The sequence below is a fragment of the Aythya fuligula genome, chromosome 5 (assembly GCF_009819795.1).
Source record: "Aythya fuligula isolate bAytFul2 chromosome 5, bAytFul2.pri, whole genome shotgun sequence".
NCBI classification, from domain to species: Eukaryota; Metazoa; Chordata; class Aves; order Anseriformes; family Anatidae; genus Aythya; species Aythya fuligula.
In genome coordinates, this window is record NC_045563.1 from 42,554,022 (window position 1) to 42,626,110 (window position 72,089).

Below are 72,089 nucleotides of genomic sequence, written 5' to 3' on the forward strand. Positions count from 1 at the left end.
AGATACCTCAAAGGAGGCTGTAGTGAGGTGGGGGTTGGTCTGTTCTCCCACGTGCCTGGTGACAGGACGAGGGGGAATGGGCTTAAGTTGCGCCAGGGGAGTTTTAGGTTGGATGTTAGGAAGAACTTCTTTACCGAAAGGGTTGTTAGACATTGGAACAGGCTGCCCAGGGAAGTGGTGGAGTCACCATCCCTGGAAGTCTTCAAAAGATGTTTAGATGTAGAGCTTAGGGATATGGTTTAGTGGGGACTGTTAGTGTTAGGTCAGAGGTTGGACTCGATGATCTTGTGTCTCTTCCAACCTAGAAATTCTTTGATTCTGTGATTATCTTCATACATAGTCTCAGTCATGACCAAGAATATTGACTCTGAAAATCAAAACTCAGTAGTTGCCCACAGGCAGACATCAAAGGAGATAAAAAATAATGCAAAATCAGGACAATGAACTAGAAACTGTTTATGTTGCTGTATATTCATTTTCACCCTACATGTTCTTGTCCAAGGGTTCACTTTGGAATGAAAATAAGCTCTTTAAAATTTTAAAGTTATTTTTCCCCACAGAAGTAATAAAACGGTAAATCTTACCCTGTAAGGTCTCATATACCAATCAGTTGTATTTTAAACACCTATAGGTACTGAACACTTCAGATTTGTCTGCTGGAATTTATACTTTGGATCAAAATTCTTTCTTGAATAAAAGTTGCTTTGAGAAAGTGACATTAATATTATTTCCTTGTTCTCAGTTTTGTTTGTATGTTTAGTTCATTGTTTTCCCTATATTTACTATCACATAGGCTTGCTGCGATGCAGCAAGGAAGCATCAGTTGTTTTAGTCTCTGCATGTTTCACATTTGTACCTGGTCATTTACTTTTTCAAATACTCATTTTCTATTATTATCTATTCCATAGAATCACTGAAAATGCATGCGACTTGTAGAAGGATGTTAGGAATGGCTGCTGCTTCCAGCAGCTTCACACCCAGGAATTCCTCCTGCCCTGCCATGGGATCACAGTATGGGTCTCTGTCCTAGGCTGAGGGGCACAGCTGCTCACACACTCATCTCACAGGCACCCCACAGGTCTTTCTGAACACCAGCACAGAGCCCATGCCCATCTAATACTCATGGCTGGACCCAGGGCCTTCTACACACTACCTTGTTGAGGTTGAAGCTTTTCACCAGTTACACATGGAAACCTCCCCAAACATAAGGCTTGGGGAAGACACAGGTGATTGCACCCTCCAGCCCTAGGAACTTGGGCTGTGACTTGCCTCTCATTTCTCATGTAGCTTGTTTTCAGGAAATACACTGTTCCCAGCCCAGTGGCTTGTGGCAGAGATCCTCACCCACTCCAGAAGCTGACACTAGGAGCAGCCACTTGTCTTGTTTGTTGGCACCATTGGCTAGAAGTACCTATGTCCCCATTCTGACTGCAGTTGCTGGCACCAAATTCACTCACACCAGACCCTCAGTAGCTGACATTCTAGGTGTAAAGTCTGTAGGACTCAATGAAACAACCCAGAGACATATTTTTGACAAAATATTTCTTTTTCTAATTATTTATTTATATATCCTGAATATAACTTTAACCTATCACTGCAGAATATACTCAAGTGTGGCTTCAGTCTTAACATTTTCCTACCCTTTAAATACAGAGATTTGTTTTAGGCTGTTTTCATGCCATTATGCAATATTCTAGTAATTGTACTGGGTCTGGCTGGAATGTTAACTTTCCCGGCAGCAGCCCATTCAGTGCCGTACTCTGTACTTGTAGCTGGAACAGCAGTGTTATCACACCAGTGTTGTGTCTACTGCTGAGCAGCAGTGGCACAGCATTGGGCCTTTCTCTAACCCTCCTAGGGGGTGGGCAAAAAAGTGAGGAGAGAAACATCACTAGGGCAGCTGACCTAAACCAATCAAAGGGATATTCCATACCATGTGGTGTCACACTCAGCAATAAAAGGTGGAAACAGGAAGAAGAGGGGAGGGGTGGGCTCTCGTTGAGAAGACGTCAGTCCTCCTCTCGAACACTGGCTGCGTGCGTTGAGGCCTTGCTTCAAGGACGTGGTCAATCATCGCTCATTTGTGGGAAGTAGAGAGTAATTTCTTTCCTCTGCACTTCCATATAGCTTTCATTTATTTTGTTTGTTTGTTTTCCTCCCTTTTTCCCCTTTCCCTTTTATTTCCCCTTAGTTAAATTGTTTAGTTCATGGTAGTCTTTATTTAATTATTATAATTATTTCCCTTTAATTAAATTATCCTTATCTCAACCCGTGAGTTGTTCTTTGCTTTACTTCTCCCCCTCCTTATCTAAAGGAGGGGGAGTGAGAGAGCGGTTGTGGGGTTTAGCTGCCCAGCACGGTAAAACCACCACAGTAATTCATAGAAGTAAGGCTGTCAGAGAGAGGTTTTGTGAAGCTTCCACAGAGCCAAGTTCTTTTATGTAAGACCTTTGAAACTGAGACACTGATTTTGCTATGGTTTCTGTTAGAAGATCCTTCCATGTTTTGTAGTCAAGACCCTTGAAATGGAAATTGCCAAATTTTGAAAGAAGTGCTAAGACCTTTTGGCCACCTTAAAACGTCCACCACTCCTCCCTTTCTTCTTTCACTCCTTTCTGTGAAGAAAGTCGTAGCTTAAATGCTAAGAGCTAAGGTAGGAAAATTACATCTTTCAAAACATTTAAATCTTTCCACTCAACAGATTGCAAAGGCAGCTTTTACTACTGTGCTTACATGCTTACATATTCCATACCATTTGCCTGTTAAGTTCAAGATGTCAAGATGGAAAGGTAGCCTGAAAGCTGCCAGTATTTTTTTTTTTTTTTGACATGCATCATCTGTTTCAAGAAAGATTGAGATAGTGTGGAAAGAACAAATATATATGTATATACATACATATATATATATATATATATAAAAGAGGTGTTAGCCAAAAGTAAACAAATTACGTGTGCATGCTACAGCAATCAGGTATACAGTTGTAAGTCGTTCCCCCCCTCCAATGAATTAAATGCTGCCTAACCAATGGAATATATGTACTAAAGGGAGTACTACCACACTTCTGGTATTCAGCTCTGTTTTAGCATTCTTTAACTCTGAACTGAAGAGGTTGCTCAGATTTCTATTAATGCAGTGTCCTTCTTGGACCTCTTTAATAAAATTTTCAATGAAAATGTCAGAGAAGCTTTTCTGATTTACATTTTCAGTCCAAGAAGGGCTAATATTGTGCATTCTGTTCAAAAACTCTTTAGTTTTGGTTTAAGGAAAAGAGACAAAGTGAACATTTGTAGGTGGAAAAGTGGGAAGAGTACATATGTCCCATCATCAATAATATGATAATTGACTCAGATGACTGAAATAAACTTCCTAAGCAATTGATCAGGGAGGTCTGGAAGTTTCATATTCTCTTTGGAAGCTTCCCCTTGGAGATCATCCTTACAGAACTAACAACGCAAAGTAAAATGAGACATGATTCCTTACATTGTAAGGTCATTTTGGTCAGGATGTTTACATGTATTGCCTTTTAATTTCTGGATTGTGGGAATAAAGAGTCACTAGTTTCAAACTTATTAATTAATCAAAATGAATAATTGAGTTGGAAAACCCTAAAGCTGAGAAAAGAACTTTTCTCTTTTAAGTTTAGTTATAAGTTGATAATAAATACATATGTAGTACGATTCATTTCTTTTTCTGCTTGAGTAACCATAAATAGAATGGGTTCACATTAACAAGTTTGGCCTGAAATTGTGTTAATGCACCAGAGAGCTGAAGCTGAGCTGAATGACAGACCAAAGTAGAAGTTACATAAATATGAATGTTTAAGGAAAATTTGTAGTATGTTTCTTATCTTCTAAGTTACAAAAGCTTTTACCAAAGTGCCTCTCTTTGCTAAGAGTATATTCAACATTTTCTAGGTTTAATGCATAAGAAAAAAATACTAAGAGTTCTAAAGAAAACTGCGTTTTTTAGTTGCAGTTATATGTCAATATCATTGTCATCACACATCATCTGGTAACACTTTCATTTCAAGAGAAATTTTACATTTCTCATCTTTAAAGTTCAGAATCCACAGATCTTACATTGCTCTCATGCTGATAATGCACTTCAGTAATCGTGCTGTATAGCAAATATTTCTGTGTGCAAGTTTTAAATAGTTATTCAGCTGAATATTGTCACAAATCAGATGCTCTGTTTAAAATGCCAGCATGTTCTTTCCATTAATATCACAGGAGTGAAACTGGCATTATTACCAATGCATAACAAATGAGATTCAGTGAATAAATTGAAGGAACATTGTCCTGTGTACAGCTGTGCTAACATAAGTATAAAATTTTATTCACTACACTGTAAGACATACATTTTGTAAGGTAAGAAGTCTTGTTAGGGAAGAACCTTCTAAACGTAATACAGGCTAGCTAGAGGCAACATAATGTCAATGTATCTCCAATGCATAATCAAAGCTTTTATCAAAAACGCTAAGCTGGACATCAAAGTCATTCTTAAAGGTTTTCAATCCAGTCTGTTTTCTGACCGGTTGTATCCAATATCCACCAAAATGCTTGGTCACATTAGTGAGCTGCTTCTGTGTTCCACTCACTCTCATACATTGTCCTCCGCAAAGCGTTCTCAATTTATTGTTGCAGAATCATCAAAACAGATAATAATCTGTATTACCCTATGTACATAATAAGAAAGACATATACATGTATGTGCTTGATATAACTGAGCTGAAATTTAATTGACTAATGTGGAAATATCAGATAGTCTACAGTGTTCCAGGAATCATGTTTTTCTTTATCCATTAGGATTACTTCAGTATCAGTATCAGTTTTCTCACTACATTCTGGATCCTCGGACATTGTTTGAATTGTGTTATGAAGATGAGAGGCAATAGAGAAAGAAGTTATTTTCTTCAATGTATCTTCTCTTTAGCATGTCAGTCCACTCTTTTTATGACATCTAGAGATTATTCACACATTCATTTTGATTTGAGCTTTGGGAATTTGACCCATAACATAAAAAGTTAAATTAAATATCTCTTAAATATCTATCTATTATAGTTGAACATTTTAAACTGACAACCTGTTTGTAGCCAAGCAAATCTTGAATTTGAAATTTTTCTTGAATCTTTAAATTTTTCCGGATGGCCAGCAAAACCTACCTCATCTAGACCGTTAGAGGAACTTTACAGAAAAGTTGTTTACTAATGCAGTGTCTTCAAAAAAATAGACTGCAAGTGACAAAAGAAGGATTTGATAAGGGAAGTTTGGTTATCAATATCAACCTTTTATTTTGCTCCTCAGAATCAGAAGAATGCTCAGTGAGGTTATTTTTGTTGAGATTTTAACTTTGGAGAAACCCATCTGCACACAAGAATGAATAGTACATCAAAAATCTTGGTGCATTAGGGACCAAAGCAATTATCTTAATAATAAAGATTCCAGAACAGGAAATGAAATGTGTGATGTGAAATGTCTACATTGAAAGAACATGTTTAAGTATCCTCCTGTAATGGTCACAAACCAAGAAGGTTTCTCAAATTTAATACATTGTATAATATTTATTCTTAAAATAAATTTGTAAAAATAAAAAATAAATAAATACATGCTGGAGATAGTCTTTGAAGTACAAAGACTTATAAAGACCATAGCACTTTTTTTTCCTCAGCTAAAAATGAAACCCAAGAATGAAAGGCTAAGAGCTCCTTCATAATCTACAATCTACACTGTATCCAATTTTTTATTATCCACTGTTTTTATTTTGCTGAGATTAAATTATTTGTATTTAATTTGTAAAGTTTAATGATGTTAACACTACATCATGCAGATCTGTTTTTCATAAATTGACACTTACAGACATGTTAGAAGCTCATATTTGTTTGAACTGATTTCTTGTCTGAACATAAGAGTGAGCACAGGAGATCAACAGCTTCCTGGTTGCTGATGCTCCACAAAAGTTACTGGAGAAGAAGACACTATTGCAGAAAAAAGATACTGATAAAACAAATATCTTCATCAGCAATCTCATTCTTGGTGACTGAAACAGAGATAGGTAACTGGCAGAAATTAGCTTTAACCCCAAGAAGTTCTCTCTTTGTAATTCATATGATTGATCAAAGAAAACAAAATAAGCAAATACACAACCCCTGAAACTATCCTCTTATTTTCTGTGTAACATCCTTCAACAGGAATGAGTAGAAAATATGTAAATATTTAGTTAAACTTGTATTGTATAAAATAATTTCACTTAATATGTAAGATTTGATTTTCAATGTCACTATTGAAGATTTTCTCTAAGATACTTTTTTCCAGTAAGGATGGCAAAAATAAATAAATAACTAAAAATTAAAACAGTTAAAATAAAAACCTCCTTAGGTTTTATTTTATAATTTTTATAAACTCCTATACGTTGTCACCTATTATAATTTCCCCCTTTTGTAACAGTTATAGCATTCAGAGACATAATAGTGTAAATTTTCAAAGAATAATACCAAATATGGGATTATTCTTTATTTTTTTCCTGAAAAAAAACCCAGTAGCCAACAATTTAATTGAAACAGGAAAAAAAAATGCTTTAAAATTATGCTTCCCTTCAATGAATAAATGAGATTACAGAGCAAAACAGTTCTTTAGACCTGAGTTGTGGCTAGTTGCTGAAAAAAGTTTGAGTTCTGTTTCTAAGTGGTAAACCTTCCTAAATAGCAATATAGGCCTTTGCTCGGTATCTAGTAGTGTTCAAATACTTCTGGAGTGCCATCAGCTTCTCCTTCTGTTTCACGTGCCATTGAATTTACTATGCTCTATGCTTGCTTGAATTAGTTCAAGATCAACTTTTGAAAATCATCCCTAGGTCCTAGAAAAACATGAAGAGGTGAAAATCTTGTTCTTATTAGGACTAAATAAATCTCTAATATTTCTAAGCAAAGCAGGCACATACAAGTGTTTGTTGCACTCTAGTATCTTACTTTAAGCTAACGGTATTAATTACTCCATATTATCTTGGTGAACATTTCAACTTTCCTTTTTGTGACAAAGTTTACTTCTGTGCATAGGACAGTTTTCCATAGACGGAAGGGCTTGTTTCTCACTAAAAGGTTTAATTTTATTTTTTTTTAATTACAAAAGAGGTTTTCTGCACATGGATAATTTTCAGTTTTCTACTACATTTCCATTTGTTTTCATTGAATAAGTTGCAACTAAATATGTAACTGTGGTTTCATTCCCTTTGCCTGAATCTTGTTTTCAGTGCTAAGTGTCAGTGCCAATACCTTCATAATAGCAACAATGTTTATGGTAAATATGTGCTGATAAAGATTGAAAAGTGATGAAATCAGTACAGTAGTTTACAAGAAGCCTTTATCTGAGGTTAGAGTTTCAATTAAAATAGTTGCAGAAAGGGAGACACGAGTGGCCATATTGGCAAACTCTGGATGAGTGACAAAGTGATGAAGAAGGCAGATTGAATAAGTCAGAAACACCAGTGCTACAATATGTCTTAAAAATGTATAGCAAGATCCCATGGCTGCCATTATTAAATGCTGCTGAAAGGTCATGTAGCATTAAAATAGTGTAAGGGACATAATCAGTAATTAGGAAGAAGGCATCAATTTATTTTGCCTGAAGACTTTTCAGTACCAAATGAGACCCACTATGAAATCAGGCAAGAATGTATCATACAAAATATCTTTCCTTTAATTGGTAATTACATGATATAGGTAAAAAAGTGTTTGCTTTATCCCTCCTTTACCTCTGAATGTATTATGAACAAGTAATTATGGTTCAACAGAATAATGTAATAACATCTGTCAATTTAATAATTTAAAACATGTTCAGTCATTATCAAATTATCTTTTTATTTTGTTTTTCACTCAGTGTTATCTGCAGGATAAAATTTGAAATACACATTTTCAGTATTCATTCTGAATGGACTGGCTAAACTGAATTTACATTAAGTATAATAGGTATTAGAATGTCAATATTTCAATGAGTCACAAATATTTTTAATCCTTCCTAGGCATACAAATTCACCATCATATTATTAACAATAATTTATATTATTTTACATAGGAGCTTGTTATACCATTAGAACTCTCAGTATGCAATTAAGTGTTAATAGGTGCCTGAGGAAGAAGGTATAATTTTTGAAAGTGCTGCAGGAACAATGCAGAAACCCAAATTTTATTTATCTGTAATTTGGACAGAAACTACATCAGATTGTTCCATTTGCTCATAACCTACTTCACAGTACTTTATTTCCATTTCTACACATCCCAGTCTTGAAAGCTAAACATAAGCAGCTGAAGTTCCTGACCACATATAATGCATATAATGCTTGCAAAGATTGTTCAATGTTGGTTCCTGAACACTGACCCTATGTTCCAAGCATATCCTCATTTTCTAACCTGATGTGTTCTAATAAGAAATGTTACATATATCTTTAGGTCCAGCAAGACACCAAGGACATCCATAAAACTTTTATTTATTATTATTTTTTTAATCTCTATTACAGATTACATCTTGCTGTCATTATGGCACTATGCTTTGTCCAGTGTATTCAGATTGCTGCCAACCATGGTCTTATGAAGATAAAATTCTCAGGTGAAACATATTTTGTTGAGGGCCAGACTGAAAATACTTTGGAGTAATAAAGACTCTATTGATATTTCAGTCATTGACATGCCATAAATAAAAGGACTTTAAGTTAATGGCAATTTCCAGAAGCTATTCAGTGATTCATCCACCAACTTATCTTTGCTATCCTTGAACAGCTATATGATGATGTGTGATAATAATTATGTCAGAGATAGCGAGAAGTTTTTAAGCTTATGACAGGACTTTAATAAAGAATATTTTAAATACAACTGCACACTTGATTAATTCTTGTTTATAATAAATTTGGGGAAGGACTCAAGTTCATGATGGGAATTATTCATATTGGGAATAACACTAGAACATGGTGAAAAGGAGAAATGTATCAGTTTCATCACAAAATGATTCAAGAGAGTTTCTGCAAACTTCAGTTAGGTCAATGAAAGACCAGGCAATTGTATATTGAAAAATTCATATGGCTAGAAAGGAGTTAATCCACAATTACAAAAAGATCACAAAAGGTTCACAAGCAGTTAAGACCGTTGATGTTTTTGAAATATATTTTGAATTTAATATTGGTATTCCCCTTATATTTTATTATGAACTGAAATTGAAAACCAAACAAACAAGGTTTTATTGTCTGGTTACATACTCTGGCAATTTTTTTATGCTTATTAACTGAATTAAAAAAAACAAACGTATATACATATGATTAATATTGTATAACGATTTTTATAGCTTTTGAGGTCATGGTTCACATTTCACTTTTGTCTAGGTTTTTAATATAATAATTTTTACTTTTTACTTTAAATTAAAGGCTTTTTTTTTTTTTTTTTTTTGAAGGAAATCATTAAAGCCAAAATATAGTGAAATTAAGTATTCATGGCAAAAAAGTATTCTCAGTAAGATATATTTTAATGTGTTCAATCAGGGGTGAAGCACATTTCTTTTAGTCCAAGACCTAGAAACAAGAACACCTGGTTACTGATAGAGTATGTTATGGTGGAATATCTTTCCACCTCTGATTTCAGTTCTGAAACAAAGTGAGGAGTCTGGAAACAATAATTCATAGCACCACTGGATATAAAAAGTATTCTCAGTTGAGATGTTGGTTTCATGAAATATTCCAATTTCCTCCTACCCTCCTACCTCATTTCATACAGTCTCAAATGTGATAGTCCTCCTCCTTTCATTTCATGGAGGCTAGTGGCTTTATATCTTCCTGTCTTACTCATATATTCCTGTGTTCCCCACGTCAAACACTCTTTTCTCCCCATGGATTATATGGTTATCCTAAATAGGTAAAACTCAGAGCTATTGTTTTATTCTTTCTGAACTTAGCTGATTTTGTTTCACATCTGAAGAAGGAAATAAATTTTCCAAACAAAATATTTTAACATATTTTATCTACATTTTTTTGGAAAAGATATACTAACCCTGCATTAGGGACATCCTTAGCTTGTGACATCCATACCTGTATTACTGCTTTATTTTAGAAACATAGAAGTTTTTCGCTCCTTGTACACTCCTTTGTACAATATAGGTTTCTGAATATGTACAGAATATATACATACATATATACATATGTACATATACATATGTACATATATACATATGCATATATACAATATATGTATATATGTACAATATAGGTTTCTGGACTGTCTAAGGATGAAATAGAAAATACTATTGTAATTTTTTATTGTGTTATTCTAATAGCAATGAAGTAAGGTGGCAGATTTATGTTGAAAAATCATTGCATCATCTCAGGTTTGTAACAGACAAGCTTGAAAGATTTGTTTCTAGAAATCAATGATAGGATCTGTAAGTGGGAGTCAGGAATCTGAGGCAAAGATAAATTAGCATCTTTGTTGAAGTAAACACACCGTTTGTGTTCTGGCAGAAAGGTTAAAGGATGCCCAAAAAGATGATGCAAACTATGACCTCATAGAAATACAACAGGGTCTAACAGTGACCAGCTGAGTGAGTGTTCCATTTAAACAGTGTTAAAAAGTGAAAAACAAAGCTTTATTTTTATGTTACTTTTTAAATGTTGTTGAAATACATGTAATTCTAACATAAGGACCCCCACACCCTGCATGTTGGCTATTGACATTTACTATTATGAAATCATCTGTAGATTTTCGTTTACAGCCTCAAATTCTTTCCTGATGAAGACAGAGCTGAAAAACGAAGTCATGGTTTAGGAAAGATGCTCAAATAAAAATAGCTTGGATGAGAGAGAAAGATTTGTTTCCTTCTATGAGAGCAAATGCTATCTGAATGATATCTGAGGATGACCTTCTAAAACAGGCAGCTGTTATCTGAAACATGTATCAAATTAAATGTGCTCTCGTCCTGTCCATAAGACATGTATTATGCAGCATTACATCACTGATATGTAATGAAAAAAGAAAAGTGCCGTCACAGAACATCTGGTCCTGCACTGATGATGAACTACAGCTGTTGTCTGCCTTTTATGTGAACTGTGATACACAATTACACAGTCATATATTTTGAAATCTTTTACTTATGAAGTAATGTCTTATAGGAGTGTGCATTTCTACTTCATCCCCTGCACAGTGGCCAGAATGCCATCACACACACACAAAAGATACACACACAATATTTCTAAGGCGTTTGCAAAGTATGAAGTCTCATGCCTTTAAGATTCCCTGAGATCTTAAACAATTATGAATTATTGAGAAATTCAGAATCTTGCAGGTCTGCAGCTGAATTCAATACTGATAAATAATTGACATGAAAGAGATCAAATACATCGGGTAGACTATACGTTATATATACATTATATTAACCATTTTTCCAATTTTTTGAGCACCATTTATTTAACTCTATACCTTTTTTTTCCAATTATCTTTTCACATGATAACAAGATGAAATTTGAAGATAAACTTTTATTTATATTTTTTATTTCTTTGTTATGAACAACATTTATATTTAATTAAAAAAGAAAAAAAGTCTGTAGACAGAGAGAGAGATTGTTCACCTTTTTATTCTCTGGTCATCCTGCCAAATGCCATTTGTCCATAATTTTTATAATACCTTTGAATACCAGACAAATAATCGCATTCTATTCACATAGAATATGGCTTTATCTAAATAGTTTTCTCTTTCCCTCTCGAGCATATACTTGCCAAGCTTCCAGGGCATTTATTAATATCTACAATTTATCCCACTATACACCCTTGGCCTTTAAATCAATCAATGAAATTCCATAGCCCCTCCTCAGAGCCCCACCTACACAGTACCTGTTACTTTTCTAAGTAATCTATATAAAGCTGTATACTTTAAATCTAAGATCTCTCCACATCTACTTTTTTTTTCCTTAAAAAAAGGAACAATAAAAACTACAAGAGAAAGGGTAATTTCCTGACACAAAGAATAGCTAACACTCCTTGATTAAAAAGCTAAACAGCTACATATGTTTCCTCATTTAGAAAAGCATAGGTTGGTCTCCCAAACAAGCTGTTACCTCTGAAAGAGCAATCCAGCACAGTGCACAAAGAACTGTCTTTTCACCTTAATTTTATTTGTGAAAAGAACATATGAATACATTTCTCAAGCCAGCTTTAGCCTATTCAGAAATGTTGATGCTTCCTGGATATGCTACATTGCATGACTGGCATATGATCCAAAGATTGGGCAGAATAGAACTGCATTAGTCCATCTCCATTCTACTATCTTCATCTTTAATACTTCCTATGGATTCACCCCACATCATATCAGGCATAACATAAGAAGCTTAGTTATACAAACTCTATTTGGTCAACTGAGGTAGCTAGCAAATAAAAGGAAATTACTAAGTCCTTCAATGGGATAATTGTTCTTTGTCCTTATTTTTGAGGGTGCCTATCTTGTTTATTGTTGAATACAGTAGAAATCTGGGGCAACTTCACTTCTGATTTAGACAGTATATTTGGATGCCTAATGGGATGCTTAACGGGTTGCAACTGGTCTTGAAGCTTCAGTTCACAGTAGGGCTGACACTTCAACAGGTTTTCTTAGCCTTTTCACTGATTCAGTTATTTTTGCTGCATTAGTGATTTGAAGTATCTGGAACAGATTACAGAATTTGAGTATACACTCCCAAATACCAATAGTAAAGAGGCTTATTTGAATAAGATTTAAAAATACATTAATTCCAAATAATCTGTTTTGCTGCTCAATATTAGGTAAGTAAAATATTATAGCAAGATCTTGCTAAAGTTCAGGAATTTTCACAGGAAGTGCAACTATGAAGGAGTTATAAATAAAAAGATAGTTTTCACATTTATTTCAACCCCCTAGTATAGCATCAGTCTTTAAAAACTATAACCAGGACAATAAAAAAGTAAGATATAATCCAAAAATGGATTGGACAAACCAATTGGACAAACTGAAGTAAAACCATGGCTCAACAGTAATAAGAAAATATCAGGTTTATATTCTATAAAGGGATATCATGAACAACAACAAAAAAGAAATAATTGAACTCTTACAGTGGAAGGTGGCTGTGATGCAAAATTAATAGCCTGATTTTTCACTATTTGAATTTCATACAGATTTTAGCTTGTATAAAATTGTATACTAATTTAGATCTTGAGGATTCTACAATAATTGGACACTTAATCTCCCCACCCCATTTTCAGAGTGATTCTGCATGAGCATAATTGTGAATACAGATTTCTGCATCTCCATGGCAAAGTGCAATAACTGTGTGTTAATTCTAATTCCCTAAGATATTAGTCAAGAGCACATTGACGCCATTATGTGGTTAAGGTTACACCAAAATATTACAAAATATTTTCCAAATTCAGTTAGTATTTCAACATCTAGTTGCTGTAATGAAAGCTAAAATTTGTCATTAACTTTTAAGGTACTTACGTTTCATTATAATCTTGACTTTACTGAGTGTTTTCTAAACCAAATACAAAGACAGTACTGAAGGAGATTCTTTATTGATGAGTTTCACAATGCAAGCACCTTCCTTCTGTGCTATCCCTTCATGAATCCAAAAATGTTGTGTCTGGAGAAACTTATAATGGTATTGTATAATATATTTTTTTGTATAATATCATCATTTATAATTATATTTATTTGTAATAAAAGGAATCTGGGAGGTGAATTTCCTTCATTATTAATATAATTTAAACAAGAATGAGATGATTTTTGTTGCACACTGTTTTGGATAGATAATGTGCAGACACATTTTTTAGTCACAGGTTTTCATTTTGTATTTTTAGTATATCCAGTTCAGTGTTACAAACCTGTGGGACTCCTTGATATTAATGAGTTTGCTGAAGGAATAAATGAAAGTTTCAGTGTTCACAAAATACAGTTTTGCTGTGAACCCAAAGCTGATAAACAAGGAACATTCTTAAATCAAATCCAGACATACCAACAATGACAGCAGGTAGACTTCCCAGAATTCAATTTGGCACTTTTGCAGTATGGGTCATGATGATCTTTCATTATACCAGGATGCCAACATTTTCATTTCTGGGATGAAGGAAATCAATTGCAGTGTATACAATAGTTCATACAAACAGCCAGAGCACCAAGCTTTTCATCAGCCATTTGAGGCCTGAGGACATAATGTTTATGAGAAACCACATTATGTTTTCTATAAATATATATGGCATATTTTATAATGACATTAAAATGTAGTGAAGGGAAATTTGAAACTGAAGCCAAGAATTCAGTCTCATTATTTTCAGTGTGCTTCAGAATAGTGGCACAGATGATGAGATTGTAAAAGTACAAAGAGTGTAGTGGTAAATGCTGCACAAGAACCAATGTGAGAGTTAATCTTGCAGTGTATATATGAATCATATTCCTATGAATATTCAATAACAGTCTTTATAGACTTGGAAATTTCCAAAAACTAACAAAGAACATTTTTAAATGTAGACAAGTGAATCTTATTTCCTTTGGAAATAAGACTTCCACCTGCACATTAGAAGAGAAACTGAATACCATGGAAGGCATGGTAGGAAGATTTTTCTCAGTATACCAAGTATGTCTTGGTATGCTTTTTTTTAGGAAAGTATTAGAGAAATAGGTTCAGCTCTCCATGTAATGTGAAAATACACATTCCTATATGTGAAATAACATGAAAATATATGTTATTAAAAAGGACTGTAGGAGAAATAAAACTCTATTTTCTTTTGCTATGAAAAATATCTTCAAGCTTCTGAGCAAATATACTTGGCTGGTATTTAATAATTTGTTCAACTCCTTAAGGAATTCAGTAGTGATTACTTCCAATTATTTGAAAAAAATATTTTTTTTTCTTAAGGAATGCTTTAAGAATGGATGGATTACCTGTGCTACATTCAGTTGCATTTTAGTAGACTAACTCTTTATGCATTCCTCAAAATGAAATAAAACCTCTGCAGAACAAAGGTTTTTTAAAGATCTTTTAATTTTGCTAATCTTTTTTGACTCATAATTCCTGAAAGTTTAGGACATCATGAGCCATCTTCTAGACTCTGGTCCATCCAAACTATAACTAACTCATCTTTAAGAGGCTGGAGGTTTTTTGTTCTCTTCCCCTGCAAAGAATAGGATTTGTTACCTCACTTTCCAAAAACATTCAGACAAATAAATGTTTTCTACAGCAATTTGAATTTCACTGAACTAGCAAGATACAAGGAATATGCAATCTCTCAAAAAATCTACAAAAATGAATTCATCATTATAAAAAATCTGTAAAAACCATGATGGTAGTACTCAAATCTTACACTACAATGATAAATAACCTAATGATGGGCCGATTAATTCTGTAGCTGCAGCCAAGTAACTGATTAGCAACAGCTAGGATAAAAGCCTGACATTAAGGAATATTAAGTGTCTGGTCCTAAAGATGTTAGTTTATTTTATGGAAAATTTTCTGAATAGCTAAGACTCTGTGTCCTGATTTTATCCAGAAATCTCTTATAAAGAGCTGAGCAAAAAGATTGAGAAACAGATAAGGGAGAATCTTTCCTTTTTCTTATGCAATAAGGATAATGAAACTTGTTGGTAGGCCTTTTAGGTGATTATATACAGAAATTAAGATGCATTCGATATAACCTTGAAAATAATGATGCTTTAGGATGGATCAAGGATCCTGAAAGAGCACAGTAGAAGTGGGATATTAACTGAAGTGCTTACAAATCAATCTAGAAAATTTTCCATGAAATGATAAAGGATTATCAATGATGATAAGAACAGAATGTGGCTTTACAACAACAAAAGTAGTGAAAATAATTGGTTCTGGTGATACTCCAAAAATATCTTTTTTTTTTTTTTTTTTTTTTTTTTTTTTTTTAAGAACTACTGCCTCTGAGCAACAGCAGCAAGAGCAAAAGCAAAACCTGAAACTATTGTTAGCTGCAGTTCAACACTAGTAGTTGAGGACATTGCTCCAGGATAGTGTTGACCTGACTTGAAGCTGGCCAGGGGAAACACAGGCTCTTAAAGAAACAGGCTGGACTATTCTGGAGGGAAAATTCTAGAAAGTCAGTGGAAAGTCAGCTGGATCACCCCCCCCCCCCCCCCCCCATTTTACTTTCTTGAAAAATCTACCAAGCTGCTGAAAAGAAGAGAATGCAGTTCAGAAAAACAGATTAATTTTTCTTTTCCTAGGGAGAAGTGCCAAAATACCATTTTTTTTTTAATTTATTTTTTGTCACAGACAAAAACACAGAAGTATAAAGACCTTACAGATTAACTTTGGTTCTGTTAGCTTGCATTTGAGTTTCAGATGCCTTTCATTTATGAATGATAATTTGATGTAGTTTATCTTGATTGGGAATCAATCCCTCAGGTCCCAATACTCATTTGTAGAATAGAGAACCTTTAAGTGAGTGGGGAGATGAGGTGTAAGTTCCTTCTGACCCCTTAAGATATCAGGAAAAGAAGACAGTTTTTTTCATTCCCTAGCTTCAGGAGTTGCAGTAAATTGCTTCAATTTCTGTAAATGATAATATGTGCATTTTAGTCATTATGGTCTTCATGGCAAAAAGTGAGTGTTTGCCCCTTATCTATTTCAAACTTTCAAAGAAATTACATAATCCTTCATAGGACACTGTTCCTATTCCTTTCTAAGCTGGTTGAATGATGATTACTTTTAGATTCAAGTGAAGTCCATTGACTTTAGTCTTTAACCTAGAAAATATAGCTTAAATAATGATTTCTTTCTAGTAGAAACTGGTACTGGTAGAAAGAAGAGAGATATGTGTTATATAATAGATGGTAGCAGAGGGCCTTAGACTTTGTCGTTACTTAGAGTTTACCCTTTGTAACTTGGAAGGGTAAAAAAGGCAAATTATTATGGTACAGTAAAAATATACTCTGAAAATAATAGTCACAAAGTACACTATAAAAGCATTCATTCAAGAAGATGAGAAACAACCTGTCATCATTAAAATGTCATTGAATTTTCAGAGGCCAGTATTTCTTTGTGTTAGAGGCTATGAACATAACGATTATGCAATTATAATGCTGAGACAGCTGCATAAAATATTTTTATTTCACATGACTGTTTTCAGTCTTTCTGTGCTCATTTCAACTTGCCTTCCAAAAGAAAAATCATTCTCAGTCATTTTGAGGGTAGCCAACTGAACCAAAAGGTCAATCTAATTAAAAAGGAAGAGAACTTCAGCCCACAGGGAAAAGGGTCCAGTAAAATGCCAGAGAAGTTTGTATTAGAGAAGTATGAAGTAAACAGTTCAAAACAATGACAAAAATCCACATTGGTGTCAAAAATATAAAAACAAAAAGAGATTATATGACCTTTTCTTATATTAATGGTCATGTCTATAAAACAGAGAAATACTATTTATTAAATATTAGGAATACAACTTTCGCTTAGGAAAGTTTATCTACCATTTTCTCAGAGGCCTGGGAAAAATTCTATTTTAATAAGTACTTTGAAGGGTGGGGAAGTAAAATGAGAAGTGTTTTGAAGTTGTTTTTCCTTTGAAAGACAAACAATGAATTTTATATCAATGTGTCATGGAACATTCAGAAAACCTCAAAGAAAAGGTAAAATTTTAATGCATAATTAAGTAAAATTCACAAAAACCTCTATGGCCTTCATAACTTCTTTAGTTAAACAAGAATTTATTAATGAAAATTGAACTTGCTCTTCATTCTATTGAGTCTGGCTTATTGATGGCTTATTGAAAGTCATTATTGAAAATCACTTTTTACTTTTCTGAAATACTTCATAGACAAGTATAGACATGCTGGAGAATCATAGAACCACAGAATCACAGAAACAAAGAATTTCTAGGTTGGAAGAGACCTCAAGATCATCGAGTCCAACCTCTAACCTAACGCTAGCAGTCCCCACTAAACCATATCCCTAAGCTCTACATCTAAATGTCTTTTGAAGACTTCCAGGGATGGTGACTCCACCACTTCCCTGGGCAGCCTGTTCCAATGTCTAACAACCCTTTCAGTGAAGAAGTTCTTCCTAACATCTAACCTAAAACTCCCCTGGCGCAACTTAAGCCCATTCCCCCTCGTCCTGTCACCAGGCATGTGGGAGAACAGACCAACCCCCACCTCGCTACAGCCTCCCTTGAGGTAACTATAGAGAGCAATAAGGTCGCCTCTCTGCACCCGCTCAAGCACCTCCATGTCCTTCTTGTAGCAAGGGGCCCAAAACTGAACACAGTACTCGAGGTGTGGCCTCACCAGAGCCGAGTACAGGGGGACGATCACCTCCCTAGCCCTGCTGGCCACACTGTTTCTTATACAAGCCAGGATGCTGTTGGCCTTCTTGGCCACCTGAGCACACTGCTGGCTCATATTCAGCCGACTATCAACCATCACTCCCAGGTCCTTCTCTGCCTGGCAGCTCTCCAACCACTCATCTCCCAGCCTGTAGCTCTGCTTGGGGTTATTGCGCCCCAGGTGCAGGACCCGGCACTTGGCCTTGTTGAACTTCATGCAGTTGGCCTCAGCCCATCGGTGCAGCCTATCCAGATCCTCCTGCAGAGCCTTCCTACCCTCAAGCAGATCGACAAACGCACCTAACTTGGTGTCATCTGCAAACTTACTGAGGGTGCACTCAATGCCCTCATCCAGATCATCGATGAAGATATTAAAGAGGACCAGCACTGAGCCCTGGGGAATGCCACTAGTGAGTGGCCTCCAACTGGACTTGACTCCATTCACGACGACTCTTTGGGCCTGGCTATCCAGCCAGTTTCTAACCCAACGAATCGTGTGCCAGTCCAACCCAAGAGCAGCCAGTTTCTTGAGGAGAATGCTGTGGGAGACGGTGTCAAAAGCCTTGCTGAAGTCAAGGTAGACCACATCCACAGCCTTTCCCTCATCCACCAAGCGCGTCACTTTGTCATAGAAGGAGACAAAGCAGGATCTGCCTTTCATAAACCCATGCTGACTGGGCCTGATCTATACTGGGTCTATAGCAGACCCCGACCAGGACACTAGCCTTGTTGTCCCTGCCGATCCTAACCCAAAGGGACTCGACCTTGTCATTCCCAGCCTCGAGTTCTACAACCTCGAAAGACTCTCTAATATAGAGAGCCACACCACCACCCCTGCTGTGCTGCCTGTCCCTTCTAAAGAGCTTATAGCCAGGCATTGCAGCACTCCAGTCATGAGACTGGTCCCACCACGTCTCAGTGATGGCAACCAAGTCGTAGCCTGCCTGCTGCACGATGGCTTCCAGCTCCTCCTGTTTGTTACCCATGCTGTGTGCATTGGTGTAGATGCACTTCAGTTGGGCCATTGCCTTATCCCCCGGCCTTGCCATTGTTCCCCCTGGCACAGCCCCAACAATCCTAGCTTCAGCCCCATCCCCCTTCCTACCTAGTTTAAAGCCCTCTCAATGAGCCCTGCCAGCTCCTGGCCCAGGATCCTTTTTCCCCTAAAAAATAGGGACCCGTCTGCGGCCATCAGGCCAGGTGCTGAGTAAAGTGCCCCATGATCAAAAAACCCAAGATTTCTGCATTGGCACCAGCCCCGGAGCCACGTGTTTAACAGGTGGGCTTTCCGTGTCCTCTCTGTACCCCTCCCTGCCACCATAGGGATGGACGAAAACACCACCTGCACTCCCACTCCATCCACTAACCGACCCAGCCCCCTAAAGTCTCGTTTGATAGCCTTCAGGCTTCTCTCTTCAATGTTGTCACTGCCCTCCTGGACTATCAAAAGAGGATAATAGTCAGAGGGGCGTACCAGGTTGGGAAGCTTCCTGGCAACGTCCCTGACCCTGGCCCCAGGGAGGCAGCAGACTTCCCTACGGGTAGGGTCAGGCCGACAAATAGGGCCCTCTGTTCCCCTAAGAATAGAGTCTCCAACAACAATAACCCTCCTGTCTTTCTTGATGGAGGCAGTCCTGAGGCGTGGAGTCAACCTCCTCGCCCTAGGCATCCTCCTGGGAACACTTGCTACCTCTTCCTCACCCACCCGTCTGTCGAGCTCCAGGGCCTCAAACCTGTTGCGTAAGGGAAGGCGGGGCTGGAAGGGGAGGGCATCGCCTGCGATGTCGAGCAGGGACCTGTTTCCATTCCTCCTCAACTCCCAGATTCCCTCCCTCTGCCCGACGGCTACAGGGCAGGGGGTCCACCACCATTTGAGGAGTCTCACCTCGGTTCCTCCCCTTGAGGCCCTGCAGGGAGTTACTCCACAAGTCTATCTCTCGCTCACACTCCCTGATGGCCCTCAACCTCTCCACCTCCTCCTTGAGCTCCGCCACCATGCGGACCAGATCATCCACCTGCTCGCACCTCACGCACGCAGTTTCTCTGCCTCCCGTCGATGGCAGCAACAGGCTCAGACACTCCCTGCATCCGGTGACCTGAACTGCGGCATTTTTTAACGGGTTAGTCGGTCTGGGTGCGTACCGACTTCCTGGAGAGCGCACCGTGCCTGGTGGAGACCATTATCACCTAGCTAACGGCTGTCGTTACAGGAGGTGTTCGTGTGGGCAGGAGGAGCGCTCTGCCCTTCCTGCGCGCCCTGCCTGCGCTAACTGCCGCGCCACTCCCTTCTGACGCGCCGTGCCCTGTTTGCCCGCCCTGTTCGCCGCGCTCCTGGTCGCTCGCGCTCCCTAGGGGCAGCTTTTGAACAGCTGGGGAGGGGGCGCTGCTGGCTCCGCCTTCGCCTCGTCAGCCTCCCTCACGAGGGCTGCCGGGTCCTGGCGGCTCCCTCAAGTAGGCTCGATGCCGGAAAAATTAGCCCTGCCTGGCCCGATCCCCCGCTCCGCTGCAGAACGCGTCTGCCCCGGAGCCGATCGCCTCGGCAAATGCAGAAGAACCTTGCAAATTAATCAGAAAAATAATCATTAGGTTTCCCACTACAGAATCTTTGTTCTTCAGCAAGATGCTGTCTTTCTGCTGTTTCAATTACCAAAAAATCCCTTTTGTCTTTGGCAACTCTGCCTCCACTCTTCATTAGGATCTTTTCATAAAATGTGAGTGGATAGGAGCCCTACTTCTACACTAGAAGCATGTATGTAAAGCACAAACATTTTATATATGGTATAATATGATGCAGTTCAAATTTGTCCCAGTGCATTAACAAACTGCCATATGCCATAACTGGAAATTGATGGCTGAATCTACAACAGTGTTTTGAGAATTAGCTGTATCTCTCTCAAGATACAGTTGAAAGCATTAGTCACAACTCAACATTTCTGGGTGACTCCCAGTATGAAATGATTACATGAAGACAGTATTGAGGGACTGTTCAATATCTTAGTGCTTTCAAATCAAGTTCAGATTTAAAAAAAAAAAAAAAAAAAAAGGAAAAAAAAGAAAAAAAAAAGTACTTGGACTGTATCATTGCATCATGTACGAATGAAAGGGAAATAGATTTGTTTTGAATGAATTTCTGAACTCACTCGTTCATCCTGGAGTTTGCAAGTGAATCTTTCACACATTTGTTTATATATCAGTAATAAATAAAAGCTACACAAATTCTCCCTACCTGTATACATGTGAAAGACTGTATATAAGTTTAATATATCTGTTTATAAGTTTAAGAGGAAGAATCTGGGGCCCTGCTTAGTTAATGGTTACAATGATAATAAAAATACCTGAATCAAAATTCTTTTTATTTTTTTTTCCCCTGGGGAAATGTTTAAATGTGTAGTAATAAAAATAACTGTTAGTGAGAAAGAAGACAGAATTCTGAATCCATGAGAAATTAGATCTGGTGAACAAAAAATGTCTTTATTAATTTATTTTATTGGAATAGACGTTTTTGAGCCCATTTTGATATGTCATGGCTGAACAAACTTTCCTTTTCCAATTTTAGAATAATGTTATCTTTTAAAGTAAGATAATAAAAAATAATTTCAAAGTATTATTGGAAGTTGTTATTACTCCCATGGTTCGTTTTAGATCAGCTGTATTGTACAGCTGTTTTGATTGAGCTTAATAATATCTTTCCTTACCACCATTCTTTGGCTGCTACAGGTGAATTCACAGCTATTTTTGTCTCAAGTGTTAGAATATGGCTGGGGTTGTAAGAATATGTTGTGTTCTTCCATATTTGATTGTTAATTGAAAAACACAGATTTTTTATTAGTAGTAGTAGTAGTAGTATGAAAATATATTAAGAAGTACAAGAAAGATTTGGAAAGGATTTAGGTCCCTCAGTTCTAATATTCTGTGATAAAAGGAATCTGGGCTTCTAATTAGCTTTTGAAAATCTTCTTTAATCTTATTTATTTTATCTAATTTAATTTATCTAAATTAATTCAATTGTCAGGACAAGGGGGAATGGTTTTAAATTAAAAGAGATTTAGATTAGAGATTAGAGGGAAATTCTTCACTCAGAGGGTGGTGAGGTACTGGAACAGGTTGCCCAGAGAGGTTGTGGATGCCCCATCCCTGGAGGTGTTCAATACCAGTTTAGACAAGACTCTGAGCAACCTAATCCTGTGGGTGGCATCCCAGCCTGTAGCAGTGGGATTGAAACTACATGATCTTTGAGGTCACTTCCAACCCAAGTCACTCAGTGATTCTATGATTCTAATTTTATTTAAACAACTTTGCCTTCTTGAGTTAATATTTATGAGAATTTTCACTTCAAAATTAGACATCCATTTCATAACAGTTGAGAGTGATCTCACTAGAGGAATCTGACTCAGAACCTACCTTCCCCCACTATAAAAACTACAAGAAACAGCACCTGCAAAGCAAAAAACAACCTCAACAAACACAAAATCTTACTGTACATTAGTATCACAGAATCACAGAATCACAGAATTTCTAGGTTGGAAGAGACCTCAAGGTCATCGAGTCCAACCTCCAACCTAACGCTAACAGCCCTCCACTAAACCATATCCCTAAGCTCTACATCTAAACGTCTTTTGAAGACTTCCAGGGATGGTGACTCCACCACTTCCCTGGGCAGCCTGTTCCAGTGCCTCACAACCCTTTCAGTGAAGAAGTTCTTCCTAACATCTAGCCTAAAACTCCCCTGGCTCAACTTAAACCCATTCCCCCTCGTCCTGTCACCAGGCACGTGGGAGAACAGGCCAACCCCCACCTCGCTACAGCCTCCCTTGAGGTACCTATAAAGAGCGATAAGGTCGCCCCTGAGCCTCCTCTTCTCCAGGCTGAACAAGCCCAGCTCCCTCAGCCGCTCCTCGTAGGACTTGTTCTCCAGGCCCCTCACCAGCTTCGTCGCCCTTCTCTGCACCCGCTCAAGCACCTCGATGTCCTTCTTGTAGCGAGAGGCCCAAAACTGAACACAGTACTCGAGGTGCGGCCTCACCAGAGCTGAGTACAGGGGGACGATCACCTCCCTAGCCCTGCTGGTCACGCTGTTCCTGATACAAGCCAGGATGCCGTTGGCTTTCTTGGCCACCTGAGCACACTGCTGGCTCATATTCAGCCGACTGTCCACCATCACTCCCAGGTCCTTCTCTGCCTGGCAGCTTTCCAACCATTCCTCTCCCAGTCTGTAGCTCTGCTTGGGGTTATTGCGCCCCAGGTGCAGGACCTGGCACTTGGCCTTGTTGAACTTCATGCAGTTGACCTCAGCCCATCGGTGCAGCCTATCCAGATCCTCCTGCAGAGCCTTTCTACCCTCAAGCAGATCGACACACGCACCTAACTTGGTGTCATCTGCGAACTTACTGAGGGTGCACTCGATGCCCTCGTCCAGATCATCGATGAAGATATTAAAGAGGACATATATGAAGATATATAAAGAGGATATTAAGGAGTAGTTTCAACACAAAACATTACTTTTTGTAAATAAATCCCATGTTAAGATTTGTGGGTCTTTTTTGTTCTTTTGTTTTTCCCCAAAACTATTTTCAAGTCTTGCTTGAAAATATTTTGAGAAGATTTTGAATATGGTACTACAATTTAATCTCATAAGAAAATCATGAAAACTATCTGTATTTATTGGTAGAAGAGATTGAGATCTTTTTTAAAAAATAATCTTTTAATGAATTTCCACTCTTATTCCATATCTGTTATTTGACATAAGGGATTATTATCAGACATTCTTTCATTTGTTTAAATGACATACACACAGATACATGCACGTAGTGCTATATATACATCCTTTCCCAATATAGTTCTTAGAACAAAAACATGAAGAAAAGAGAGAACATAAGGAAAAAACAGACATTCAGATTTTTCTTTAATTGAAATTAAATTTATAATTTCATTATCCTGCACAATTTTCAGATTTTCAAGAACTAATAGCCATAGCTTAGGAAAAAGGTTAAAGGCACTGTATTTAATTAAGTATTCCTGATATTGTCAAACTCAGGCCAAAATTAGCCACAAATCAAGTCTACTACTACAGAATTATGTATAGATTGCTTCTTAAACAGGTTTTACAAATCAGTTTGTGGGGTTGGGTTGTTTGGTTGGGTTTGGAGACTGAATAGACCAACATTCAAAATAATATGTTTCTTATTAAAAGTAATATTTGTTAGTATAACACAATGCTAAAAATGCATTTTTTATATTTAAAAATGGTTATTTGTTCTTTGAACAAAACATGAAAGACAAACAGCTAACTGCTTATGGAAATACAGTAGACAGTGAATATCCCATATTTTCTATATACTGAAATTCTGGCTGTAAATAATTATTATATTCTGTTAACCTAAAGTTTGTTCTGAGGTTTCTAGTATATTGGAGAGATCTCTCTATTTTCTTGAATAAGAAAAGAATACTATCCAAAACTGCTGAACAGCTTTTACATTGAATTCCAAAGGTGGCTGCAATTTTGTAGTGTTTGAACTGCTTCTTATATACCATATGAGTATTACCATATACTCCTGGGTTATGTGTGTTAAACTCACACTGAAAGTAATAGAATGCATGCTTGCTTCCCTCAATGAGAGAATTTAGTGTATGAACAAAAGAACTGTCTATCTCGTAAGCCTACAAGTTGAAAATCAATTACAAACACAAGCAACCCTGTTCTAGCTTTGTGGCATGTGCCGTTCCCTCCCAGTGTCTGCACATATATATCAGAAAGGAATCTCAAAGGCACAGGTGACACAATTCCACTTTGCATCTATAGCTGTGTTCAGCAAGCGCGCAAGTGCTTTTGAAACAAAGCCTCATAGTATAAGCTAGAGCTAAACAAAGAGGACACAAAAATTTACACTTTCATCTAGGTTTGAAATGCTGCACACGTAGATTCTTTTCCACAATTGCCAGCCCTCTTAGGATAAAACTCATCTCCCTGCAATATAATAAAGAATTCAGAAACTTCAGGTTTCTCCATAACAATAAGGCTGCTCTTTAATGTTGCTATACTACATCGTCTATGCCTTCTTTCTGCATCAGTGGAGAGACCCTTAAATCTAATCTAAGGAGGTATCCAATCAGTTGTTTTGAATTCTGTATTGCGTATGTGTATATATTATTGTGGATTTCTGCATTTTAAAGTATTTATGCAATCTATTGCTAAAACACTTGGCAAGTTATCAAAACATGAGGTGAATAGTAATGATGTTGATTTGATTCTTTCTTTGGTACATAGGGGTTTAACAGTGCTGTTCAGAATTTCATGGAGTAGCAGAAACACATACTAATTGAGCTTCATATTCAGTTAGATTTAAAACTAAGAACATTTTATTAATCTACCAGAATAACAAAACAAAATGAATAATTAATGATCACACATTAGCATACTGAAACATTTTAGTCAAAGCTTAATAACTGAAAGCAGTCCAAGTTTCCTAACGCTTATTTCAGGAGTTATTTCACAGCTTGGGTTGGAGGAAATAAATGTATAGGTTTTGTGCAGAAAATGTCACAAGCTGTAATTGAATTGTATTCTTGGAAGCCCACATTGACTGCAGTATGAGCTCCTCATTATATGACGGAAAAATCTGAATCAGATTTTAACGGTATCCATAGAAAAACATACTTCAGATATGTCCTTACAAGACTGACAGTGGTGAAGCTCCCTAGGTATAGTCATATGGAAGAATGCTATACTATTCAGAGATACCTGAGCTACTTCCAAACAATCTACTTCTGGAAGTGGAAATTGTAGAACCAGGAAATTATACTTGAGCTAATTAGTTCTGCTGAGAAGCTATATAAGAGGCTGCCTGATAGCAGCTAACGGAGAAACACTGCAGTAATTCAGCACACAGCATACTAGTCTGAAGGAGTGCTGCTGTTGCTTGGGGCTGTGGTAAAACATTCAGCTGCACAGACATAACATTTGAGTTGAGTTACTGACACTGTCAACTTTCTTGTTCTTTTTCACCTGACTCCTGAAATACTCTGCCAGCTTTCTTATCCATATTTCTTGTCCGAGAAAAACAAAACAATGTGTGTACATCGGAGGACAAGACTTCACATCTTTCTTCACATTCTAGTGGCAAGGGACATCTCAGGAGCAGTGCAAGAATAAGGAACAGCATAGTAATGGGCAGTATATTTAACAGGACTCATACAGCAAAGCCGATAGTTACTTCTTGCACATCTGCAATAATTATATGACTGTTTTCATCACAAAATAATTTAGTCACCATTAGCATTATTTGGGCATTTCTGAAACAGCATCACAAGGTAAAGATATTATCAATGCAAACTATTTTTAGGACTTCGGTGCCAACATTTCCAGTATATTTTTCAGTGCTTTCATAATTTACAGCCTCACAGGGGAAAAATAAATAAATAAATCTGCTGAAAGCAGCTCAAAAATTTCAGTAAAGGTTGCACCATTTTCACCTCAAGCCATTTCAGCCACTACTTCCATAGCTTCTCCTTGTAGCAGCTATGCTGAACCCCAGCCTTGCTCTCGACTTTCTGCCTCAAGGCCAAAGCTGTCCTTTCCCCAGTGAGGGTTGAGGGATGGACAGAATCTGTCAGAAACCCATGGATAGTTTCTTATTCTTCTGTAGCCTCCAAGTAGTTCAGAGAAAGTCTGCTGCACAGACCAGAAAGAAATACTTGTTGGTATGTGATATAGCTGGTTGACTTGAGCAGATTAATAGCTCAAGTTATGCATAGAAGTCTTAGTTCAGGTGAAACTGAATATTTCAACTGAAATATATGTATATTTTTAATCCGACTCAAATCTTTCCTTGAATGATGAATGGTCTGTTTTGTGATAGTTCTATGCAGCCATTCTAAAGAAGTTTTATGTATTTGAAGAATATAATTATTCTGGTAATTTTATTTGAAATCAGCTATAACTTTATTCTCTCTGATGAAGCCATTCTATATTCCTTTCTACTCTTTTTCACTCTCAAAAAGCCAACTTTAAATGCAGAAATACTTTCAATGATGGTCTCTCCACAGGGCCTTGAAAAAAAAAAAAATCCAGTGCTTCACTTCTTTTATAGCAAAAAAATATCTACATAAAATATATTTAAATAAAATATCTATATAAAATATCTAAACTAAATATTTTCACCTAATTATGTCTGTTAGTAGTTATGGTGAAAAAAAAATCAAGTATTTTATGTTATTTTGTTTTATTTTATTGGTTTATTCATTATATATTAGCACACAAACTGTTTGGAAACAGTAAATATTGACTTGTGTTTCATCAAATGCTAAATATTTTATTAAAACATTAACTGAAACAAAAGAACAACACAAAAAGGTTAAATCACCTGCAGGCAGCTAAATTAAGCCATACATATTTTAAAATTCGTGTTCTGCCCCCTGCAGTCCTTTCTGTTTGTTATCTTCTCTTTCAGCTCTGGTGTAAATTACTTAAGCTATTTCTCAGCTGTGCTTAAATATATATTATTATTATTTTTGTTTAGGTTCTATAAACTCACTGTCCTGTAAACTTTGCTCAGACCAAAACCATAGTGTAAATGAAGTTTAGAACTAATCACAAAACCATTTATTTGAGAGGCTGAGAGATCTGTGACTGTTCAGCCGAGAGAAGAAGAGGCTCGGGGGGAGCTCATCAAAATCTATAAATACCTGAAAGGAAGGTACAAAGTAGGTGCTTTTCAGTGGTGCCCAGTGCCAGGACAAGAAGCAATGGGCAAAAACTGGAACACAAAGGTTTCTGTCTAAACATCAGGAAACGCTTCTTTACTGTGTGGGTGACAGAGCACTGGCACAAGTTGCCCAGAGAGTTTGTGGAGTTTTTCTCCTTGGAGATACTCAATTGCTGCCTGAACATGGTCCCGGGCAACCTGCTTGAGCAGGGGGTTGGACCAGATGACTTCCAGAGATCCCTGCCAACTTCAACCATTCTGTGATTCTGTGATCCCCAAAGGCTATGTAGAAAAAAAAAAATTGAAAAATAATAATAATAATAAAACCTCTAGTTTTTATTTATATCTTTCATTGTAACACATGATTTGTTAATGAAAATACTTACTAGTTTTTGACTGAAGATAGGCTCTGAAAGTATTAGGCTTTTGGTAAAGTGCAACAGTTATTCTGGGAAGCGCTGTTATCCTGATATCACAGTTGCATATTATACTACTAAGTTCCATCAGGGAGAATGAAAGTTAACTGTGCTCTAGCTCTAAGAAGTTCTAAGCAGTTCTGCTCCTTATCAGTTTATTCTACCCTGCATTATCCTCAGAAAATATCTTGATACTTTTTTTTTTCCACCTTTTTTTAAATTTTATTTTATTACATAGATAACATTTAAATTACATGGATAAAGCAAAATAATTTTCAGTCACTTGAAAGTTAGTAATGGATGTGAAATCTTAAATGAGGAGGACTCAGAAAGTGTGTTTAAAAATCTATATAAAACCCAACTTGGGAAAAAAAAATCTTAAAAGAGAGTTCTAAGATTGGAAAAGTAGCATCTAAGAACATTAGCTTATTCTTAATTGTGTCTGCTGTGCAGTACCTTAGAAAAGCTGATGCAGTAGTATTAAAGCAATGAAATTTTATATATTATGACAGACTGAACAACCAGTAGGTTGCTCAGCAAAATAGCGTAGAACTAAATTTGCTTTTAGACGATTACATAAGCCATAAAATAGCTTTTCTAAAAGCATAATTCTGCCCATGTCTGCCTTCAGCTGTGAAACAATATTTTCCATACATTGATCCTATGTTGTTCACACCTCATCTGACAAAATGAGACAATCTAAGATGCTCACTGAAGTGCACCATTGATTCCATATTTTTGCTTCCAGAGAATGTAATGGCCATAGATATATACAGTATACTGGTCTAGATCTATAGTTGCGCACACACTCATACACAGAAACCTGATTTATATCAGATCTGTTATTAAAGACATTAGTTCTGAAGGAGCTTGTTTCAGGATAGTTTGCAGATCCAAATGCCATCACTTCACTTTATATTTACAGTAAGCCCTGGTTGCCCTTTCTGAAAGAGTAACAGACTATCTAAACAGCTTAACTTGCCTCACACATTAAAACCCGTTAAAATCTTTAGAAGAATGCTACAGACTTTCCTCTAATCTGAAAACAGAGGAACCAGCTATTTCAATATATTTCACAGGAGAATTAAAAAAAAAAAAAAAGGAAAAGAAAAAAAAAAAAAAAAAGTATTATTTCTTAATCTCTATGAGTAGGATTCCAATTAAATAATGAAATTAGGTTCTTATTGTTTCTGAAAGGGTGTGGGAGAAACTGAATAAGTTTTCCTGGTCAAACTCCTAGGAGTATAGTAGTCCAATATTACTAGAGAATAATCAATGCAATTATATGCTAGTGAGACTTAGCATTCAGCACATGCAGAATATCCCCACTCCCTGAAATGATCCAATAAATGAAATTATATTCTAGTAAATAGATTTCATAATATTCCCACATTTTCTTCAGAATTCTTGTTTTTATTTATTATAACTGGAGTTACTTGAGATGCCACTTTGCCATGTATTCTTTAAATCCAGAAAATTTGGGGATCTCATGCCATTTTGCTTTTCCTGTGTTGTCGGCATATAAGATTCTGCAATAGAAGTAACAATAGGATTCTTGTTTTAATATATTGAAAATTGAAAAAGTTATAATAGAGCAAATTTCTTCTGCAGAAGAGCAAACATAGCCCATAGACTAATAGTTTTGCAGTAAATTTATCTTTTCTCTTTGGTTTATCAGCAAGATGCCTTTGTTGTACAGCTCTTGGCATCTTTTCTGTCATGAATAACCCTACACTCATTTCTATTCTATTTAATTATCCACGCTGGCTTAAAACATAATCAGCATTAAACCAGCTGTGCAACCTTGAAAGAACACCATATCAATAATACATTGTGAAAGAGGAGCAAGCAGGCTATTAATTTTAATAGGAGACCTCCCTTCTGGCTATAGGCTGGACACTGTTCCAGAAGCTATATCCATGTACTGCCAAGCAGTAACATCCCTGGTGCACTCATTATGGCAACAGAGTTCATTCATAGCCTGACATTGTGACTAGCTAGACAACCATTCAGGGCCAGTAAGGTCACCTTTGAGTTGTAGGCTTCCCTGCTAATACAGTGGAATGAAGAAATGTGTTTGTTAAATAGTGAAGAAGCTTACTTGAATTTCAACATGTTTTGTCAACTAAAAATCTGCAGTGGGAAAGCTGTAATTTAATGCTGTAGGAGTCTTAATCATTCTATCCTGTCAGTTATGAGTTCTGGCTAGAAATCTTAACTGCTAAAATCAGAAATTAATAAAAACATATATTTCCTGATCCCCTAAGCAGCCAGAGTGTAAAACAGAAGTCTTAAATGAAATACCTGGATTTGGACTTGAAATTCACAAGATCAGCTTTCGTCTTCTATGGCACTTTTAAAAATCTATCTATAGCTGCTGTTATTCAGTGAGCCAAACCCTTTCTAGAGAAGCTAAAGACAAGCAAAATTTTCAAAAATGATGGTGTTTTCCTGTTCAACACATATGCTGCATACTAATATGGCTCATTCAGCTGGAAACTTTACTGAGCTCAAGTTCTTGTTCTTCACCACAGTGATGTACCAGGTTGGTGCACAAAGAATTACTATTAGAGGTGGTAACAAGGGAGGCAAAACTCACCATAGCCTACAGTTGCTATAATGATGCCATGAATAGTATGCAATATGAATTCTCTCAAGCTTAGAAACCTGCCTGGCCTGCTATACATCACCAAAGCATTTATGCGCTGTGGTGATCATGGCACTCTTCACTCTGGTGAGTAGAGAACTTACAGAAAGCAGTGCTGAAAGACATGCAGAATCCATACTTGGTTTGTTTTGTGTAGTGGAAATACTGTAGTTCTCATGCTGAGGAATAAGGATTGTCTGCAATAATAAGTTACAAAACATGCACATATACTATTACTGCCTTATATAAACATTTAGTGTGATCTGTAGATCAGTGCAGCCATGAAGTGTATACAAATATATACAAATTTGAACAGATAAAAGAAATATTAATCAATTTCCTGTTAAAATTATATAGCAAATACTTACAGTGTTTAAACAATGCTCACAGAAATATGGTTTGATTTTTGGGTAGTCCTGTGTGGAGCCAGCCAGGAGCTGGCCTTGATGATTCTTACAGGTCCCTTCCAACATTGTATGTTTCTTGTATGAGCTCAAAAAAATATTCCACAGTGAGATGTTTTCAAGCAATCTGTTTTAAATATACATTGTTCATTAATTTGATTATAAGATCTATGTTTCAATTTCATAGCATACTTTGCAAATGAGCTTGAAGATAATGTTTCTGTTAGAGTCAGAGAATAACCTGGAGAATACAGAAACTTCAAATTAGATAGTGTTGTGGTTTCTTGGGAAGACAAATACCATCATTCCCAATGTCCCCTCTTTCCTCCTTTTCTCCAGATTTTATTGCTGGGCATAATGCCATATGGTATAGAATATCCCTTTGGCCAGTTTGGGTCAGCTGTCCCAGTTGTGTTCCCTTCCAACTTCTTGTGCACCGACAGACTCCTCACTGGCAGGGTAGCCTGAGAAGCTGAAAAGTCCTTGGCTCTTTGTGAGCACTGCTCTGCAACAACTATAAACACTGATGTTTTTCATGATGTTTTTCATTTTTATTTTCATCAAAAATCAAAAACACAGTATCACAGTAAACCTCTGCAAAGAAAGTTAGCTCTGTCCTAGACAAAACCATGACAGATGAGAATAAAAATTTAATTTCTGCACTTTTTAAAAATCTACCCATTAGCACATTTCTAAATTAAAAAGAGAAGCTTTGCTGATCCTGCAAAAGTTTTGTACATTTAGGCATATGGTAAAGGCCATTTATTTACACTGAAAAATTCAAAGACTATATCTTTAAAGGGACTTGATCCTCCCACAGTGATATGTAGGCTAAAAATTCAAACCCTTATTGTCCTTTAAGCTGCTGTCTCAATAAGCAGACACTCTTTTACACTCTTTTTCACTCTTTTTCACTCTAAACTTTGCAGGTATCTTGAATTCTGCCTGTATGTGTAAGCTACGGAAAAAAAAAAAAAATCAGAATGCTGACATGACAAAAACTGAAAAGGTTCTATAAACTTAGTTGTTTTAACCATGTTAAGGATTTTGATGTAAAAACTACAATGGTGAACACTTTTTTTTTTTTTTTTTTTTTTTTTTTAAGATCCACAAACATTAGATACATGTAGACACATTTTCCATCTATTTTGGTGTAACAGCCTTTTTTTTCCTGGTTATTTCCCAATTTCATAAACAACATTACTATCCCTAAAGCTGTCAATTCCTAATTGACCTTATAGGTGGCTTAAATGATCCTTAAAGAAATTTGGAATAGCTCACTTTCAAATCACAGGAGGTCTTAGTTGGTGTTAGCTATGCTGGCATAGAATTGCAGTGATTTCTTATGACTAGTTTTGATGTGATCTGTTTATGAATTTTAATGAATATCTGCTAACTTAAACATCCTCAGGCTGAAAACTAAACAGGTAGGGCAGTGGTGTCCCTAGCCACACACCAGTATGTATTTCCTGATGGCCTCTACCTTATTATGTTTCTATTTTCACAATATATTTCAACTTTGCAGACAATGTGAGAACAAATTACATAAAAATCATTTTTTCTGGGCATACTTTTTGAGACACATTCTCTATGTTATTTCTTTATTTTTCTGAGATACCACTACCCAACAAATCTTAGAGTTAAGTTTTAACAGAACCAAGTGTTTTGTCTCTGTCACAGAGTGAGATTGAAGGTTCTGTCCCATTTTGAAAAATTAAATAATATGATGTCTCTAGCAGCAATAAAATAAAATAAAATAAAATAAAATAAAATAAAATAAAATAAAATAAAATAAAATAAAAAATTTATAAAGGAAAGAAAGCCAGCACTCCTCAACTGGATGTTCAGCACACCCAAGCTCCCTCATCTCATTCAAGTCCTGCTGAGTGTGTGATAGCATTGGAGCTTTGTATTTATGTACTTTGTATCAGATTCTGAGCTGAAGTGGGGTAGTTCCACTTCTCTCAAGCTACACTGATCTATGTTAACTCAAGATCAGGTCTTATTGCTATTTAATGGTATACCATTTTAAAAAGCTGAAGATATTTGACATATTTATGAGCTTCATATTATTATATGGCATGTGTTTTCATGGATCTATGAAAATTTCTTGGGTGGCTGGAAACACTTCACTTTGCTTTACATCTGATTATAAATCCAAATCACTCTGATAGCTGAAACAGCACTACTGCTTGTCATGTCTTATTGCTTAAAAGCAACTCAACATATTTATGACAGTAAGACAGTAGATTATATCAAGTTAATCCCATTTTGTATACATTTGCATTTTTGCATTTGTTAAATATGTGTTAAAATTTAACAAGCAAGAGCAGTAAATTTAATGATTGATAAAACTTGTAGGTCATTGAGATTTTTTCAGCATGATGGAAACACATATTTTGAAGTTGTGTTCAGTTATATTATTATTTATTTAATTTCTTTTTCTTTTTAAGAAAAAAGGAATTAAAAATTGATACTGAAAAAATTCTAGTGAAAAATGTTGTGCATATGTTGGGCAACACCTTTGACAAACAAGTTTACACCATTTTCTGAACTTTTAATAAATATCTTTAGTTACTTTTAGTGCAATCATTATGTTATCTCTCTAAACTACATTTAAGTTCCCGAGAAAGATTTATTTCTCTGCTTCCAGTAAAATGGATTGTGCCTGCAGATCTCTGAACAGCAGCACTGCAGAAATTGTAACATCTTAATGTCAAACTGTTCTTAATGTCATACAGTTACATTACATAATACTAGAATATAAATTCAGAGTTTTTTGCAGTTGATAAAATGTTTTCTTCTTCATAGGCACACTTAATTATTATTTCTGGGCTTTTCTCAGCCATGGAAGTGCCACCTTTGTTTCTGTGTCTTGAAAATAACATGTGAACTAAATAAAATGAAAAACTGTGGGGCACTATTAAAAACAAATGCTGCCAAAATATGAAATGTTTATTAAAGATGAAAGAATAACAGGCATATTAATTATCTAGGAGCTGTATGAAGATATGCATAAATTCACCCATCAAGAAAAAAAAAGAAAAAACAGTGAAGATTCTAAACTTACTTTTAATTGATTTTGCTTACAAGGTTTTAGTAAACATAGACAGGAAAAAGGAAAGGGATTTTAAAATTTCTAACTGAAGTTTTTCACTTCTGTCTATAGACTTATCCTAAGGAAAACATAGCAGTTCCAATCGATTTTGCTCTTTCAAATCTAGAAGTCTATCAAATTTAATTAGGTAAAAGGTGACTACAGATGTAAAAGAGAAATTAATGATATTTAGAATTATAACAGCATTGATCTTCACACTGGAAGTGCTAACTGAAACAACACTCTCATTCAAATACTGATTATAAATGGAAAATTACTGGGCTAAAATACTCGTTACATTCAGACATAGAGGGAAAAAAATAGAAATCAGTTTTACTTGTTTTCATTTTTATTTTTCTAAGCAAAAAAATACATTTCAAAGAGGAGAACCACGCTGAAAATATTTTTTGATACATGTGAATGTTTCACTTATATGATAAGAAATTCTTAATTTCCTGTCAGAAGTCTACTTGTTGCTTCATAGTTCTAATTCTTAGTAACAATCCCATTAGCTGTGTGCTTTTTATGGATTCCATGTCCTCATGGGCTCTTGATAAATTAATTCCAGTCATTGATTGTTCCACTACAGCAATGAAAGAATTAAAAATATGTTTGAGAACTGATCCTAAATTTTAAATTGTACTCTTTTTTTTTTGATGCAATTTGGATTATACTATTACCTCCCAAGGTAATGCCTTGTTATATACCTCCCAAGACCTAAACTTGTGAGATATCTGCCGTCTTTCTAAGCATACGTGATTTCATACAATTTTAAAGCAACAACTCAGTAAGATCTTACAACCATTACAGTAGTGTTTGGCACTAAATATAAAGCTCTAACATGAGCTACTCCTTTCAGTCTGTAATTGGAAAAGTTGCTATCAAGTTTTCCCATACAACCCTCTTTCTTTTGCCAAATAGCATATCCTTTCATGTTGGTCTTTTAATTACTTTGGGCATACTACTCTCTATCAATCGAACAAATGAATAAACTCTGGAATATATCCCCAACCTCATATGATGTGGATGCCATAGAAATTGTTGCTATTACATTCTATTTTAATTCATAATATTTGCAATTATTTTGTGAGGTCAATTAAGAATTAGTGTTCATCTACATTAGTAGTTGTCAGTACCATTTAAATTCCAAGTCTATAATGACATAGTGTTTCACAGTCATTGAAGATGACTGTGAAAGATGAGCAAGACTAGAGAACAAAAGTGAACAAAAAGAAAGCACCTGTGAGTAGATCTTGGGGCTGTCTGGATGAAAAACTTCACATCTTCTCTAAAAATCAGGAAATAAATAAAACCAGTTGAAATTTAAATGAGACCCTAGAAGAAATACTTGAATTCCAGTGTTACTTCCTATTCTGACAGTCTCCCCTATCCTCCTTCTCTAGTGGTTAATGCCTCCATACAGTTTTAAATCTCACTTGTTTCAGCAGTTGTTTCAATACAGAGTAACTTATTTTCTCTTGTTGGTAAGATACATTCATAATTAATCCCACTATTATAATCTGATTAATTGTCAGATATATTTTCCTGTAACCTGACATTTATGTTGTCTTTTTTAGAATTGTGGTGGATTGCTAAGAAGAAAACACCGTTGACTTCCAAAAATATTCCAGTACATCTATGAAAATGATTCAGGTGGGAGAATTTATCATATATTTTCATAACTACAACACTAAGAATTCCAAGGGATTTCTGCCTGTAGTGAAGATTTAACAACAATTTACATATTTTTTGAATTACTGATGTGTTAAAATCCTAGCTATGAAATGTCCATTGACTTTAAATAGAATTCAGCTTTAGTATCTTAGAACGTTATAAAGGAAAAAAACGTTATAAAGGAAAAAAATACATATGAACAATTTTGTCTGCATTTTAAACATGAATAGTGTATTACTTTCTCCTCTTATTATTTGAGGTATCTCATTTCTTAATTTTTATATACGTAGGCATAGATAATTTTGTTGAAGGTCGTAGTTTCTGTGCAGAATTGTTTTCACATTAATTTTAAATGACAGCATAATAGGAGCTCAAAAGGCATCTGAAGAATTGTTTATCTGCTCACAAAATTATTGTGTTCGTGAAGAAACTTCATTCATATCTCAGTATGCACAGTGCTATTTGAAATTAATGCTTTTCTGATTTAATATTCAGTTGCATAATAGTAGCTGGTTTATATGTGTATTTTCTTTTAAGAGTGGATGTACTGAGAACACCCACACAGAACCTGGTGTTGAGTAACATCATTTTCTAGAACAGAGCAACTTTTCTGATATCATTGCACAGTCTCTTACCCACATATTATAGTCTTCAGAGTTCATTGGTTCAGGACAAAAATATCTAATTACTTGGCAAAAATATCTATTACTTGGCATTTCTAAGCCTTCTATTATATAATATTAAATACTTCAGTTAAAAAAAAAAAAAAAGTATCTATCTGTATATTGTTTTTAAAAAATAAATCCACCTTTTCTTTAACAATGCCTGCAGACAATCAAAACTAAGCAACAGATGTCAGAAACAGGTGACAGAATGTCTTAAATGGCAAGAACCACACTGTTATTATGAGTTATAAAAAAAGCTATGAGAAGAAAAATAACTTGACTTTCAGATTCTAAGTCTAGACTTCCACATATAAAATATTGCCCTTGACAGCTCTAAATACACATATCTAGTATGTAAAGTTCATGAAAGCTGTTTCCCTTTCTCCAAGGTCCAATTTATCTGAAAAACAAACAAACAAATAACAGACAAATACACCCTAGCATAAGTTACAAATACTTCATTACAGAAAAATTATTCAGAAGGCATAAACCAATAAAAATCAATCGGATTTTACCACCACTTGATGCATAATATTTAAACTACTGATTTTCCTATTATGAATATTTAGACAAGTTTAAAACAGTATAGAAAATTAATTTAATGCTCATATATTTGGCTCTGATATGGCATAAAGTGAACCTTCTCTTTGACCTGGTCTCATTTGATAAGGCTAAATTTTGTGGAGGACTAAGATGTATCTGGATACAGTATTGGTGCAGAGAAGCTGAAGACGTATGATCTCTCTGATAGGCAAAAGCTGCTGTTGCTGGGAAGTAAAAGTGTTTAGCATATCTGGTAAGTATCTATGCCTGCGTATAAGCTTCAGTGACTGAAATTCCCTTCCTCCTTTTCAAAAATGTATTATTCCAGCAAAACTGTATTTTCAATGCATTGCTAAGGGATATTTATCTATGGAGAGATTTACATTATTACATTAATCCTGGGTGAAATTCTGGTCCTACTGAACTCAGTGAGAATTTTACTGCTGATTCCAGGATGCGTTTTAATTCATTAGTCCAGGATGACAATTGCGGAATAGTGTAAATTAGAATAGAGAATTTACAAAAACTGATTCTGTAGTAGAAATGGTAAGTCACCCTTAGCTACATGTAATGCTCTAAAAATGATACTATAACGTTAGCACTTTGCTATCTGCTCTTCTGCTCTGCATTGCATCTATCATGGACAAGGAAAAAGCTAGATATGCAGTGCCATCAGAGACAGGGAATATTAACACTTATTTGATTTTTCTTCCTGTCATGTCATTCTTATTCCTGATTTTTTCCTTTTTTTTTTTTTTTTTAGCCAATTTTTAACTAAGTGAAATATATAGTGTCTTAAATTGGGACTACATGTATATGCATTTGAGAGGTGGCACAGGTGTTTTCCAGAAGAATCCTGTGTATATTGCCTATTTTGTTTAAGTGAAGGAATAAGGCCAAGCTCAAATTCATTTCTAATGAGCCACGTGTTAGTGTCAGGGTCTCTGCTGTCCACTCAAATGTCATAGAACACATCTGACTTTATAATGAGCCAAACAGTTGTCTCTTCATAATCTCAGTTAGCCTTCTGTTAGGTATCTGTTTCCAAATTTTACAATGCTATAATGGAGGTTATGTGCTTTTATGGCTAAAATCCAGTTGAAGATGTACTTGTTCTACAATCCCTCACATTTTGTCAAACCTATTGGCAAGCAGTTGCCTTCATATCCTTTGCAGTGAATACGTTTGACCTTACAGAATCCAAGCGGCTTATTGCCTAGTTTTGATCTACTTTGTACACTAATGGGGAAGAGATCAAAACCAGATGACAGACATCAAGGCAAACAGCCAGTAGCAGAATGGTTGGCCTGTAGGCAGAAAACAGAAGTAAACCTACCAAGTATTATTTATCTCACAGGAAAACTACCTCAAGCTGACCACTTTTATGATTAACTCCTAAATGGTTACTGAGAACCACCACCAAAAATTATTTTGAAATTTGACAGCTTGAACCTTATTTCCTCTTCTAAAACACATTTTCCTGCATTGGCATTAGAAAAAAATGCAGAAGAAATACATATAATTGCACATAAATGTAGACAGTTCTTGAGAAATAGAAATATGTCTGTATGAGGGACATGGTATTAAAAGTTACTTTCCCATATTATTCTTAGTGCAAGGACAGTGTTAAATAAATTGGTTTCAAATGCCTTTAATCAAGTAAGTAGGCATTGTGTCTACTGGATTGTTTTCTCTAATATAACCACAAGCAAAAGGGTTTAACTACAGACATGGCAAAAAGAAAAGTTTTAAAAAACAAACTTAATAACAGTTCATTTTCATGATGAAAATAAAATGTTAGAATATGTTTCTGCACTATGATTGTTTTTCACCTCTACTGGCAAATAAATTTTATATTCAGAATAACTAATAATAGAAAAGCTCTACAAAATTAATAGCTTAGTAAACAAACATTATTTTCATAATTTAAAGTCACAGTTCAGCCTCCATAAATTACACTTTTACTTTAGGTGTGATGTCTTCTAATTCTTAACTCTTAACTACCTCAGATGTGTTCACAGATAGATTCTGAAGACTAGATCACAGCAGACTGCAATAAAAGAAATCCTAACAAGCTGTTAATGTGTTGCTCTTCTCTTACCGATAGAAAGAAGTAAAACAAATAAAACATAGCACACAAAACATCAAAACATAACCATTGTACATTGCAGAGATCTAAAAAAAAAAAAATAAAATCAAAAAAGAATCAGACATATTGATATTAAATCAAATACCCAACGTAACTATTCTTTCTAGCTTTTCACCTGTGTTACATATACAAACCTAGTGTCACATATTAACTAGTTATAATGCATTACCACAGGCAGATCTTTAGTTGAGAATCACCAAAGTATGTCAGTTAGAAATACTGCAGGGTAAAAAGAAAGAGATGTATTTTACATGGATCCAGATATCTGAGCCCCTACCCTAGAGTTCAAGATCCAAGAGTCATTAACATGCTGTTCTCAGTCAGAAGTCAAGGTCACCAAGACTGCTCTCAGGCCTGTATTTATGAAGACCAATGCTTGGAGATCCAGATGTGTGTTTTACTGACTGAAACAAAAACTAATTATCAGCAAACATTAAAATCTAACATCAATACTTGTTAACTTGTAGATTTTGTAAAAGCAGCTTGCACAGGTGGAATGATGTGGAAACAGTTAGTATGTGTGCTTTGAGTATCCAATCCTATACAGAAACACTACTGGAGTTGTTGATATTCCACAGTTTTAATTATATTTAAAACATTGCTATGGGATTTCACAATAATCTCTTGCATAAGCTACTGATAACATTGGTTTCATACTATTCTCAAAGTGTGATTATGCCGTGGTGGAATTGCTTTGTACTACAGATAATTTGGTAAATAGCAAAAGAAGGCTATCACAATAAAAATAACACATAATAAGTATTAACATTTCCTTATCCATTTTTGATGATATATTTTAATTTTTAGTTATTGATATGGCAAAATATGCAGTACTGTTTGCTTCTCTATATTCACAAAGGAAAGACTTGTTCCTCTTCTAAAACTTTTGTGGTTAGATGTTTTTCTTTCTCCATCTTCCATTTTCTGTCCATTTGGAAACAAGAAAACATATAACTTAATGTCTGAGCTTGTTGTGAATGAGACTAGTGACAGAGTAGTCACAATAAAATGATACAGAAACATTGCTAACTTGAATTTAGACTTATATCATAAAAGAATGATTTCAGTTTTTTTTTTTAATGCCACTGCATTGTGTCCTTCAGATCTCTTGAAGAAAGATTGCAAATCTATTTAAAGGCCCACTGAGAATATAGTAACTAAACTAAGATAAAATTCTGGGAGGAAAGCTGTCTCATATATGAATTCTGAAGTAGTTCTCCTGAACTTGACTGTGGTATTGAAGGATGAAATGTTCCAATTACAGGATGCACAAACCATTTGGCCAGAAAACATGGACCACAAACACATTCCATTCATCCTTTAGATGGTATAACAATATAGCTGGGACTGGATTTTTTTCCCATTTAAAACTTTCACAGAGAAGTACAGTTTAGCTTGATTAAAACAAATTGTGACATGTTGGTTGGAAATACTTCTCACCAAGGTTTTTCTTTCAACATTGAAACAAGATATTTCTATTTTAAATTCATAATGGTGTTTTACTTTTAAAATCATCCTGTGGTTTCATTGTGAACCATTGAAAATCTTTTAATAAAATAAAATAAAATAAAATAAAATAAAATAAAATAAAATAAAATAAAATAAAATAAAATAAAATGATTCTGGTAGCTAGAGCAATATTTTATTTTTAATATTTTTTTTTTTCACAATAAAATAAAAAGTTATATGAACATTTGAAACAAGTTGCCCAGGGAGTTGGTGTAGTCACTGTCCCTCAGGGTGTGTAAAGAAAAGTTGGATGTGGTACGTACGTGTCCAGCATAAGACATGTTACAGCCATGAAAGAAGTGCAAGCATATCCTTTTTTCAAGTTAAACTTAATTTTGCTTTGTGAATGAAAAAATAATAAGAAAAAAATCTTGGAAAAGTAGTATTCCCTTCTAAGAAACTTCATTATAATCTACTAGGTGGCAGCTGTTCCTTGCAGCACATGCCTCACTGTTTAAATCTGGAATACACAAAACAAATTCCCATGTATAGGGGAAAAATAAAACAAAACAACAACAAAGTAAACAAAAAGTAGGAAAATAAAAGAGAAATGCTTGTAGGCTTATTTTATTTCTACCTGAAAGTTTCTGTTTATCTCAATATATTCTGATAAAAAGAATTATTCTGCATTGCTTTTCATTATCCAGTGAAGGACCATAAAATGTTTAAGGGACTGGAGCATAAGGAGAGGCTAAGAAAGCTGAGTATGTTCACCCTGGAGAAGAGAAGGCTCAAAGGGGTCTTATCAATGTGTCTAAATACCTGTTGTGAGGCAATAAAGAGGGAGCCAGGCTCTTCTCATTGGCAACTAGTGGCAGGAAAAGATAAAACGGTTAGAAATCAAAACGCAGGAAATACCATCTGACCACAAAAAATATATATATGTTTTTACTGTGAGTGTGCTCAGACACTGGAACCGGTTGCCCAAAGAGGCTGTTGAGTCTCAGTTTTTTGGAAATTTTCAAAACCTGACTGGACACAGAATTGGACAACTTGTTCTAGCTGACATTTCTTGAGCAGGGGGGTTGGACTGGATAACATCAAGATCATCTTTAACCTCAACTGGTCTGTGATTTCCTCAATTCCATGATTTCTTTCCCTGAGATAAATGGATAAGAAAGAATTATTTTCAAAAGAGAGGTATCACTGTTGTAAAAATAAACAACAATAACAGTTGTATATTATTACCATTATTAAAATTTATAAGGCTTGTACAACATAACATAAGGGATGATGAAATGTTCGTACAATCTAAAAATTCTTCCTTTATGGCATATTAGAAGATATCTTATAATAAAAGTCCTTATAATGTACATCTTCAAATCTAAGTAAATTCAAGAACTAGTACTAAAGACTGGAAACTGCTTTTCTAAGCTTCTTAAAATAATCTGAATTTTTGACGCTCTCAAGGAAATGTCAGTCAATTTCCAATGGGAAGATTCTATTCTTTTGGATTTGCTAGGCTGGATAGTCTTTGATTATTTTAAAATGCCAACTCCATGAGAAACAAGATACACAATAGTAATAAAGTTGTTTAGAATTAATATAAATTTCAAGGCAGAAGCTCTGAACTGTATTCATGGGGAAATAAGAAAACCGTGAAATTTGTTCCTGTACAAAGTCATATACTATTTGATTTCTTGTGAATTTTGAAATGAATTAAGCTTTCATTAACACCCATATAACTTCACACACCTCAATAGTTTGTCACAGATAGAAGTAGAATTTGGACCAATGTGTACAGGTTCTACAACAGGTTATTTGACTGAGCTATACCATGGCTATTTAAAGAAAACGTGACTTTACTTATTTTACTTATTATGGAGTGGTAGAGTAAAATTTTAAAATGCTAAAATGCTAGGAAGCCTAGAGAAAAGGAGAGTTAGGGGAGAGGCCTTATTGATCTCTACAACTATTTCAAAGGAGGTTGTAGTGAGGTGGGGGTTGGTCTCTTCTCCCAAGCAACAAGTGGTAGGAGAAGTGAAAATGGCCTCAAGTTGTAGCAGGGGAGGTTTATTGGATATCAGGAAAACTTTCTTCACTGGAAGGATTATGAAGCATTGGAACAGGCTGCCCAGGGAAGTCATTGAATACCCTGGAGGTATTTAAAAGATATGTAAATGTGACATTTAGGGACATTAGTGGTAGATTTGGCAGTGCTAGGTTGGACTTGATCTTACAGGTCTTTTCCAACCTGAATTAGTCAATGATTCTATGATCCTAAAAATTAGTATGCCTAATCATTGTCAACTTTTATTTATTTATTTATTTATAAATTGTAAACAGTAACCTACTTTTGAGTGAAACATACGAACTTTTAATGTGTCAACATTTGCTCTCAAATTTAATGCTGCATCCTTGTTCATTCTTTGTATACATTTTTTGTTCCAGTGTTTGAATAAACAATTTAACTGGAACATTTGTTATTGGATTAACCAGAATACCAAAAAGAACCAAAACCTCAAAACAAAAATCTTTGGAATAATATATTATACTTGCACACTGGCGCTAAATATACTGCTTCTCACTAGAAGTAGACAATTCTTCTACTGGATACAAATTTTGGGAATGGAGAAAGGTGTCTTATCTTACTAGGTAAGAGGAAAACATAATAAGCTACAGTTACTTAAAACAGCTTTCACAAGATGTTTCCAGTGTTTTGCATTTACTGAAACTTATTTTGAGTTTTTTGAGTCTTTGATACTCTACTGCTGTTGGAAGATTATATTTTTTCTGCACATCTTTTTGTGTTTGATGTGTAAGCATAATCTTAATTTAGTTCCTGTTCACTTAAATGCATGAATAACTGTAAGCATCAGAAAACACATGCTGGAATAATGGAAATTAAAGTAAATAATGGACACTGAGAGAAAAGTTTACTAAGCTAACCAAAACATTAAAATATATAAGACATTATATAAAACATTAAAATATATATGTATATATGTAAAAATCCTCCATGTACATCATACGCTTTATGTAATAACTTGAAAGCATCTTTTTTTTTTTTTTTTGTATACTTGCTCTAGTATCTTTTTCAATTTCTTTGCATATTGTTAGGAGGAAAATTTCAAATAAAACTTGTGAATGTACTTCAGAGTTCTGGATTTTTGAATTTTGGAGATAAACTATTCATTGTCTTAATTTTCAGATAAAACCTTGGATTTAGAAGAATTTAGAGAATTAAAATATTCATTAATATATATATGACCCATTTAACAACCAGAATACAGTAACACATACAGGTGTGAAAATTTCCTGTACCGCAGGAAATTTGTTGTACAAGCATTTATATCCTTTACTTTAAAAGGGATATCTGAAAATACTAGGCATGCTATTGAATACCAGGCAATTAAAATGTACTAGGTCGACCATTTATACCAACATATTTGTTATATTGTTCTTAGAAACACAATACATTTCCACAACAAATACATTTCCTGCTGATCATCCCTGCAATTCTTGTGTTATTCATAAGGATGCCAAGGCACACTCAATTCCTTTACAATATATTACCTGACAAACCTTAAATAAAGGTAATGACAACTAAATTCTTCCAAAACTCCTACCTCCCAGAATTCCGTGCCAAGAACTTACCTTCTGTCTTTTTTTTTTTTTTTTTTTTTTTTTATAGTGAACATCTGTGTGATCTACTTTCTTATAATAAACTACATCTTACTCTGTTTCTGGGGATTGGTGGTTATACAGCACAGGAACACTCTGCTCTATTTAAGACAAAAACCTACTGTTGAATTCAATGTCACAACAGAGTATTATGGCAGTAAGGAATTGCCTTGATAAATGGCCCTGACATTAGCGTTTTCATGACTCTATCTTCAATGTCATTGCATCACAGTGTAGAGTGCTAAAGTAAGGCCACTGCTACCTTCCAACAACATATTAAGTTGAAGCTCACTCTATCTCTGGATCCCATAGGCACAATAAATGGAGAAAATAACACATTTACAAACTGATAAAACCCAGCAAAGCTAATAAAATCAGACACTTTATAGCTTGGCTAATAGTATCCTTTGAAGGACATCAAATAACACATCATGTTATAACACTGCTCTGGGGGAAATCAAATTAGGTGCAGCAATGTTCTGAACTATGCATTTGAATAAGCAGGAGATACTAAAGCTAATCAACTCATAATGATTGAAATTTTATAATTAATGCACTGTTTGTGTTAAAGTGGATATATTTGGCTTTGATAAGAGCAGCAATCACCTATCAAATTGTTCCAATTTCAATAAGGAAGTTCTTTCAAAATTTTAGAAATATTTCATGAATTACAGTCTCCTTCCTTACACTGTGTTTGATGGTCTATTAGTACAGTATTATCATATGTCACTTCAGCATATAGGATGTTTTGGGTAGTGCCAGACAACTGTGACAATGGCTACATTATTCCATTTGTTCTGGCTCAAGAAATTAATACAAATTAGTTTATATTCTAATAGCACCTTCTATGCATCTGTAAAAAGATACAAGTTGCATTTGTTCTCATGTTGCAGTTTAAAACTACCATTCAACTTTTCTGTTAATCTGCCACAGCTCAATTTCCCTGTGCTTATCCGAAGTACCAAGCAAGTTCTGTGTTGACATTTATCTACTGGTTCCAGCTATCTTGATCTCTGACCATTTCCTCCATTTTAACAATGTTTAATCTGCAAGGAGTTCAAAATCAAACCTGTTAAATAGTATAGAAATGTGTTGCAGAGTGCCTTGAAAAGCAGTAACACTCATTTGTGCTCTGATTTTATCAGGTCTGACAAGATAATCAAGGTTAAGTCTGTATAGTAATAATGCAGGAGATTTCCAGGGATGAACTAGACTAAGAAAGAAAGTTTGTACTCTTCTATTTTTGTCATTATCTCTAAGATTCTGAAGGGAATTTTAGTCTGTTTTACAGGCCTTCTCTCAAAATATTTTTGACTACTAAGAACTTCTGAGAATCCAATTAGCCATGTTACTGCGCTATTTTTAAAATATTAAATATTATTTAAATTTATCGTTTAGAGGGGTCCAGGAAGGCTGGGCGCTCTTCAAGAGGGAAGTCTTAATGGCGCAGGAACGGTCTGTCCCCACGTGCCCAAAGACGAGCTGGCGGGGAAGAAGACCGGCCTGGCTCAACAGAGAATTGTGGCTTGATCTTAGGAGGAAAAAGAGGGTTTATAAGCTTTGGAAAAGTGGGCAGGCCACTAAGGAGGACTTTAAAGAAGTAGCGAGGCTGTGCAGAGACAAAATTAGGAAGGCCAAAGCTCATCTGGAGCTCAATCTGGCTACTGCCGTTAAAGATAACAAAAAACGTTTCTATAAATACATCAACACAAAAAGGAGGACTAAGGAGAATCTCCATCCTTTACTGGATGCGGGGGGAAACTTAGTTACAAGAGATGAGGAAAAGGCGGAGGTGCTCAATGCCTTCTTTGCCTCAGTCTTTAGCAGCAATACCGGTTGTTCTCTGGATACCCAGTACCCTGAGCTGGTGGAAGGGGATGGGGAGCAGGATGTAGCCCTCATTATCCATGAAGAACTGGTTGGTGACCTGCTACGGCACTTGGATGTGCACAAGTCGATGGGGCCAGATGGGATCCACCCAAGGGTACTGAGGGAACTGGCAGAGGAGCTGGCCAAGCCACTATCCATCATTTATCAACAGTCCTGGCTATCAGGGGAGGTCCCAATCGACTGGCGGCTAGCAAACGTGACGCCCATCTACAAGAAGGGCCGGAGGGCAGACCCGGGAAACTACAGGCCTGTCAGTTTGACCTCAGTGCCAGGAAAGCTCATGGAGCAGATCCTCCTGAGAGCCATCATGCAGCACTTGCAGGGGAAGCAGGCGATCAGGCCCAGTCAGCATGGGTTTATGAAAGGCAGGTCATGCCTGACGAACCTGATCTCCTTCTATGACAGAGTGACGCGCTGGGTGGATGAGGGAAAGGCTGTGGATGTGGTCTACCTTGACTTCAGCAAGGCTTTTGACACCGTCTCCCACAGCATTCTCCTCAAGAAACTGGCTGCTCTTGGGTTGGACTGGCGCACGCTTCATTGGGTTAGAAACTGGCTGGATAGCCGGGCCCAAAGAGTCGTGGTGAATGGAGCCAAGTCCAGTTGGAGGCCAGTCACTAGTGGCGTCCCCCAGGGCTCGGTGCTGGGGCCGGTCCTCTTTAATATCTTCATCGATGATCTGGACGAGGGCATCGAGTGCACCCTCAGTAAGTTCGCAGATGACACCAAGTTAGGTGCGTGTGTCGATCTGCTTGAGGGTAGGAAAGCTCTGCAGGAGGATCTGGATAGGCTGCACCGATGGGCTGAGGTCAACTGCATGAAGTTTAACAAGGCCAAGTGCCGGGTCCTGCACCTGGGGCGCAATAACCCCAAGCAGAGCTACAGGCTGGGAGATGAGTGGTTGGAGAGCTGCCAGGCAGAGAAGGACCTGGGAGTGATGGTGAATAGTTGGCTGAATATGAGCCAGCAGTGTGCTCAGGTGGCCAAGAAGGCCAACGGCATCCTGGCTTGTATCAGGAACAGCGTGACCAGCAGGGCTAGGGAGGTGATCGTCCCCCTGTACTCAGCTCTGGTGAGGCTGCACCTCGAGTACTGTGTTCAGTTTTGGGCCCCTCGCTACAAGAAGGACATGGAGGTGCTTGAGAGGGTGCAGAGAAGGGCGACAAAGCTGGTGAGGGGCCTGGAGAACAAGTCCTACGAGGAGCGGCTGAGGGAGCTGGGCTTGTTCAGCCTGGAGAAGAGGAGGCTCAGGGGTGACCTTATCGCTCTTTTTAGGTACCTCAAGGGAGGCTGTAGCGAGGTGGGGGTTGGCCTGTTCTCCCACGTGCCTGGTGACAGGACGAGGGGGAATGGGCTTAAGTTGAGCCAGGGGAGTTTTAGGTTAGATGTTAGGAAGAACTTCTTCACTGAAAGGGTTGTGAGGCACTGGAACAGGCTGCCCAGGGAAGTGGTGGAGTCACCATCCCTGGAAGTCTTCAAAAGACGTTTAGATGTAGAGCTTAGGGATATGGTTTAGTGGAGGGCTGTTAGCGTTAGGTTGGAGGTTGGACTCGATGACCTTGAGGTCTCTTCCAACCTAGAAAATTCTGTGAAATTCTGTGAAATAATCTTTTAAAGTAAAAATATGCCAAATTATTTCTTACTTCTGATAAGTATTAAATATATTACTTTATATATATTAATGTATATATATATATAGTTTATATATATATACTTTATATATATATACTTTATATATATTAAAGTATATATATATATATACTTTAAATATATTTTTTTCACCTTTTAAACTGTGCCTTTCTATAGAGCAGTGGAACTACTATAGGTAAGCAGCTAGATTTGTCATATGAATTAAGTTGTTTTGGCATATTTTCATGAGATCACAACACATCCTGTTTTACCAGAAAGATTGCTGCCTGCTCTGTGGTTCCATAATTTCTAGGTCAATGTAGTTCTTAAACAGTTGATCAAAGTAAGACTGACGTATCTTGAAAGACAAGAATAAGCATTTCAGGAAGTGTTATTTATCCCATCTAAGCATATAGTTTCAGTCATCCTAATTAAATGTTGATGTATGATATAATAATGTCTGATATTGATATACTGTAATTGGTCATTCATACTCACTTTTTTTTTTTTTTGTCTTTTAATTAAGGACAGTGAATAGATTTATGCAGAATACAAGCTAAGCATTGAAATTTCTATCCTGTATTGAGTTAATTGAACATGACAATTGACAGTGATCTTATTTTTCAAAAACATGTAAATTTGACTCTCAAAAAGACTGTGTTTTCTGAAAATGGTTATAATGAAGACCCAGAAAATTAGACCCAAATCTCAGTTTTGCTATAAGAAAAATGTATTAAGGAATAGATTTATTAACCTAATAAGTTAACATATTAAGGTTGACCTTTTCCCAAACTGTGGAATGATGAGGATATCTCATAGGTTTCTGCTGTGGCTCAGTTTGTTAACAGATATAGTATTATTTGATTAAAAAACATACATTGCCTCTCTGTCTTTTCTGTAATAGTAATGTCCTTTTCTTCCATTCCTCTTTTATCATCCTTTTTGTTTGATTGGCTACCTTTCTGAGGTGATCTAAATGATGCTTTTTAACGAAGATGTGTTAGATAAATAATAAATACATGCCTAAATATCCATAAACATAATTGATTATAATGTCTAACTGATAACCAGATGGATAATTGCTTCTAAGATGTTTAACTGTTTTCCACCAACACAGACTTGAATAGCTGAAGGTATTAAGGCAACATACAAAACTTTTACTACCAAAATCATTATGCCAGCAGAGCTGCAACAATAAGATAGCTAATTAAATACTAAGTATATAGGACACTTCTTTCCAAAAGTATCCAGCAGTTAAGATGAAATAAATTAAATTTTCATTAAATCTTATTTTTGCATAACATCTTGTGAATGATCTGTTCAAGATTTTACCTGCTAGAGTGTTTCATGCACTGTGTGAGGACTATTGGTAGCAGAAGATTACAACTTTCTAAAACAAAACAAAGCAAAACAAAAAACTTTCAGAGAAGTGAAGAGAGATTAATTTCCCAGAATCTTCTACAAATTCTTCCTCTTGATAGTGTTTTGTCTTCTTTCAGGCTGTGTGCTTTCTAAATGTATTCTAATGATACATTAAGAAGATACATAATGATTGTATCTTCTGTGCAGCATTTGTGACTTGCTGCAGTCAGAGGTTGTTATCTATGCATCCTGCTACTGAGACTGGCTTTGTTATCTAACGAATGTGTCTTAATGGGCTTCATTACTTTTTGGGTATATTATAACTACAGTGTCACTTCTAATTTGTCCTGACTATCTCTTTGGATGCTTCTACAATAGAACAGTTAATAATTGAGGTTTTTGTTTAGTAACATCCTTATTCTGGTCTGGATTTAGTATGTCTGAATGTGCCAACGTAAGGTTACTTCTTGCCAGCTGTTTTTATCTTCACTTACCCTGTGTTTGTTCTCATCTGACCTGTGTTTCACCACAGCTTTGCTTTCTGCTTTTTTTGTTTCCCCCCCCCCCCTCCCCCCACTTCTGGGTGTGCCAGTTTAACATTGAACATAGACCTACTCACCTGTTACTTGTGGATTCTAATTATTTGCTCTGTTGTTACAGACTCCTGCCTAAGAGTTTCCACCCTCTTTTTCTTTATCTCAGCAGCAGAAGAACCTCTCATGGGACACTAATTTTGTAGGTAGGTCAGATTTACTGAATGGAATGAGAAGGCTTTGGTAGTTCCCAGCTCTAATTTCTTGTGACTTTAAAGTTGACTTATGAATTCTGACACAACAGAATGTTTAGGTGTCAAATACAGGGAGACCAGGAGATCTTTCCTTCTCCTTATCCATAGACCCGAAATGCAGGGATATTAGCCATCATGTTGACTCCACTCTTCCCACCATGTAATATGATGCTATGAGAGACTGACTTCTGCTTGCACTGTGTTTCATCGGCTTCTATTCCACTGCTTTAACTATGGTGAAATACTGACTGATAAAGAGTTCTCTTGTCTCTGTTACCATTGTTAGCACTCCTTCAGCATTTAATGCTCTTTCTCTAACTTTGTGGGTAGCCAAGGGAAGATTTAATGCACAGATTGCCATTATTTGCTATGACTTTTCAAATTCCACAGCAGTCTGTTGAATAAAATAGACAAAATGTTCATTGCCTGTTCTATCTTCTTATAATTTCTTGTGTCTGTATAACCCTTTGCTGTTGATAATTGTACTTGTTTACATTTCAGGCTTCCACAATGATTTTTAAATAAATATTAACATCTTTCCGGAAGACATCGCCACCAGCAGCTATTTACATTTTTCTTTCTGCTTTCAAACTGAGATACCATTAATATTTTTCTTGAGACCAGGGCTTGATTCTGCCTGCACTATCTTAGAGTGCTTAGATTTCCTTTAGTTTTCTTACCATCGTGCTTTCAATTTACCATTCACAAATCTGTTATTTATGTTCTTGTTTCCTGCCCATGTCTGTGAAAAAGTCTTGATGTACTTGTAAATGGCATTTAAGTGCATACCAAAATCTCTTTGATAACAGTCAAACAAATCTATGAAAAAAATGGTCTCTGCCACAAAACCAGTTCTCAACTCTTTATATACACTTCTAGTTCAATACAGAGATATATTTTTCCTACTGTTTTTCCATCTCTCTTTTTTCATCATCCTGCGCTGAGGCTTGTGTTGATCTACTAGTAGTTCTTAAAACTACCCAGTTATTGCTGGGCAGTTTCCAATCATCTAAACTCTGGCATCTGCTCAAAATGTTATAGGATTATATTTCTACAAATGTTTTGATGTTACCAGTGGGGTTCTAAAGAGCTCTATTTTTCAAATAATGCACATATCTGTTCCTGGTTTCTCTGGAAAATGGCAGTGAAACATCACTTGCAATTCTCTACATTGGATGCAATCTGCAATATAACTAATGCATCTTCATTAGAATGACAGCTCGCAGCAGATATTTTGTGTGCTAAACTCTAGCAGCAAGTGAAGCAGTGATGAGGCTTGGAGCATGTCCCAAAATGGTGAGAAGCACACATATTTCATACTTGTTCAGCTGGCAGTAGCCTATGTAAAGTCACTTTAGTATTCACTTTAACTTATAAGGTAATTCTAAATGAAACAGCACCTAGTTAGGCTCTTAAGAAATTTTTTCAAAAATGATTCTGGGCTCTTGTGGACAGCTACCCAATTCATAAAACTACCATAATTTGTTAGTTAAATACTTCATATGATGAGAAGATAAAGTTCAGGATCCTGAGGGGAGAGAGGAGGGTAAAAAGCAAGCTAACAACCCTGGACTTCAGGAGAGTGGACTCTGGCCTCTTCAAAGATCTTCCTGGAAGAGTCTCAAGGGTTAAGGTCCTGAAAGGCAGGTGTGTACAAGATATCTGGTTAATATTCAAGGACCACATCTTCCAAGTGCAAAAGAGGCTTATTACAATGAACAGGAAGTCAGGCAAAAAGAATAAAAAAAAATGTTAAAGCCTGTGTGAGTGAACAAGTTGCTCCTAGCCAAAGTTAAACACAAAAAGGTAGTATACAGATGGTGGAAGCAAGGATGGGTAAACTGGGAGGAATATGGAAGCAATACTGAGACATCCAGGGATGAAGTTAGGAAAGCCAAATCCAAAATAAAGTTGAACCTGGACAGCTTCGTTGCCCTTCTCTGGACTCACTTGAGCACCTTGATGTCCTTCTTGTAGCAAGGGGCCCAAAACTGAACACAGTACAGCCTCACCAGAGCCGAGTACACTTCCCTAGACCTGCTGGTCAACACTGCTTCTTACACAAGCCAGGATGCTGTTGGCCTTCAAGAAGGCCAGATGTACCCTTGGAAGAGGATCAAGTCAGGGTATACTTGAATGGACATATGTAAGTCCACGGACCCTGATGCACCCAAGAGTGCTGAGAGAGCTGGCAGATGTCATTGCAAGGCCACTTCATCTGAAGTTTTGCACTTGGGGACAAATAATACCAGACACCAGTACATGCTGGGGGCCAAGTGGACCAAGCTTTGGAAAAAGGAAAGGCTGGAACTGTTTAGTCTAGAGAAGAGAAGGCCTGGGGGGATCTCATTAACAAATACCTGAAGGGAAGGTGCAAAGAAGAAGGAGACTGTCTCTTTTCAGTTGTGACAGAACAGGAGGCAAAGGGCACAAACTGAAACACAGTTCCTCCTGAAAATCAGGAAAAGAAATATATATATATATATGTATATATATACATATATATATATATATACATATATATATATGTATATATATACATAATTTTTATTTTTATTTACTGTGCTGGTGTTGGATCAGTGGTACGGGTTGCCCAGAGAGGTTGTGGAGTTTCCCCTGCTTGGAGATATTTGAATGCCTCTTGGAAGTGGTCCTGGACAACCTGCTCTAGGTAGCCCTGCTTGAGCCAGGAGCTTGGGCCAAATCACTTTTAGAGGTCCCTTCCAACCTCACCCACTCTGTGATTCTGTGATATTCTCTAGGATTAATACATGCTATTTTGCCCAGAGAAGTTGTGGATGCCTCATCCCTGGAGGTGTTCAAGGCTAGGTTGGATGAGGTCTTGGCCAACCTGATCTAGTGGGTGGTATCTCTGCCTATGGCAGGTGGGGTGGAGTTAGATGATCTTTAAGGTCCTTTCCAACACAAGCCACTCTATGATATTCATCTTAGAAAAAAAAAGACTTATGATCTCATCCTCAAAGATTCTTAAATGACTTGCTCAGTTCCAATACTACAAAATGCCCAGGGCTTTTGGGTTAAGTGAGGCATGAGTGGTATATTGGTAATTATGTTGTTGTTGTTGTTCTTGTTGTTTGTTTGTTTGTTTGTTTTTGTTTTTGTCATTCTCAATGAAAAAGCCAGAAACATATATGTGAAAAAGCATCTACCCCTTTGCATCTGGCTTCTTGCATCTATCACAATAACAGAATCAAGGCAGTTTGGAGAAACTTACATTCCTACTGATTGCATGGTGTTAGTCATTAAAGTTTTATTTAATTAATAGGATACAAAACTTTTAATTTTTAGATAGTATTATTAAGCAACATCAAATAATTTATGATATCTCTAATTTCATTTCCTTAAATTCTAGTCTGCACTTTCTGATAAATTAAAAATAAACTGTGTGTTATTTTCATTCTATGTGAATTAAAGAATATATCAGGCATACCTTCTGGCTCATCCTTCAATGTTATGTGTTGTTCAGCAGCAGGATGTATTCTTGAAAAATGTAGAAAAACCATTAAAGGCTAGCCAAGGTGCCCTCAGGTTTACTTGCAGCCTCAATGTTCATACTGCTAAGCAGTGTGATAAAGTTTATGTTCCATCAATGTGTGAATGTGCTCCTTGGAAGTGTTTTTGCTTCATGCCTGAACAAGCAGCAATAAAGAGAAGGGGCATGGCATGTGAAGCAGATCCTATCCAGATGCACCCTGATGTCCTTTCTCTGCACTGTGCCAGATAATGGATGGGACTGTGACCACAGATTATCAACTCTAGTTTTGTGTTCAGTAAAAATGAATACATACCAGACAGATTTAAGTCCTTCCTCCCTTGTTGAAAAGGCTTTTTTTTTTTTTTTTTTTTTTAAGAAGAAGAAGAAAAAACTTGTAGATGGACATGCTAGAGGCAGAACTTCACTGTGAAGTAACACCAAAAAATATAATACAGAGCACAAAGTGACTGAGCATGAACTTTGCTTTAGTGAAAATTCACAGATGATTTGAACATTCATAGGCTAGCTGACATGCATACCATGGCAGCTTTAAAGCTATCTGGGTATGATTTCAATGTTTAAATAGTAAGTTCAAATGTATGACAGTGATAACTCTTAACCTATTGGATCAGCATATGGTTTCAGCAAGCTTAAAAATGGCAGGTATCCATTCATCAGAGCAATTACAATTGGCTGAATTCCCCTCCTGATACTTTACGGTAGGTCTACAGTCGCTGGTCCTTGCTGGATGGAGTTAGAGGCTGAGAGTGTGGCTGTTCAAATAGCATTTTGCAGAGGCTGAGATTTTTTCAGGAAACATTTTGTTTATTTATTTTCTGTCTTTATGAAACCTGGGAACAGATTTCCCTGCCCTTGCTCTGCCCTTGCCCTGCCCTTCTCCTCAACAGAAAGCTAATACTTGACCAAATTTCATGTACATGTGGCAATGTAAATGTAAGTAGTATAAACTAGAAGGTTTGGCTGAGTCTAGTACACAGATCATATATGAAAGGGATGCAGGTAGCAAACATCCTAAAAAAAATAAGTGTGATGTGAGTTGTTAAGAGCCTGAGTTTCTGCATCTACATTTGCACAGATCACAGATACCTTGACTAGTTACGTAAGAACTGAAGTAAATAACTACTTTCAAGTGTGAAGAAATTTTTCTCCAGATAAATTCCTCAAGGCTATTTTCCAAGCCTCTGATAAAACAAACAAACAAACAAACAAACAAAAAAACCTCAACAACTTAATATATGAAATTTATATAAATATTAATTTTTTAAACCGACAGGCTATGCAGTAAAAACAAAGGCCTTGAAACTGATAAAACACAAATAGAAAGAATGTAGTCATAACTTGCTTATAGAAGACATATTTTATGGACTTTGAACCCATAAATCTAATCACTAGACTGAGGACTCTACATAAGAAAGGCTAAAAAATAAACAAAATCCCAGTTGTCAGGCATAGAGTAGGACTGCTGCTTTACACTAGTTTCATTAGTAAACATTTCTGTCAGTCTTGTAATTTGAACTCTGAAGTCCAACTGAATAAAATTTTACCTCATCTTATGATTAAGGCTGACAGATATTTCTGGTAAAATATGAATTAGGGTGAAAATTTACAGTGAGGATTGCAAATCCAAGTAGAGCAATGTGAGAAATAAGAACACTCAGAAATGTTTAGCAGACTCAGGAACTGCCAAGTGTTTCCTAATAAGGTCCAATAAGTTTCTGAGATGGCACAAGTCAGTGCTCATCCTAAAAATTCAAAAAGCTAAAAGGCTCTTCTTCAGCTCTAATCAAGTCCTCAGGTGTCACAATACAGAAAGTAGCAGTGATAGATAAGCAGAATCTTGTGCTGCTTGTTTTTTGAACTGTAGGGAATTTATACCATAAGAAATTCATTTAACATGAAAAATTATTTTTGGATTATAATGATAAAATATTTATACTCCAAATTTAGAAGTTATTGGTAAATATTGGTAAATGGTACTATATAAATATCACGTAAAATATATTTCACTGTAGCAGGGAGTTATAAATGGGAGAAAATAGGAAGAGAGAGTGAGAGAAAAAGGTCAACGTGCAAACTACAAATGTAAGCACTTGTATAATTATGTTGATTCCCATTAGTGTTTTGTCCTTCAGTTAAAGTCATTAAGGAAATCTGGTTATTCTTTGCAAATGTACAACTGTGTTTTCACAGTGGAATGATTTTTTTACAGGTGGCATGATGACACCTAAGAAAGTTTTAAGAGAGAAACTTTAGGCCCCAGAAAACTGAAAATAAAAGTAAATATAATAGCCTTGCATACACAAGTAAGAAAAGATTCCGGGAATGAAGGAATTGTAACAGGTGACACTGCATGCTCTTGGTTTGCTGGTTTTCACTTTCACTCAACCATTGTCTCTTAAAAAAATATCCATCTTTAACTAAAGTCATATGTCCCTTTCCTCTAACAAATGTCATCCATATTCATAAGAACCAATTGCTTTGAGGAACATGTTCTCAGATAGAACCCAATGGCTCTGCACATTTTGCTCTCACAAGTACAGTATCACATACCTTTAATTGATATAATGACATTGTGCTGTTTTATTCATCTCATGCTACTATGAAAGTTGGCTTATTGCCTAGTTCAAATAATCTAAGCTTGTCAAAAGAATGAGGTAAAAGCAGCTTTCTGGAACAGTAATTTGTTAAGTGCCTATCTGGCAGATTCTTGTTCCTGAAGTCATGTACTACACAGGGGACAGAGGCTAGCTTTCAAACTTTTTGTTCCAACTCTGTAAATGCACTGGGACTGGATTAGAACAGTCAATAGCACAAATCCTTCTCGAAAATGTAAGAGGGTTTTCACCTAAGTAATTATATGAATTATATGGAATGACAATGTAAAATTGCATTTTATTTTATTTTATTTTAGAAAGATTATATTTTAAGGATTTTTATTTTAAGTCAGTCTTCAGCAACATTTGAATCTGTTCTGGGGGTATCACAGTGTTGTACATACAATTTCTAATTCTGCTAATCCTATAGCCTTGTCACTTCCCTATATTGATGGAATAATTTTCTACAAGTCCTTGGGAGATTAATTTTACCTATGTAAACACATGTAAGTTCACCTAAGACTTCATTTCTACTGAGGACACTCACTTTCATTTGCATAAAGTTCTCCAGTATTGATATAATTTTCTGATTGTTGGGTTTGTCTGTCTTGGCTTCAGTTATTCACCATTCCATTTTCTGTTGTAGTTGTAACAGGTTTATGAGGGTCCCCTGGTATTGTCTCTTTAAATTTCCTTCCAGCAGCGCAAGTTGTTCACTAACCTTCAGTGATGGGATTGGAGCTGAGAGCTGTACAACTTTGGAAACTTTCAACTGACAAATAATTCAGTAATTATGCATTATGTATTTGTTGTACCATATGTAATAATATATAATGTATTTGTTGGGAAGCTATTCATACTGCCTTACCTACCTAACTTTAGGCTAAAGAAAAACAGAAGTGCCCTGATTAGTCAAAGTTGAGACAAATAATTCAGATGACACTGTTGATTGGCCCCAAATCACTCCTTTCATTCCAATGTCTGTTTATGCTAACATTTTAAACATTATTTTTTTGGAGAAAATCAAGAAAAGATGTTAAATAAGAAAGAGCTTCACTTCAAGATTTAAACATTTTCATTAAAAGCATTTCCATTTTCATTAAAATATTTGATTTAAAAAATAAAATAAAATATGCAGGTGAAAGTTTTAATTCTCTCTTTTAATTCTGTTTAAAAAATAAAGGGGGGTGAAGGTAGACGACTGAGAAAAGCTTCTATGATATGTGATTGTGATTAGCTAAATGGAGGTAAATGCAAAGGGGCAGAAAATTACATTGCTGGTAATTATTTGGAGGGAGTTCCGTGCTGAAAAACAGAAAATTATTTTTCATGAGCTGCAATAACTCTACTTTATTGCTTTTGGATTAAAGAAAAAATAGGAAAAGGTGCATTTAGAAATTTACTCTAAAATGTACTTCATTTTGAATTTTTACTCTATGTTTAAGATATATTTAAAGTTTTACATTCTTGCACAAGACAATTATAACAAATATATATATATATTTTCCTCATAACATTTTTCTCATTCACAAATTCAAGTAGAGTTGTTTAAAAGACTATATATTCCAGTTCAGTAGCCTTGATTTTCTGTTGGACTGGTCACCTGCAATTTGAAGGGCTTTGGGAGCCCAGGGGCATAGTGTGAAAATGGATTTCATAGGGTTTGTATTTCTTTTCAGCTGTTATTATTTTATTGAAAATTTAATATTGTTCTAAGAAAAATAAGATTTTGTTCTATTCATACTTTGCCGCCCTACCTTTCTTGGGACTACCTTGGAATAATGGTATTAAAAATGAAATGCAGGGCTGCTCTAATTTCCTAAAGCAAAATCCTTTAAGGTTTGGCAGATACATTTTAAAAAGCCCCTTAGGAACTGAGAGATTTTAAAAAATCTACCATTAAGTCATCTTTTTTTTTTTTTTTTTTTTTCTTTTTTCCTGTTAGAAGCAGTATGGTCTCTACTTTCTACCGTGTATGTAAAAACCTTTAGAATAATCTATGAATTTTTAAAGGGTCAGTTACACAATAATAGAAATGTATCTTCCCCTGAGCACAGCATTCCTAATAGCCTTCTGAAAACAGGACTCTGTAAATCTTCAGAACAGTTTAAAATAGACAAAAAATAACTTTCTTTTGGAAGTTTCATTTTCAATGCTATAGCCTGGAAATATTTTGCAGAAAGAGGAGGGGAAAATTAAGGCAGTAATCATAAAATAGAAGCAAAGTACAGCTTCAAATCATAACAGAAAATTGAATGATACATATTAAATATGGAGTTAGGTTCAAAATTCTAAAAGTTTTTAAATATTCTCATAAAAGTTAATATCTAGAAAGATATTATTAAAAGTCCTATGAAACTTGTCTGTTGTAAAGAAAGGACAGATGGTGAGCATCTTTTATTCTTCTTAATTCAGACTTATTCCCTGGAAACATGATGTGAACCCCAGATGAATTCATTTAAGCATCACTGATGTTGGTGGCAATAATAGAGACAGAAGTATCACCTGGATGTTGTGGGCTGTGCACACAAACATACCTGTAATTTTGTTACTTTACAGCCTCCGTCATTTTCCCGTCTACTATATGCCAAACCTTAACTGAATGCCTTAACTAAAATACAACCCTACTGAAAACCTTGCTTTCCACTGAAACTGCCACATCTACCTCACTTTCTCACAGCATATTTTTATCCTCTAAATTAAGTTTCCATGCTCAGGTCCCACACTATGATTTCCTTCCACTTTCCTGCATTCAGTTAAGTCTCCTCAAGTTAGTCTTGTTTCAGGCTTCAGCTATGTGTTCTCCTACTGCAACACCAGTCTCATTGTACTGGAACACTTGTTCCATTCAGTTGAGGATAAATGGTCTCAATGAGCTTATCTTCTTCTGCTACACGACTATGTGAAGTGTTGGTAGGGCTCTTAGCATTTTCTGCAGATTATTTTAAAATCATCCAGTTTGGACCATCACAACTGTTTTGTCAGATCAGAGGAAAGGGCATTTTGCTGTTAGGAATTCATTCAGATAATTCATGAAGTGAGTCATCACTGTGATTTTGTGCAGCTTGACTTACTCCATGGGTACAATCCTGTATTACAATGTCTCAGGTGGAAAAGCTGGTTTAAGAGGTTCCCAGTGCCTCTATTTCCTGTTTGATTTTCTTCGCCTCACCCAGAGTAATTGACTGTCCTGTCGGTTTTGTTGATACTGCTGTTTGAGATGTCATAATAAAAATCAGATTAGTGAAATCCAGATGAAATAAAAAATCAAGCATAGGAATTATATACAAAAATTAAAATCTTTTTTCATAAACCAACATTCACTCCTGTTAACCTTTTGCTTTGCTCTTCTTTAGATTGCCTCCAACTCATACAGTTTCTTCTGCTTAAAGGACATACCTCGTTAATGCCCAGCTAATTTTTCAGACCAGAGCTGCTTGACTGCTATGTTATGCAGCTAGACAATACCAGTTGTTCATTGGCATCTCTGATTTCCAGTAGAGATGGCTTAAATGCAATACAGGTACAAAATGGACAGATAATTATATAGAATAAAGGCCATAGAAATACTTGCCTAATAGCAATTGAGGAGACTACTATGAAAATTTATAGTATCTTACAGATAGATGTAAGAATCACAGAATTGAAGAGGTTGGAAGGGACCTCAAAAGATCATTGGGTCCAACCCCCCAAAGAAGAACTGATATCTGTGCTATTTTGTAGCTTATGTTCTTTTAATTTTATACCTTTTCATGTACTGTTAAAAGGTTAAAAATGGGTTTTATATCCCTTAATATAGTTCTTTGGGTGTTTTCTTTCAGCCACAGATTTATCAATGCAATTTTTCTTGCTTGTTATGTAGAATGTGGGATCTTTGCACTCTGTAGGTCTGGCATTTTGATTCTGTTAAAAAAAAAAAAAAAAAAAAAAAAAGTTTCTAAAATAGTTTCACAGAAGATGTTGCAGGAAAAATTGGGTCTCTGTTTAAAATGAACTGTTAAAATGATTGCCTAAAAATGACATATTTTCTCTGGTGTTTTTACAGCTTCATTTTGTGATCAACATACATGTATAACAATGGTCAAGTAGTAGCCCAGGAAGGTTTATAGCAGTGCAATTTTCTGTCTGCAAAGCACTCTGAGTGATCACAGTGACAAACTGTGATCATGATAGGCTGAATCTCAATCAAGAGCCCAACCATTCTACAGTTAATGCATTGAAGACTATTCTTCTCACCTGAGGTTAAAAGAATCACAGAGCTCATTGACGCTTGAGGTGCACTTTCACCTCCTCCTTGTAGAAGGAGAGATCAGGAAAAGCTTTCTGTTTGTATAGGGCAAATCATACTAACTCTACACTGAAGATGCATTAATCTGGGGAGGCACACATAAAAAACATATGGCCAAATATCTCTCAGATTTGGAAAGAATTAGTTGCTATCCAGTACTTAAAACAGTACTTAAACAGAAGTACAAATCGCATAAATTATATCTATGAGAATAATAGAGCAAAGATTTCAAGTAAACTGTGTAACTGCTAAAATGCCCATCCCAACGAGTAATGAAGGAAATTTATGACTGACCTGGGTCATTAATTCTTGTTGAATATTTAGTGTTTAGATCAGATTAGAATGATCAAGTGTTTATTGTTTTACTGTATCAAAAGTTTAGATATGCCACTACTACTACCCATGTAAAAATGATAAAGTATCCACTACAAAGGCTTTTGGAATTTTGGCAATATACAGTATTGCTGAGTTAGAACATGGCACCAACAAAATATGTTGTTACCGGCAGACATTGTTCAACATAAAATTAAAAATAATAGTGTCTGTTATTTGTTCCATTGATCCATCAATGATTTACAGATATATAAAAAGATAAGCATAGTGTAAAAGTAAATATGAATACCTCAAGAACATAACTACCTTCAGAAAAAAATGAGTATTTATAAAATTAACGTTATTCTATAGAGACTAATTTCAGTAATCTCTTTCTTTAATCAGTGGATATCATTCTGAAGGAGATAACTCAAAATATTCAAACTTAGCAGAACTTTTCAGGTGAGCTTTTTTGGTCTGTTTTTGCCATCAACAATCAGGAAATCATTATCTTTAAACTGAAATATTTTCTATTTCTGTGATAGAAAAATGCAGCAATAACAAAAATGCATATAGCATTTAATAACAAATAACAAATAATGCATACTAGAAAGTAACAAGCACTATTTGAGTGATGAAACTTAACTCAACCATCTAAACTGCTCAGAAACCAATCATCTAATCTACTTAGAGATGTTTATTGAAAGGCTCAATGCTTTTGCACCAAAGGAACTTGAATATTTTTTATTTGAAGAGGTTTCTCAAAAAGTTAAGGAATACAAATGAACATCTAAAACAGGAACTCCTATGTTTTTAAGATCTTAACCTTCACAAATACATGAAGAAAAGAAATAGGTAAGATCAATGTAAACAATTTTCAGTTCTTTTTCTCAACACCATGATTTAATACTGACAAAATAAACTGAAAGAAGGTTCTGTTGAATCTTTTTTGGGATCCCTCATGGAAACAAAAAAAAAAAAAAACAGCAAAAAAGTCTAATAGATGCATTACTCTCATTATGTTAATCACTTTCATAATGCTACAGTAACAGTAGAAACACAAACATAACAATATTTGTACTTTCAGATTCCCGGTCTATTCTGTTTATGAGAAATCCAGCATCTCATTTAAGGCTCAGTAAGACACAGATTCCTTTGACTGTTTCAGTTAAAGGTAGTTTTCTTATCCGTACCCTAAAAGTTCCAGGAATTTAAATTAAAATAATTCTTTCCAATGTCTTGCCTAGTACAACTTCCACCTCTCACAATCACTGGCATTGAATGAATCAAATCAGCAAACCAAACCTCCGTAGGCCAGTGACCTACCTATCATCACAGGATGTGTTTGTTTGTTTGTTTTATAGAATAAATTGATTTATTTACATAATTTTGTAACTATGTAAGTTGCAGCATTATTATTTAAGTCACTGTATCAGAAAATCATAAAACTATAATATTATACAAGAAACTGCTGAGAAAAAATAAATATAGAGCTACTCTAGAAATTCTGTTGACCTCTGTACTGAATTCAACTGCTGTCATTTGATAGATTCAGCAGTGTCATGGGTACCTTGAATTTTGCACCTTTGCTTTCCATGACTTTCAAGTACTACCAATGAAAGATTTTCATTGATTTAACTGGGAATGCACTTACTGCAAGCTATTGCACATTTCCGACTTATTTATGTACTTTAGTTTGAAAAAAGAAAATGTTTTGTTTTGTTTTCAGGAGACAGGCCTCAATACTTTATTTGTTCATAAATTTAGCAGAAGTGATACAATATCTTTAACCTGCCTATATACAGGGAAAAAAAAAAAAAAAAAAAAAAAAAAAAAAAAAAAAAAGTTACTTTAATGACATTGAATGATATAATTTTGTAATTTATTCAGGTAGTTTGACTATTGATTTGTTATAATCAAAATTCAAAATGATGAGAGAAAAAAAAAGCTACAGTTAACATTAATAACAGAACATATTGATTATGAAATATCCTATTCAAGAACAAAGTACTTATAGTAGCTCACTGTTTTTCAAGTTTGGATAAGAATAACATAAAGTTAAGTATGAGAAGAAAATTGAGTCATAAGGAAATTACTTCTAAATCTTGTGATAAGCTCATTTCTTTGTTTGACAAAAATGATCCCATCTGGTGTACTTCATTGTGCCCATGAGAAGCTGGAAGCTTATCACCTCTCATTTTCATAATGGATTAGGTGTTAAATTAGTATCAAAGAACATGGAGATTTCTCAATTTATACACAGTATTGAAAATTCAGTATTTCATGGGTAATGCTTCTGCTACAAGAGCTCCAATGTCATCACTAACAGATTGAGTGTGGAGCTATCAGTCAGACTAACGTATTTGAATATGTTGGAATATCAGAAATTGTAATTAATGACATTTCAGAACAGAGTATAGAACATATTTAGATACCATTCCGTGTAATACTGAAAGTTGTAAAGATATTATTCTTCCTCCCCTCCCCCCTCTTTTTTTTTTTTTTTCCTGGGAACAGCAATTTGTGTGCATTTCAAGAGTTAGTTCTCTGGAAAAAAAAAAAATCTAAAATAAATAGAATATGCTGCTATCCTTGTTGGTCTGAGGGGTTAGTTTTCTTTTGAGGGTGGGATTAAAAATAAAGTAAATATAGATTTATAGTTTAGTGTTAGACCTACACTTTGTGGTTTTCAGAACTGAAAACAGATCTATACCAATAGGTAATGTTATGAAAAATTGTATATATATATATATGTATATAATTTAAAAAAAAAATAATTAGCAGGATGAAGGCCATATTTAGCTTCTCCTAGAAATTAGTGGTGTTTTAAAATTTTAAAGCAGTTGATATTGCTTGGCTTGTTTGTTTGTTTGTTTGTTTGTTTATTGTCGTTGTTGTTGTTTGTTTGTTTGTTTTTCATGTTGTTCAAATGTTAAATGGTGAAATTATTTGGTAAAATTTTGCATAGACTTCAAGATTTATTTCCTCCAGCAGCATGTCAAGACTTAATGCCATCCCCAATGTTAACACTACAGCACAGAATGGGAGTTGCTGCATAGTTAGAGTTCCCCTGGTTTGGTTAAAATATTACCTATATGATAGTCATTTTTCTGTATGTCAAGAAACTTATTTATACGGAAGTTTTCGAGTGTATTCTGTAGGTATATATTAATATATTTAGGCCAACTCAACATATTTAGACCAACAACTCAGATGCCAGGGGAACAGAGAAACCTAAATAGATCTAAGAAGATTTAGTGTTAATCAATGAATGAATGGAAATCTGTGAAACTATTAAGAGATTAGATGTTTTCCTCTCTAACAGACAGAAATTTTACCTTCAAATTCTTAAATTCCTCCAGAGAATTTGAAGAATCAGGAAGATTTCAAGATCATTTATTTGAGAAGGACTGGCAACCCTTAGTCTCTTTCCATATCAGTGCCACAGATGGTAAAGCAATTAGAAAAACAAGCAGTGACTACTTACAAAATTGCACGGAATCTTTTTTTTATTAATATTATTATTAGATGTAACTGAAAATTACCATCTCTTTGAGTATAACCTAAATTGTGTAAAATTAGTAAGTAGAGAATATTTCAAAATGAAAACAGGTTCAACAAGACTTTCCCAGACCTTAGCATTCAAATTCTTCCATTGTTACCTCCTCTTGTAATGCAAGAAGTTGAAAATTTGAGAGTTACTTCTACCATTTCCATTCTCAACAATTTTCTGAGTTTGGAAAAATCATAGGTTAATCTGTTCTTCAGTGATTAGTATATAACAAAAATAGATGGCAAATTTGTTCAGAGAGATAATAAAAGCACTGGATACTTGTAAGCAGTTGTACTTGGTCACGGACAAGATGTATCTATTCTATGGAAACACTGTAGGGATATTTGAAAGATATTCCATTGCACTGCCAATTATGCAATTTTTATTCTATGCCAAGTTTTCCAGTTTAATAAAGCATCCCTTTTAATCAAATAAATGCTTCAGTTAAGCATTTTATGTACACAATTTTATGTAGGTCTCTTATTTCAACTTTTCATGATCTCAGAATGAGCTTGAAGGCATTTCAATCAACTGAAAATGTCAGGACTGTGGGATTCCCTCTTCTACAGTATGCAACGTTCAAATGTTTGCTGTTTTTTTTAAGTAGTTCCTGTTTTTCACATTCTTAACATTTTTATTTATTTTCTTCTGTTTTATTTTCCCTCTTAGTTTCATTGGAAGATATAACTAGAAAATATTTTTTTCTCTTTTCTATATAGTACTATCTTAATATGTCCTAAGGAAGTACTGCTTACAGCTCCAGAGTTAAGAAAGATCTAAGTTTTGTATGCAAAGCAAGCACTGAATGATGTTATTTTGTAAAAAAGCTATATTCTTCAGTTATTTTCTGACAATTTCGGAGTAAGTTTTCATGACTGAATAAAAAAAAAATCAAACAAACAACAAAAACAAACAAACAAACAAACAAGAAACGAACATACATTAGTTGGGCTAAACGTATTATTTCTCCTTAGTAATCCTCAGATTAATAGTTACAGGGATTTTCTATGTCTCTCACTTAACATTTGTAGGATTCTTTGGCACAGCCTGTACTTAATATCACCTAATGAATGGATTCTTCCTCTTACAATCTCTTTCTTGACTTGCATCTTCCACAGGGGCTGATGAATTGTATTCTACTGCAAAGAATTCCATACAGCACTGTCTCCTTTCAAAGTTTGACAGCTTTTGGGTGATTATTCTGTGATGTTTATCTGCCCCCTATTGTTTTCAATTTGTTCACAAGAAACTTTCTTGTTGTTGTTATATGATTTCTTTTTTGTTATATGATATTTGTTCATATCCACTGGCTTTTCTCTCTGGAAACGATCAGAATTTTGAAAGAGCACAACACCTTAACTGAGTATCTGAGAAAAACAGAAAATAGCAACCTTTATGAAAGGAAGTAACATATGAGTTTCTTTGAGAATTTTATACATCAAAATCTGGTGAAAATTGTGTTAAAAATGTTTCCTTAGTTTTTTTATTTTTGAAGTTATTTTGAAAAGAAAAGAAAAAATCTCTATTGTTTTGTTTGTTTTTCCTAAGGTTGGATTGAATATACTTAGCTTTCTTCTGATAGATCTGTCATTCTTTTTATCACATAACCTAACTCAATAACTAGTTTGTGTGTTTAATTATCCTTATTGTACAAAATCCTTTCTTAATATCTAATGCCTTAATCTTCTTTACTGTGGACGATGATACTTATTTCTTGCCCTACTCAGTGGCAGAGAAAGTTGTTTTTATAACAACTTTTTGTTTGATATCAAAGAACTCTTGTTTCTTAAGTCTCCTCTAAACTAAAAAATCAGTTATTTCAACCTTTTCCACCAGTCATATTTCATAGATAACATACCTTCACAGAATCACAGAATCACAGAATTTCTAGGTTGGAAGAGACTTCAAGATCATCGAGTCCAACCTTTGACCTAACACTAACAGTCCTCCACTAAACCATATCACTAAGCTCTACATCTAAACATCTTTTAAAGACCTCCAGGGATGGTGACTCCACCACTTCCCTGGGCAGCCCATTCCAATGCCTCACAACCCTCTCAGTAAAGAAGTTCTTCCTAATATCCAACCTAAAACTCCCCTGGCGCAACTTTAGCCCATTCTCCCTCATCCTGTCACTAGGCACGTTGGAGAACAGACCAACCCCCACCTCGCTACAGCCTCCTTTGAGGTAAGTGTAGAGAGCAATACGGTTGCCCCTGAGCCTCCTTTTCTCCAGGCTGAACAAGCCCAACTCCCTCAGTCACTCCTCATAGGGCTTGTTCTCCAGACCTCTCACCAGCTTCGTCTCCCTTCTCTAGACTCGCTCGAGCACCTCGATGTCCTTCTTGTAGCGAGGGGCCCAAAACTGAACACAGTACTCAAGGTGCGGCCTCACCGGAGCTGAGTACAGGGGGATGATCACTTCCCTAGCCCTGCTGGCCACACTGCTTCTTATACAAGCCAGGATGCTGTTGGCCTTCTTGGCCACCTGAGCACACTGCTTGCTCATATTCAGCCAACTATTCACCAATACTCCCAGGTCCTTCTCCGCCAGGCAGCTTTCCAACCTTTCCTCTCCCAGCCTGTAGCTCTGCTTGGGGTTATTGCGCCCCAGGTGCAGGACACGGCACTTGGCCTTGTTGAACTTCATGCAGTTGACCTCAGCCCATTGGTGCAGCCTATCCAGATCCTCCTGCAGAGCCTTTCTACCCTCGAGCAGATCGACACACGCACCTAACTTGGTGTCATCTGCGAACTTATTGAGGGTGCACTCAATGCCCTCATCCAGATCATCGATAAAGATATTAAAGAGGACTGGCCCCAGCACCGAGCCCTGGGGAATGCCACTAGTGACCGGCCTCCAACTGGACTTGACTCCATTCACCACGACTCTTTGGGCCCGGCTATCCAGCCAGTTTCTAACCCAACGAATCGTGTGCCAGTCCAACCCAAGAGCAGCCAGTTTCTTGAGGAGAATGCTGTGGGAAACGGTGTCAAAAGCCTTGCTGAAGTCAAGGTAGACCACATCCACAGCCTTTCCCTCATCCACCAAGCGCGTCACTTTGTCATAGAAGGAGATCAGGTTCATCAAGCAGGATCTGCCTTTCATAAACCCATGCTGACTGGGCCTGATCGCCTGCTTGCCCTGCAAGTGCTGCGTGATGACTCTCAAGATAATCTGCTCCATGAGCTTTCCTGGCACTGAGGTCAAACTGACAGGCCTATAGTTCCCCAGGTCTGCCCTCCGGCCCTTCTTGTAGACAGGCGTCACGTTTGCTAGCCACCAGTCAACTGGGACATCCCCTGATAGCCAGGACTGTTGATAAATGATGGATAGTGGCTTGGCCAGCTCCTCTGCCAGTTCTCTCAGTACCCTCGGGTGGATCCCATCTGGCCCCATCGACTTGTGCACATCTAAGTGCCATAGCAGGTCACCAAACATTTCTTTGTGGATAGTGAGGGCCACATCCTGCTCCCCATCCCTTTCCACCAGCTCAGGGTACTGGGTATCCAGAGAACAACCGGTATTGCTGCTAAAGACTGAGGCAAAGAAGGCATTAAGCACCTCTACCTTTTCCTCATCTTTTGTAACAAGGCTTCCCCCTGCATCCAGTAAAGGATGGAGATTCTCCTTAGTCCTCAGTTTTGCATTGATATATTTGTAAAAAGATTTTTTGTTGTCTTTAACAGCAGTAGCCAGATTGAGCTCCAGATGAGCTTTGGCCTTTCTAATTTTGTCCCTGCACAGCCTCGTAACATCCTTATAGTCCTCCTGAGTGGCCTGCCCTTTTTTCCAAAGATTATAAACCCTCTTTTTTGTCCTAAGCTCAGGCTGCAACTCTCTGTTGAGCCAGGCCGGTCTTCTTCCACACCAGCTCGTCTTTGGGCACGTGGGGACAGACCGCTCCTGCGCCATTAAGATTTCCCTCTTGAAGAGCGCCCAGCCTTCCTGGACTCCTCTGCCCTTCAGAACCGCCTCCCAAGGGACTCTACCAACCAGTGCCCTGAGCAGCTCAAAGTCAGTCCTCCAGTCCTGGTCCCCAGTCCTGGTCCGTTTCTGCTTGGAGATCACATCCTGAACAAGCTGCTCCAGTACCTTTCCAGGGACAGAGGTGAGACTTATCTGTAGTTTCCTGGATCTTTCTTCCTGCCCTTCTTGAAGACTGGGGTGATATTTTTTATCTTCCAGTCTTATTGTCTTTCTCCTTCTGATTTGAAGACCTAATTGGAGTGTACCCCCAATACCGTTTCTCCCATACCAGCCTCCCCTTTTTTTTTTGTACTGACAAGCTCTCCACCTGTCCATCACCCTCCCCCAGCTGGAGCTGGGTACACTCTAATTGCTCCCTCACATATAGGGCAACCCCACCCCCTTTCTTCCCCAGCCTGTTTCTTCTAAAGAAGACATAGTTCTCCATGACTTTGTTCCAGTCATGTGATTTGTCCCACAACGTCTCAGTGATCACAACGAGATCGTGGCCCTGTGACCAAACGCTGACCTTGAGCTCATCCTGTTTATTTCCCACGCCCCGTGCACTGGTGCACAGGTACTTTAGGGAAGCAGCAGGTACAGTTACCCTGGGGGGATGCAAGAAGAAGATACAGATGGGGGATTGGGAACACTACCTTCTCTGAGGAGCCCTCAGACAATCCTATGGGAGAGCTCAGAAGTTTTTCCTTGTCTTCAACAGTGACAGTAGTGTGAAATGTTTTCTTCTGATTCGTGTCAGTATGGAACAATGCTAGGGCCACGTGGTTTGGTGAATGTGACCTTCTGACCTACAGACCCTTGTATAAGCACAAGTCTAAGAAAAACAGAGTGGTTAATGTATATAGTTCTTGTACCTTGCAAAGGAATGTTTTAGCAATTCATGTCAACAGAGAGCTTGAAGGGAAATGTATTTGTAGGCTTTTCCTTGAAGTCTCTGATACTTGGGGGGGGGGTTCTGAATAGCTGCTAACTATTATGACTATTGCATGGGACACTATGCAAGTCTCTGGTATCTAGCCAGGAGATTAAGGAGATGGGGAAAGCTGAAGATTGACTAAAAGACAAAGCTTGCAGGGAATGCTGCACAAGTCTCTGACATACAGCCAAGCTGGACAAAGGAGAAGGACAAGAGGGAGGAAGACTATGAGCCTCCAGCATGAGAGACCCCCCTAGAGGGACCACCGGAGACTGTTACACAGGCTCCAGTAGGAGGGTTTGGATTCTGCAAACTAATTATAATAATCCTGTGGCTTTTTTTAGAAGTAGTAATGAGTATGTGTTAGCCTAGGAGCATAAAAATCAGCTGCTTGATGTAACTGGTGTGAGTCTGGGTGGAGCAGAGACTACTGGCACACCCAGCACTGTTTGCTTACCTCTATTCCTTTAATAAATTATAAACTTTGATTTTAGTCCTGTTTTGAAGACTGAGCCATTTATAACAACTGGGGGCTTGTCTGGGACGGCTTTGGTTCCTGAATTCTGGTTTGATATAGGAGAGGCGCCCCACCATTTGGTGGCTCCTGTTCGAGTCGCGTCAGGACTAATGTCGTCTTGAATCTGAATAAAGATAAGCAAAGATCTTGATTTTTTTTTTTTTTTCATGAGCTCCCTTGCCAGCTGCAGCACTGTATTTTGCCCATAATTCTGCGCGCGAAGATCCAAACGAAAACAATGGATTTGTAAGTGTTTAAGGAGTATACCGTTTGGTTCGGTGGGATCTGGTTGCCTGTGTGTGTAAGAGCATAACTGAGACGGAGCTTAGTTCCAAAGTGAAGGTGGAGGTCTTCTAACCGTGGTTCCAATCTGCCGTGAGGGACTTGGCCGGTGAAGCGATTCTTATAGAATATAGGAATCCTATAGGAATCAGGATATAGGTGGGTGATAGGTCCTAAACCCCCTGCAAGACACTCTTACTGTGGTAACCAAGGGCTGTAGGAATTGCCATAGCAAAATTCCTAGATGGGTCAGACAGAATTGAAGACCAAGGACCAGAAGAAAGGGAGCAAATTACCAGACATACCACCAGAAAGTCCATTAGGAATAATGATTAGAAACTGGAACGATAGAGGCCCCAGAAAACAAAAGAGTAAATTAAAAATGGTCCAGTATTATATGGTAGAATGGCCAAAAGAACCCTTAAGACCCCATGTATTTTGGCCAATATTTGGGTCCACAGAGGACTGGGTTTGTCAGGCTTTGAACATTAATATTAATAGTAGAATACCTGTGGATCCAGAAGAGAGCAAGTATGCTGCAGCTGAAACATGGAATTAGAAATTGGAGATCTATTGATTAAGAATGTATATGTGCTACATTTGCGATGTACTGTGCCTGTGCTGCGCTTAGACCTCCTGATAACAAAAGCCCCTTGGACCCTGAGAATCAGATCAAAACAACCTCATGGTTCTGACTGTAACCAAGGGGTCTGAGATAACGAGGACTGTTCACAAAGGGACGGGTTATGCATATGTATAGGAGTATTGGGAAACTTCATGTATATGTAACTCTTTACTAGATACAACCAAAGCAAGTTGCCACGTTAGGTGTGCATGACTTTTGTGGGACTACCCCCCCCCCGTGCCACCCAGAACTGAGTAAACATGCCTACTTTACAGTCTTACTGATCACGGAGTCAGCTTTCTGTGAGTCATTTTGTCATCTTTCTGTGAGCCAGGCAGGAGCCATTCTGCTCAGCTGTGGAGCAGATGCCCCTAGGTGCACCCTGAGTGTGTTGCTTGGAGGGGACTCCACTCTCAGCCGTTAACGGCAGGAGCAGACAAAGACCTCCTGAAGCTGCAGACAAATGGTGTGTTTTCAGCTGCTGGAGGGTGTCCTGGTTTCAGTTAGAACAGAATTTTCTTCCTAGTAGCTGGTGGAATGCTGTGTTTTGGCTTAGGATGAGAAGAGTGCTGATAACACCCCGATGTTTTAATTGTTGCAGAGCAGTGCTTATACCAAGCCAAGGACATCTCAGCCTTTTGCTCTGTCCTGCCAACAGGCAGGCTGAGGGTGCAGTAAGAGCTGGGAGGGGACAGACCCAGAGCAGCTGACCCAAACTAGCCAAAGGGGTATTCCATACCATCTGATGTCATGCTAAACAATATATAGGGGTGGCTAGCCGGGGGGAGGGGGCCGGACTGCTCAGGGTTAGGCTGGGCATCAGTCAGCGGGTGGTGAGCAATTGCCTTGTGCATCACTTGTTTGTACACGTTATTAGTAGTAGTACTATTATCACCATTGTATTATTATTATTATTATTATTGTTATTTTCCTGTCTTATTAAACTGTCTTTATCTCAACTCACAGGCTTCACTTTCCATTTCTCTCCCCGTCCCAGAGAGGGAGGGGGAGGGTGAGCGAACAGCTGCGTGGTGTTTAGCTGCCGGCCGGGTTAAACCACAACAAGGGATACTAACTGGAGTGT